Source organism: Euprymna scolopes, chromosome 13 (genome assembly GCF_053919585.1).
Source record: "Euprymna scolopes isolate OS-2025 chromosome 13, ASM5391958v1, whole genome shotgun sequence".
In the NCBI taxonomy this organism is placed as follows: Eukaryota; Metazoa; Mollusca; class Cephalopoda; order Sepiida; family Sepiolidae; genus Euprymna; species Euprymna scolopes.
In genome coordinates, this window is record NC_136494.1 from 119,871,261 (window position 1) to 119,943,349 (window position 72,089).

A 72,089-nucleotide genomic window follows, 5' to 3' on the forward strand; every position below is an offset into this window, starting at 1 on the left:
AGATCTGCAATGGGTTTCGGCAACATTTGGAGGAGCGCTTCACCAAACTACCCAGACTCCGTGGCCAGGAGTTTGGCAGCTATTTAGCTGGCTCGCCCCGCCTTACTGTGGCCCGAGCGGCTAGTTGCGAGGGGGTGGTTACGGAGCGTGAGGTCATTACTGCGTTGAAGCAGGTTGGCCACAACAAATCTCCGGGGCTCGATGGTTTGCCCTACGAATTGTACTTGAAGCTGTCGCCCATGTTTGTGCCCCTTTTGACGGGCGTGTTTAACCACTGGTTTGCCCAGGACTCGATCCCGAGGCAGGTAACCAAAGGAGTGGTCACGCTTCTGAAGAAGGGAAACCAACATGGTGGGGGGAACTTAGATGATTATAGGCCCATAACTCTGCTTAACGCAGATTTTAAGATTTTGGCCCGTATTCTTGCAAACCGACTGCAGGTTGTTATCGACGAGTTGGTCGAACCGGATCAGAACTACGCTGTGAAGGGTCGAACAATTCAAAACAATCTGCATTTGGTGCGCACGATAATAGAGGGGTTAGAAGACGACACAGGAGCCGCGCTGATCAATTTAGATCAGTCCAAGGCGTTCGATAGGGTGGACCATGGGTTCCTGAGGGCTGTTGTGGAGGCCGCCGGCTTTGGTCCGGACTTCCGCAAGTGGATCTCCGCCCTGTATCGTGACCCCGCGGTGGTGGTGCAAGTCAATGGTAGGTTGTCGGAGTCCTTTGGGGTCTCCCGGTCGGTGCGGCAGGGCTGTCCGCTGTCGCCTCTGCTCTATGTCCTGGCGTTGGAGCCCTTCCTTCGCAAATTAAGGGACGAGGCGGCGAGACCAGTCCTACGCGGCATTGCTCTACCTGGCCGCCGATTTGCCAGGGTGTCCGCGTACGCCGATGACGTCACCGTTTTCGCAGCCAGTCGTAACGACATCGAAGCGGTGATAAAGGCGATCGCTGAGTACGAAGTTGTCACAGGGGCCGTGATCAATCGCAGCAAGTCCGTCGGCCTGCGGTTGAGCGCCTGGACCGGGGTAAACTCGCTTCCAGGTGCGTTCGGCTGGACTGATGGCCCGGTTAAGATCCTCGGTGTGTGGTTCGGGCCGGATCTCCAGCTGGACAAGAATTGGTCGGAGGTACAGACTAAGGTCGAATCCGCTGTCGGAACTTGGATTCGAAGGAGATTGTCCTTGAAGGGTCGTGCGGAGGCATGCGCCACTTACGTGTTTCCGTTGATCCTTTACCGTTTATCTGTTCTTCCCCTGCCTGCGGACCGCTGTAAGGCTTTAGAGCGACTCCTTTTCAAACTGCTCTGGAAGGGAGGAAAGCCGTATGTCCGTAGACAGGTCTGTACGCAGAAGCTTAGCGAGGGAGGCTTAGGGATGCCTGATCTGCGCAGCCATCAACACGCAGAAAGACTGGCGTTCCTGAGTCGGACACTGATAGAGGAGGCACCCTGGGTTCCGGCCGTGCAGCGCGATTTCCCACGGCTATTAACCAACCCCGCCGCCGAAGGTCGCCGTCGACCAGCGGGGGAAGGGCGCTTCCTGACCGAATGCCGAGCCGCCCTTAGGGCATTGCCGGGGTCCAATGACCTTGCACGGCCTAGGTGGAGGCTATATGAGGAGTTAGTGGAGGGTACCGCGAACGATCCGCTGGTGGAGCGGCTACACCTGTCGAGGGGGGAGGTTCGCTCGCTTTGGAGTTGGGCGCCTGCCAGTAGCTACATCAATAATGCGGAATTTTCGGTAACGTGGAGGCTAGTCCGGGATGCGTTGCCTCTCTTCGACCGACTTGCCGGGGATTTCCGGGATCCCGATTACTATTTTCCCCCGTGCCCACGCTGCAACGATGAGAACGAGGACGAAACGCGTGACCACGCGTTCTTTCTTTGCAGCGGGGTGCGGAGTCTCTGGAGGTATGTCGAAGGGGTAACGGCTCGCATCGACCCCGAGCGGTCGGTGCCACTTGATTTGGCGTACGTGGTTGACAATGTGGACCCGCCGTTTATCAGGGAGAAACGGGCGGTGTTTCTGGCGATACTGGCTGTAGCTAGGTTAGTGACGTGGGTTACACGTCTGAGCATTGTCTATGAGGGGCAATCTGCTTCCGATCAGGATCTGGTCCTTTATTTTAAGCATCAACTTAAAATAAAAATCAGATGTGATTGGAAAAGATTGCCCCGCATCGACTTTGATAGGAGATGGGTGCACAACACTAGTTTGTGCATTCGACGAGGAGCTAGGTACGAGCTTGTGTTTCCACCCTAGTAGTATTCGTCTGGAGGTGCTGAAGTTTCGATTGTCGTGCACTCGGAACCCAGCCCCTCATATATTAATACGGGGTTTACCCCGTAATCATGGGTAGGAGTAGGTTTGCTAGTTAGGCGGAGTAACCACCTAGAGTGGAAAGCACATACTTTATTTAGGGCCTAGACTAGGGTGAATGTGAGTTTGATCCCGTCCCCTGTAGTTCTTTGTTTTCTGATAAGATTGGCACTAGGAGAGCTTCCAAAGATGCCCAAAGTCCACCAGTTTTATTTTGTCCTCGGCCCGATTGTACCCCTTACGTATTTTATCTTGGAAGACGCCATCCATCCCTGTTATCCCCGACCCTAAGTTATTTTTCGTACAAGTCCCTAGTTCCTCCCCCCCCCCCAGGGAGCGACCTGCTTGCTTTCACCCTTTCCCCCTGGGGGAAGTGGATTGGAAGACAGTGGGCGTTTCATACGACAGACCAGCCGTTAGGTAGGGAGGGTCCCCTTACTAACCCGTCCCCATAGGCATTTTATTAAGTTGTTTTCTTTTTCTTTCTTTTTGGGTGTATTTTAGTTTGCCCCCCTCCCCATCATCGCACCCCCATTTATAAAAAAAAAAAAAAAAAAAAAAAAATACAATACATTACTTTAAGTTTGTAAATACCATTTTGTTTTGTTTTTCTTTTGTACATATTCTTTTCTTTTTACAGTACGAGTGTCGCCCGCCATCCCGATAAGCTGGGGAGCTGTCTCTTTTAAGTAGGTCCTGGTAAGAATGTAGGCGGATGTGTTATGATAGAATCTAGTATAGGTTTTCTAAATAAAATACTTGCTTTCTAACGCAAGTTTAGCTTGCGAATTTAGCAAAGTCCCGTTTTCTTCCCCACTTCCCCCTTACTGGCCTTGTGCCTAAGTTGTATCGGACCCCAAATGAGGGCCTGGCAGTAGATAATGCCAGGTCCGGGGCCGATACGACTAAATAACAGCTCTGAACTAATTGTGGTTTCTGTTTTACAGGTGTTTGAACTGAATCAGTTGTGAAATGGAGCCTGTTGAATGTCGAGCAGTGATCCGGTTTTTGTATTTGAAAAGACGCACACCACAGGAGACTTTTGATTTTTTTTTTTTTTTTACACAGTGGTCACCACTTATCAAGACCCGGAAGCCACTCAGGGATAAGGGTTATTGCAAGTACATTACGTTAGTGTGGAGATTTGATGAAGTGTTTACTTAAGGGGGCGGTTCATTAGGAATTTGTTAACGTTGGACTTGAAGACATCCAAGTTGTAGTCAGGTGGGAAGCAGGCAGACGGAACAGAGTTCCACAGGCGTGATGAAATGAAAGAAACATGGTGATAATGCCCCATCATATGACCTTGTAAAACGCTGGCATCGTGAATTCAAACATGGCCGAAAGTCAGTGGAAACAGCTCCAAGACCTGGTCGCCTCCCCCCCCCCTTCTGCCATTGATGATGCATCTATCCGTCAAGTTGAGGCTGGAGGACCAACCTTGGGTGTTCTACAAAAACGGTCTCCAGAGCTGCATCAAATGATGGGAGAAATGCATAACTCTGGGTGGTTCCTGTGGAGAGAAAGACTAATAACTGTGCCAAGTTTCGTTGCTCTACTCCTATGGGAAGTGGGCCAGGGGCATTATTTATTGCACACCCCTTGTATATCCAATTTATGCAAAAGCAAACTTCACGCGGCACCAGTCGAAACAAACAGTGCTATGCAATTTCTCATCTACATTGTATTAGATCATTCTTTGACTATTTGAACTTTCATTGCCACCATTTTATTTTTGCATTGTTTGACAAGTTGTCAACAAACGTGAATTATTTTGTATGATAGACTTTCTTATTCTTTCATTTGATAATGTCCTTCCTTTAACAGTATATTTTATCAGTCGATATTGATCTTCACTTTTATTACTAGTTATTTACTACTAAATGATACGGCACAATCACGTTTGCCCACTGGTTCTTGCCAGATCACCGAAGTTAAGCAACAATGAGGCTGGCCAGTACCAGATAGGTGAACATTTGAGAAGGCGATGTGCTGTATTTAGGGGGATTCATCTACACATCCTTCAACAGTTGCAAAAACCAAACGTCGTCATCTGCATGCGACTAGGGACCGCTAGTGAATTTCATACTCCCATAAAACCTTCTCATTAGGAGGAAGCCAGTTGAACACACACACACACACACACACACACACACACGCATTATTACCTGTCATATATTACTTTTATTTACCCCTAAACAAAGCATGTTGCTGCTTGGACACAAAGGGGCTACTATGTGGGGCTATGGATACAGGGGCAGCATGTGGGAAGTTGAGTGGTGAGATCTATGTTTACATTACACTTAACTGTTTGCATGTTAGTAGAGTCAGGAAAGCAGGAAAGAAGGATAGAATTAAGCCGAATAGTTTGAACGATGAGCCCTCAGATAGAATGCTTAGCCATTGCAACCGGTGGTTAAAAAAGGTTTTATGTCATTTTAAAGCAAAGTAGATTAGTCTTAGTAGCATTAAATTTTCTTATCTATTTTCGTCTCACTTCTACAACAGACTGAAGCCTTCGCCTTATGTGTACATTTGTTTTTCCTTATGCCTATTATGCTATTGCAGGTGATCTATCAGCCAAATGCCATATCTTTTATTATAGTGTTACATCTAGTAACCAAATGTGATTAATTTTTGCCTATTTGTATTTGACTTATAACGTACGAACTAGCGGAGTGCATGCGGTCTTTGTGCAATGGCAGCTGCACAATCTGTAGTGAACCATGGAGGTGAGTGGGGCTTGCTAACGCTTTTGTGCGAGGACATATGCTTCAATGCCTTCTTTGCACCATTAACTTGTCTCATTGGTTCAGCAGGGAGAGAGAAGATGCATGGGGCATCTCTGATATGTTCTCTAATGTCTTCCCACTCAGCCCTTTTGTAGTACCTTATTGTTTGGAGTAATGGCTCCTCACTTTAGGGTTGGAATTTAAGTGCGATGTCTACTGATGCCACGAGGTGATCTGCATTTCCGAGTGGACTTTGGGAATTACTTACACAATCTTCAGATACTGTTGTAAGGAATAGTTCTAGAAGTGAAGCTTGTTGGTGGTCATGATCTGGGAGGCGGGTTGGGAACATGACTGTCTGTGTGAGGAAATGGACAATAGAGAAGCATTTAGAGCATCCAGCTGTTTCTGTGCAACCTGAGAAACCAAGCCAATTTTTATGGTGGACATTGAAGTTACCAAACACATGTATTTGAGTGTTACAATTTAAGGAAAGTGTTGCATCTATACTACCAGAGACATGATCGATTAGGTATAATCCTTACTTGAGGGAAAATGGTAGAGAAAATATAAGAAACTAATATAGTGATGAAAGGTTAGTTGAAAACACGTGAAGGTTTTGCTCTCTAGTTAAGGGGAAGGTGTTTCAAATATAGATTCCAAGCCCATGCATATATTTATCTGAGTCCTTACGTCAAAGATGGCGGTATCATGCCATGGTTAAGTAGTTACAGAGGATTGAGGAGGGTTGTTTCACTTAATGCTAAGATATCCGGGGAGTTTACTAAGAGGTAAGACTCTACATAATCTAGGTTACTTCTAAACCACGGATATTTGAGGGCTCAAGATTGGAGTTGAATGGGTTTTGTTTGGATGGTGGTCTGGTTTGATCCTGGTATTTGTTGGGGTTGTCATTTCATTACGTTTTGTTTAATTTCACACTGTAGACATCCCTAGATGTAAAAGATCTTTCTACTCCAATAGTTTCTTCCCCAGAACCGCTAGACTTTGGAATTCCATTCCAGGTCCCTGCTTCCCCAACAGTACTGACGTGCAGAAGTTCAAGTGTAACATGAACCGACATCTTGCTGCCCAAATCCCTACATAGTACCCCAGTAGTTGTTGCCCCTGATAGTAGCCCCCTACACCAAAGTGGCAATTTGCCTTGTTTGGGGTGAAAAAAAAATTCAGGTTGGGGAGAGACTGTTGTACAACGTGGGCCAGTTTTGATGTTCACACACACAATAGGTCCATTAACCGAGTTCTGCCTAGGAAATTGTAACCTTGTGAAAGCCCACCAGAGATAGCAGCAGGGTCCCTTTCCATGTGAGACATAACACTACATCTATTCTGATATTATGCAACTGATGATAGAGCAGCCGCTCCAAGCGCTACCTAAGAGTTAGGGCTTCTGTACTGTCAGTCAGAAACAACAGTCAGAAAAACTGTCAATCCGGTACCCTCAACCTCCAAGACAAGGCCGGCTTACACCAGCCGAGTGAACACAAGTGGCATGCAAGCAAACTCAATTTGATTAGTTTCTGAGAGAAAGAAAGAAGTTGGGGATAAGGGAACTGCGTTCAATGCCATAGTCAGGAAACAAGGCCAAGCACAGGGTGGCACTGGTGGGTTTCTGTTATTGTGCCTCTCTTTGACTTAGATAAAGAATGAGTGTGAAAGCCGGCAATAGGTGAAGCTTATCTACTTTTTAAGCAATTTAGGTTTGCAAACCGGAGAATTCGTTCGAGTCACTAGCCTTAGGAAGATTGTTGACCATGACTAAAGAGGCTTCCCTACCCAAGTTTTTATATCAGAGTTTTCTTTCTCCTAGATGGATGACCTGACAAAATCTACGGGTCCATCACATTGAGATAGATAACAATGCGCCTGGTTTCTACACAAAGTATTTCTACACAAAGTGTTTCTACACAAAGTATTTCTACGCCCCCGCATGGATGAAAATATTAAGTATCATACTTAAGTAAAGTTTTATTCTAAATAAATACGCGTAGAATTAGAGATATATTTCCCTGTAACATTAAGAAACCGTGTATGCAATAGTATGGTGAGAAAACAAACCTGTTTAGTAATTAATTTGTTTTAAAATAAGTGAATGAAGTATTAAGTACCTGGATATGTAAGAAATACAAAGCAAATAAATAAAAAGAAATGGTGGGATTAGATTTACATACATCACGGAATAGATAAATGCACTTTTTAAGCAGTTTAACTTTTTTTATTGTTTTAAAAGGCAGAATTACAAAAAGGGCTAAACTACTTGAAAAAAGGCTAAATTCGTGAAATTTGGCCTAAAAACGTCGACTTGTTCTAAAATGGGTAATCGATTTACTAGAACGTTGCATTAGAAACTGCAAATATTTAAATATTTACTTTTTTCCATTTTTTTCCTTTTAATAATCTGGTAGACTAGTGTCCATTCAATAATAATCCACAGAAAAAAATTGAAAAAAGATGAAAATAAAAAATAAAAATGGAGAGAGAAGGCAAGATTCTTCAGGTCCGCCCGTTTTCTTTACTTCCTTGATTCCAAGATAGATGGAAGTGCCATCACATTTTTGCGTTACTTTTGTCACACTGACAAGATACAAATTTTTATTGAAATAAATTATTTGCATCAGCACAAGGATTGGACACCAAATAGTGAACTGAAACGTAAAATCAAGGATAAAGTAAAGATAATCAAATTTTATAAAACAAATGATGATGTTTCGGCTACTGAAAGGACAACACAATTTAGTTAGAAAATTTTGTATAAAAACCATAGCAAGACAAATAAGTATAAGTAAACAAAGGGAGGTAATAAGGGAAATTAAGGTTGCGTACATTTCAAGTATATATAATACTAGCCTGAGTGCTCAGCGTTGCCCTGGTGTTTGGAGGTGTGTGTTGAGCAAAAAAAAAAAGTGGTAGTAGGGAGGCAGGCTCAAAACCGAACCACGAAGGAGGAAAAGAACGTGAAAAAAAAAAACGTCACGATTTTGGCGTTGCGTCCATCGCCAAATCGAAAATAGCAAAGGTTTAAATTAAGGTAAGTCAATCAAAAAGAGGGGATGACTTTCGAAAATATCGGCGTAAAAAGCGACGTCTCCTTGTAGAAAGGTGCCCAGTTGATGGTGAAGGAATTAATGTTTTTGGCCAATTTTTCGATATTTGTCGTCTGAAAGGTCGAGCTTCAAAACAATATCAATCTTGTGAAAATCCGTTGACTCTATTGAAGGTCTTAGGCGGACATACATACATACATTTAAACAGAAAGGTGAGATTTATATAATAGACTAGGCTGGATTCTCGGCGTTGCCCAGGTGTTACGATCTGGAAAATATGTGAAAACTTCTTGCGGAATTTAACTGATGCGAGAAGCCCAATACAAAAATCCTTTCGTGGACATATACGAACGCTCACACCCATTTTGTCCTTTATATAATCGGTAATAATGCAAGATCCAACATTTTATGAATTACAAATTATCTTGGGGGGAATACACATACACACAGACATATACATGTGGGGAGTTGAGTGGCACATGTCCACAGAAAACATTTAAAATGCATTAGATACAAAAAAGGTAATGAGGTGCCTTAAATAAGTTTCCAGACTTTTTTCGTATGGGCACTTTTATTGATAATGCACACATGAAACTCTAGTCCATTTCAAAGTAATCTCCTCCAGCTGCAATGCACTTGTTGCACTGCTCAACCGCTTCTGGGGGCGACCCATGAAAGTCCTCTTGTCTGAGCGTGTCAGTGACTCTTGTCACAGCCTCTTTCACTTTCTCAATAGTCTCATAACGACAGTCTCCACAGGTTTTCTTAGAACTTAGGAAATAATCAAAAGTCATAGGGAGCAAGGCTTGGACTATAGGGAGGGTGGGGAACTGTCTCGAACATTTCCCTACTGTCATGACTATGTCTCTCTTTCTGATCTTCTCTGAGCTCCCTCGGGACAAATATCGTCAAATCTTCCACTTCCTCGCAAACAATCGTGTACAGTTCCCACACTGACATCAAACTGTGCACTTATTATCTCTATAGATATACGACAGTCTTTATCCATGAAATTCTTTATTTCGCCAATCAACTCTAATGTTCTGACTGCATTACTTCTCCCACACCTCTTATCATCCCTCACAGACTCCCTTCTTACCTTGAATCTCTTATGCAACTAAAAAAACTGATGTTTGATTCAGGCAAGATGGACCCAAAAGCAGTCTAAGGCATTCTATACATTTCTGATGCATTTTTTCCAAAGTTTAAAATAGAATTTTATTGCATATCATTCTTCTAAAGTGTCCTCACGTCAAGATTGCATTTTTGAAATTCACCAGCTGTGATAATAAGCCTTTCGTAGGGTGTATTCCAATTCCTGCTGTAGCTGTTCATTTGAGCCTGAAATAATAAAAATTGTTCAGTGACCTTATAAGGTGTATAGCAATAACATACTGAATTTTCAAGAGTCTACGACAATTATAAATACCTGTCGTTTTTTGTCGTTCAACTCTAAGTCCAAACGCGACATTATTTTTGCGCCAACCTAATATAATATTGTCTTTCTGTGTGTGCGGAACGATTTCTACGAAACTGTTCTACATTTTTTGTCTAAAGACTTGAAACTTAATATATAGGGTATTTTGACCCGTGGAACAAATTCGATTTGGTCTTTAGCCAGACAAATAGCTCCTAAGAAGTCACAATTGAAAAATGTTAACTTTGCCGGCTTCAGTCAACTTTATTTGTATCTTTCGCGTATGCATAAGCGTACATTTATAAAGTTAACTGCGTTATATTATAAAATTTTGATATCATTTTCTTCTTAGGTCATATGGTAGCGAATACAGCTAGAGTGCTAAATGTTTTAAGTCAATTCTTACTGATGGTACCTAAGTCATATTTTAAAAACATTTTTAAAGTACCTACTACATACCGGGTACAATATAATAACAAAATGAGAATTGGCTCAATAATAATAAATACGAAATCTGCATGAATTAAAATGTCATATTTAAATGTACGTTACGACCGAGCAACGCCGGGTGGTGTGCCAGTATATATATATATATATATATATATATATATATATATATATATATATATATATATATATATGTGATAAATGCCACAGTCAAACAACGTCGCAGCCCACAAGAGCCATGGCAGTCAATGAACTGGAAGTCCAAGGCTCGAGTTTTGCCTTCATTTGGGTCCATCAGTTAGACATATTCGAACTCAAGATTCGAAATTTGAGTCTCTTGCATGCGAAGCAAGCACTCTGCCAACTGAGCGAAGGCCCCGCACACAAGAAATTCTATTAACTAACACAGATCAAGCAAATATATCCCTGACGATGAATACTGAAAGATTGGAAAGTACTCAGACATGATAAATATGGTGATTACATGAGCCAGTTCCTGCCAGAATTGAAGACTGTTATTCGGAAGTTGGAAAGAATCGGAAATAGAATTAATAGACAAAAAAACGTCTATTTAATGAAATATTCCTAATAGAAAAAATGCTGCCTAAATATACATATATGTGTGTGGTGGGTGTGAACGTGTTGGAAATTTTTTTAAAGAATTAACGAATGTATTACTCATCGAATGTGAATTCATTGACCGGCCTGTGAAACGGTCGACGTGCGAGTGCATATCGGAAGGAGAACATGACGAATGCCTTGAAATTGTTTTCCTTTATTCAGACAATAAATGTTTTAAGACTGTGAGAAATTGATTGGGATTCCATTAAGTGTCTGCAGCGGAGACCGCAAACAAAATTCGATCAACTCAATTCATTTGTATGGCTCGTAAGTTAAAAGGAAAAACAGGGGGCAAGAAATAGAAAGACATCATAAATGTTTTTGCACTCATTCAAAAAATATTATTAAACATATTCCTTGTTCTGTCTGCGTGTGTTGGTGAGATTTACAATATATTTGTAATGAGTACTTGTATTGCAGCGTAGAATAGGTTAGAGGGGTTTAACGCTCATTTCACACACACACATACATACACACACACACACACACATACACACACAAATGGACTTCTATCGAATTTCTATCGGATTTCGCATTTCGCATCAGACTGAGGAATATGGAAGTTGTCTCGAAAATTATCTCTCAACAATCGAGAAAAATACAACATATTTATACGTGCTTATAAATGCTCCAAATAATGCAGTATCAATAAGAAGTCGTGAGTTGCTGTTGCAATATTTTTCAATTTTTCGAATTGTTGTTCTTATTTCTAGGTCGAATCTGTGCAAGAAAGTCTGAAAGACGACTGATGAAACTCAGTTGAAAGTACTTGCAAAACACAACTAAAAGAAAAAACAGATGGACAATAACGATTATAGAACCTTTTTGACAGATTCGACCAAGAAATAAGAACGAAAATTCGAAAAATTGAAAAATTACAACAAAAAAAATCATTAAGCAAAAACACTCCGTGCTATTTAACAATACTTGTCGGTCTATCTATGTATGTATGTATGTATGTATGTATCTATCTATCTATCTATCAGTGACGATTCTAGATCATCGATGTTTGTTCGGCTTATGACAATTTATAACAAAATATACTATAGATATTCCACAACAGATAAAATTAAAATTCTCATAACGTGAAATTCAAAGCAATTTTTTTTCATCCTTCTTAGGTAATATATATCGGTGTACAGAAATAAACTCCTAAACTAATTAACCGATCATTATAAATTTGGGAATATATATTCTCGGCAACCTTATGAATCGTAGGCGCATTATTTCTATTGTAAGCATTAATATTTAAAGAGTGCACATACACAAACTGGCACATGTCCACACAAAACATTTGAAATTCGTTAGATACAAAAAAAGTAATAGAGAAAATCAATTTGTATTACACCAAATCGATTTATATTTTAGATAAATCGATGCACGCGCATAAGCGTCAATAATATTTATGTGCTTGGTAAAATTCTATGTAATATGTAATGTGTATTCTAGACCACGTAGTGATTATTGTGGAACATGCTTCATTTTTGCAAACTATATTATTTACAGAGTTGCCATAGAAACTGTACTGTACAAGGAATGAAATAAAAATAAAAACATTAAAATTTTAAAATAATACTAGCGGGACCTGTCGAAATTCCACAGCGGTATCTTTCATATGTAATGTATTGCTGTTTGACATCCTGTTGGCGTTGAGCGTGAATGGAGACTCCGCGATATTATTGTAGCCCTTTTGTTAAAACTGTATAATATTTTTATAGGAGACTGTGACATATTTCCATTGTATGGACGCCCGATGCAAACGGAAACCACACGATATTATTATACGATCTTTAGACAGAACAGACATTACTCTAGAATACTCGCCAGTAGAGCAAGAAGGTATATTTTAGTTTCACGTACGGCCCGAAAGCGACATCATTTTTTTTTAAATTTATTTTTTATATTGCGTCTTCGGTGATCGGTAGATTCTATTTATTAAAAAGCATGATAGAAGGCGATAATATAACACGAAAATTAAATTATCGTATCTATATACTAATTTAATGTTCGAAATATGTTATCACCGTCCATCCAACTTTTTAATAAATAGGATCTTCCGATCGAATAATTTGTAATCTGGAAACCATGAACACGTACGTACGTACGTTAAATGCACTACATTATTGATATATAATGCCTATACCTCTCCTGGAACGGATATTCAACTTGTGATTCTATAAGAATTGACGTCTATTTAAAAAAATATATAATCTATGAAAAAGTATGAGAATAAGTCTTTGATATATTTGTCTGCATGTTGGTTCCTTTATATTTTCAGTCTCCTTTTTTAACCTAACCCTAAACGGTAGGCCTTGAGTTTGAGTTATTTATTTTATCGATGTTTGTCTAGCTCATTTCTAAGAGCACACACTCATCGAGTCGGCCTAAATTTTATTTATTTATTTTTAATTAATTAAATTGATACATTCTGTTATGGAATAAATTATTTAGAATGAACACATGAAAATAATATGTTGTAATAAAAAATTATTATTTACAAATGCACGTTATTCTTGATTTGTAAAAAAATGATGAAATTAAATACACAAAATGCATTCCAATCAATCCAATTCAATAAATTCGGGGAAAATAACTATGTCAACTAAGCACATGTTATACTTCGCCTTAAATTGTTCTTGGTGTATTTATTACATATCTTGAGATTCCTTTTCGGTGTCTAAAGATTAATATTGCGAAAACGACCTTCTCCCTGTTCAATCGAAATCGGTGGTAAAATATGTTCAGTTAATGCATACGTAAGACTCGTTCTGGTGCTTGACTGAATATTAGATCGCAAGTGAAAGCATAATAGCCATTGAGAATTTTGTAGGCTCAAATGAGATAGCAATGCAATGTCGGCACTTAAAGGAAAAAGGTTTATTCTTGTTGAGTCGGCCTTCGTAAGGCAGACTTGTTAGTTCCTGCGGCATTCAAGTAGCCAGTCTTTGAACTCCCTTCATATGCTGAATATCACGTATAAGGTATGGAGAAGAGACCTGCACATCATACTCTAACAGTGGTCTGACAAGAGAAACATAAAGAGGTAGTAATATTTCAGAGTTTACAGAAAAAGCACCGAATGTGGAATAAAGTGTTTCTTACTTTGTTTTTGCAGCATGAATGCAATATTTAGATGGATTGAAGGACGAGTTTTGTCTCGTTCGCCTCTTTAAGCCATGTTGTGTCACCGTCGAAAACAAGAGTCGATCTGAAAGGAGAATTCACCACAATATGGCGGTATTTATTGACATTGATGTATGAGTCGCATTCACCATTTACAGACACGTTAAAGATTAAAGAAAGTTGTCAATCTACAAACTATTAATGAGACCTAATCTGCAAATAGGAGCATGTTCGATATATCATTGATATAGAATAGAAACAGAACAGCATTCAGCACAGAACCTTGGAAAACACCAATACTGACTGCCATTTATTTGAATCTAGTATGTACGATCATCAAGACTAAATTGATGTAATCTGCAAACGTATTTTATTTCATTCTTTCTTTCTTTTCTTTCTTCTACCCAACAAAATGAAGTACGTTCACTTTTATATCTAGGTTTCTTTCAATTTTATTTATTATAATATAAACGATTTCGGCGAATTTTTTAAAACACGAAGTTAGAGCAATTACTTTTGGATCCTATTGAACTCATGAGTCCAACCCGTAGGAGTCACCAATCTCCCCCCCCCTCTCTCTCTCTCTCTCTTTCTACCTCTATCCATCTCTCACACACGCACACACATATTATTATTATTATTATTATTATTATTATTATTATTATTATTATTATTATTATGTCATGTGTCCGTATAAAATGTTATAAGTTGATGTAAGATTTTATGCATCGATTTTCGGTATTTGCTTCAAAAGTTATTAGACCTAGGTAGTAAGTTATGAAAATATATATGTCAATTAAACTACATAGAGTTTTCCGCGTATCTGGAACTATAACTGACACCAGGAAAATAAGATGAAAAATCATTGCCATTCAATTCTATTTACGAAGGAGGTCTTTCTCGAAATATATTGTACTAGTAACTGTTAGCATGTCAGTTATTTTATTTTAAAATCTGCATTGATACCATTTCCAAAATAAATTATATACACATACTAGCTGGACGCCCGGCGTTGCTTAATCATATTTTTATTTATGTAGATTATTGAGTAGTTATTGAATATAGATATTACGAGGAATAGTTTTCCAGGTGGACTAATTTGCAAAAAACATAAAAAAAACACTTTTTTAAAAAAATAATAATGATAATGTCGTTCAACAAATTCCGCCTGTATTTGTTTGCAATATCACGTCAGCTGATATTTGGGCTTGACGATGAATGTCTTGGAAAATTACATCTGATTGATGCTTAGTTTTAAAATATGCAAACGAAGAAATGATTTGCGGCGATCTCAAATGGTACTTCCTCTTTTATCGTAAATTGAGCTCATTGATAAGAAAAATTTTAATAAAACCGTGAGGTATACGTGGGTTTGAATATGGAATCATTCGATCTATAGTCGAATGCTCTACAACTGAGCTGTTCTTCCAGATGTCAATAATTCTGTTTTTTTTGTTAAAAATAAATCATTTATTAAGATTTTATTATTCCCCTTGACGACGTAACGTAACATATTCTCCTGTAAAATTCTTCTTTTTTATCTATAAGAAAAAATACTATTTTTAGAATTGTATTTTTCCAATTTTCGATACCTATCGGATGAATTTCCGTGCAAAACATATCTAAGAACACTGCCAGACATATGAATTAGCTTTTGCGTGAAATTTACAACAGATAAGTGCATCCATTTCGGAACCTATGAGGAAGTAACACATGCACATGCACAAAGTGACTTTTATATAATAGTGTGTGTATGTGCGTATTTAACGCTTCCAAGAAATTAACATAAGGGAGCTCGATTGCCAGTGTAAGTGTTATATTTATCTGTATAATACTATGAAGGTTGTTGATTTTAATCAAATAACAAGTATATGTATATAAATATGTGTGTGTGTAATTAATAGTGAAAATTAACTTGAAATCTGCTAAAAACACACAAAAAAAATGCAGTAAAAAAACATTTATAAAAATAAATCTAATGATTTTCAATAAATATATCAAATGGATAAAACCTAATAGAATTGTTAAAAAAACCATTGAAATTGTCATAGCGTTTCTTTATTCATATTTACTGTGCAAACGTGCCTTCACATGTGAAAAATCTGCTTATATAAACTCGCCTTTTACCGTGTGAACAACGGGAGAAGCATATCCTGATTGAATATACTTTAAAACACTCACATGGAAAACTTTAACATTACCTTAAAATTCAATTGAAACTGAGCCTGCGATAGTGAGGACTTTATTGCATATACAAACACATGCACGAAAACAAACATCGACAAAAATGGCCTTGTTATATTGTTACATTTTAATTTCTTCTTTTTTTTTACAAAGGAGTCACCACTTATCAATGCTCGGAAGCCACTCGAGGATAAGGTTTAATAAGTTTTCATTAGTCAATAGGACAATATCGTAGTAATCGTTAGTAGTGGAAATTTGGTAAATTGGATTACTTAAAGGGACGGCTCATCAAGAAGTTGTTTACGTGGGACTTGAAGACAACCATATTGTAGTCAGTAGGAAAGCAGGCAAACGAAAGAGAGTTCCACAGGCGTGCAGTTCTAAGAAAGAAGCTTTGTTCATGGAATCTACGTTTAGGTTTAGGCACAGATAAAGAGTAGAGGAAATTATTGATAGTGGTTTCAGCTAAACGCGTGTTTTTCGTGGAAGTTTGGCGAGGGGTGACTGTAGATTGGAGCTCAGATGAAAAGACGTGTTCGCAACAATGCATAATGACATTGCAAATGTTCATTTTCGCTTATATTTCTTCACAGACTCATCCGAAAATTAAAAAAAAAACTCAACACATGTAAACCAAAATTGCTAAGGGGGGGGGGAATATGTAGCAAAACGTAAACCGAAATAAAAACAAACACATTTGTTATGACTGGAATTATAGTTTCAAGAATCTTCATAGAATTACGAAAAAAAAAAGAATAAATAAATAAAAAGACGAACGCCACAAGTTCTTTCAAAAACAAAAAAACATGTATGCTCCACCCCAGGAATATTTTTCTTGATTAGTGATTACAGTTGCCATTACAAAACTTGATAAGTAAGAAAAAAGAAACACCTGAAAAAGGAGAATTTTCCCTCGAAATATAGCTATATTCCAACTTCATACATAGTCTCTAATGAACAAAATTAAAACTAGAAGCAAGTAACATTTAAAAAGTAAATAAAAATAAAATAAAAATCATATAATATTACCTATTATTTTCAGTATCCCTTCTAATAACCCAACATATTCCCATATTATTATTATTATTATTATTATTATTATTATTATTATTATTATTATTATTATCTAAAAATTAATTTACTCGTCCGTACATCCTGTATCACAAAAATATCATCATCGAAAACATTAATTAATTTATCAGTTAAAACATTAAAACCATTTCTTCTCCAAAAATTAAAAACAAAACATGTCTTCCTGTTTACGGTTTTACATTGACTATTTTATTATGTAATTAAAAAATAAGTTGCGAGGGGACTGCAAGTTATTTTTAATTATAGTTTCCTTTCAAAAAATTTTAAAAATGTGCAAGTGAATTGACTTCTGTTCCTTTATAATTTATATTTAAAATATATTCAGAAAAACAAAATATTTTGAGTTGAAGTTTCATTGAAAAAAAAATCTAAATCTTTTAAAATCACTTACTTAGCTTTAAAAGGTTCAAATGCATTTTCAAACAAATTGCTTTAAATTCGTCATTATTTGTTTTAGTTTTTCATTCATTTTATTTATAATGTGTTTTAAAAAAACTTCAACCACCGTGGAATTTCCACATATGTTGCTAGTTATTATTATTGGCTCACAGGTCCTCAAAGATCTCATTGAAAACAGCCTGTGCTGTTTCCTGAAAGCTGAGTGACAACAAGTCTCCCCAGATTTGCAGTACTCCCCACCTCTTTCGATAACATTTGCAAATAAATTTGCATTATCGCAACAGCTGCTTGCCACTGTTTTCTCGTTGGCAGCGGCCATTGATCTTCACTGGAATTTGAGTGGCAATAAGCCTCCCCAAGGTCTCAGTTCTCTTCGCACTTATACAGTGGAGGTCTGGTCAGTGCTCACTCCTCGGTCTTTCCTTCCTCCTTGACTCTGTTTGGCTATTTGGGCTTACTCTTTTTTGTGAGGGGAGCGGGCAGTGATGTGGTAATGAGAAGATGAGGTGGGGTTAGAGAACTTATATGCAGCTTCAATGTTTTTGGTTTCATTATTATTATTATTGCTACTATTGTTATTATCATTATTATTATTATTATTATTGTTGTTGTTGTTGTTGTTGTTGTTGTTATTATTATCATTATTATTGTTATTATTATCATTATTATTATTATTATTATTATTCTAGGTCGTCTACATACGGAAAGAAATGTTATTCTTTCATATGGTCAAGAGAATAAAAATTATTCTCACGTCATTAAACATGGATTTTTTCACAGCCATTGTAAACATTAACATAACGTTGGGGTTAAGCGGTCAGTTTGGCCGTGGCCTTCATAAAGGCCACGATTGAATTCAAGACAAGAATACATTAAAGTTGCAAGAACGTCAACTATCCATCTCCCCTCATATGTATTTGCAACGTTCCGAGAACATCGTGCATCAACCTGATAATGAATTATTAGAATTTAAAAATACTCACTTGTGAAACTCTTGTCCTGTCTTGTAATTGGTATTTACCCAACTGCTCCGTGCAGGTTAGATGTGACCCGTTCGATTTGTTCTGGAAGGTCCGGCTCGTTTCGAGAGTGTTTTATCGTTTCGCACAATCGGAATAATATCGACACGATATCAAAATTTGAAACGTGTTTATCGTTTGCAGTTTAAACTAAATATGAAATAAGACTTTTTTTTCTTTTTCTTTTCTTTTCTTTTTATCCGCTGCGATTCTGAGTTTTGTCTCTCTGTCTTTTTTACTTTGCTGTTTTTTGGATTTGCTATATTTTTTTCTCTTTGTAAACTTGAACGATCTATAAAAACTTGTCGAAATCAAAAAGGAGGAACTCAAGAGACGAAGAAGACGTGTGTGAATTTGATGCGAAAGATGACAAGAAATGCCTGGCACAAAAAGAATACAGCAAAGAAATAGAGATGACCTAGCAACCGTCCGCTTCGCCTGAAACTACAAAACCAGATGACAAAATAAGGCGTGGGTCGAATTGATTCGATGAATGTTAGTATTAGCTTTTTCTTTTTTAGACAATCGTCTTAAGTAAAAACAGAAAGACGAAGGGGTGGAAGAAGGTATGGAAGGAGAGGCAGAAGAGAAAAAAACGGACGAAGAAAAAGAGGTCACGTGAGAAAAAGTGCGGAGAAATAAAAAAAAAAACAATAAAAAACGAGGAAAAGTTAATTGAACGAAAACAATAATTCCTTCGCTCAGCGTTTAAGCTTAATGTTTATGTTTTGTAAAACACGGACGGTCGAGGCAGGTAAGATCAACCCGAGCGGTCAGTTATTATCGGGTGTGCGTCTACTCAACAACCTGGCTGCTATTAATTTACCTACCCGACCCATTGAGGCAAAGATGGGGCAATTAAACGCCGGGTAAGAAGAAGGCGGAATAAGATGACAGCCAATCGTTTTTTTTTTTTTTTTTTTTTTTTTTTTTGAGGTCGCTAGAAATTTTGGGATAAAAAATATAGGAAAATAAATCCAAACCTTTTACGAGAATTAATCGTCGTGTGGGGCATTTTGTGACCCCTTTCATCTGTTCTGCAAGTTTCCAACCTACGTATACATATTACATGCAGACGAAAGGGACTCACGGTATTTTTCATTTAATATCCACCGTTAATGGAAATTTTCTTACTACATTACTCTATTAGAATTCAGAGTCCTAATAAGATCCCATCGGCATCATTACACACTGGCCAATAACAGGATGGTGCACTTTATACAAGTAGCCTTACATCAGGTAACAGCAGGGATTTAGATATCTCACCAGATTCGGTGAATCATTGTGTTTTAATCCGAATATACCAAGAAAAGTTAAAGAGAAAGGAATGGTTTTCGTTAAGAGTCACACTTCTTTGTTTACAAAGCCATTAGGCGGAAGTGACGTCAGACAATAACCAAGAACGTATTATGGTGGTGCAAAAATAATGTCGTTTATATATATCTGATAAAAACGACAATATTTTTGCATCAAACTAATATATAATGGAGCTTTTTAAACCAAATATAAACACACACACACACACACACACACACACAAACATATATATATATATATATATATATTTATATATATATATATATATATATATATATATATATATATATATATATTTATGAACTGTTTTATTTCCAATAATATGTTTATACATTGTTTTTTAATAAAAAAAAAACAATTCATAAATATTTTTTTATAACAGCTATATTTTATGTTGATGTAAAAAAAAGTACCAACACCTCTGATGTCTGATTAAAAAAAAACTTCATAAAGATATTTTTATTATAAAGGTTATAATTTTGCTATAAAAGTTCAAATGAAGACTGTTTGAATAAAACTTCTATTTTTATATTTGCTTTAAAAACAAAAAAGCTACATTATATATAGTATTGATCATATCGTACCGTAAGATCTCTCTGACGTCACTTCCGCCGAATGGTTTTGTAAACAAAGGAGTACGACTCTTAACGAAAGCTGGAGGAATCTAATATGCTGCATTTAGCTTATAGAGATAAGGCGAATCTTAAATGAACACTCCGATATTTTTGTATCTCAAGCAGAAAGCAAACTTCTTTCCTTCAATTACAAGAAACCATTAAAATCACCGACGATATGAATAATAACATCCTGTCTGAGAACTCATTCAAACTCATCAGCTTAGTATTCACAGGTAACGTAAATTGGAGCAAATACGTTGAAGATATTGCCAAGGCTGCTGCAAGGAAGGTGGGCTCCGTTTATCGTGCTAGAAAATGACTATATCTCTGAGAGCATCCTATATATCTTTAAAGCTACCATTTGCTCATGCACGGAGTATTGTTGCCACATCTTGGCTGGTGTATCTACCACCAATCTTTTTGTGCCTGTTTAAAGAAACAACAACAACAAAAATTCCAACCCAATAGCTCCTGTACTATCAACAAAGTTCATACCCCTGCCCCATCGCTGCAGTGTTGCATACCTCTGTCTGTTTTACAAGTATTTTCATATAATGTGCTCTGGTGAACATAAAGCGCTTGTACCTCATCGACGAACCCTTCAAGCAACACACTCTTTCGAATTCACTGTAGAGACCCCTGGATACCATAGCTCCTGCTCTAATAGTTTCTTTTCTTCGAGTTGCTAGATTTGGGAGTTCCCTCTATGTTTCCCGTCTCCCTGACTGTACTAACATGCAAAATGTTAAATGTGATGTAAAAAGACATCTTGCTGCTTAACTCCCCACATGTAGACATGAGCGTAATAGTAGCCACTTACGGCAAAGTAGCAACATTGCTTCTTTGGGGAGAATAAGAGATAAAAAAAAATACAGAAATCAAGTTTTAACCCTATAACAGAGCTACTGACGCATATTTAGTGGTAGCAGCCGCATGGCCGATGCAAATGACAAAGCCGCTGTGGGAGCAGACGTCACAACAGGGAAACAAAACCAGAGAAAAAAGGCACCACGTGACGAAGACCGAAAATGCTTGTGCTGGCGTGAGGTCGACGTGTTTTAAAATAAGATGCAATGCGGTGTTGGAATGTATCCTTAATAAATGCCTTTTATTTCAACTAACAAAAAAAAGCGAGTCAAATTTCGTTTATTATTATTATTATTATTATTATTATTATTATTATTATTATTATTATTATTATTTATTTATTTATTTATTTATTTACGACTGTATCTGCATGTAACATGTGGGTCTGTGTTAAAATGTGACGACAGAGTTGAAGAAGATTAACAGCAACGTTACAACCCCAATAATGGGCCGTTTAATTACTTTGTACTTGAGTAAAATTAAAAAAGAGGTAACATAAGGATCAGAGGTAACATAAGCCTGAACCTTGTGTTGTCACAGTCACCAACAAAACTCACCTGTCTGTTTAAATGTATATATGTGTGTATGAATGTATGTATGTCAGGTCATGTCATGTGCTACTGGTACCATGTAACCCAGTACTACCTGCCTCATTGTCGGGTCACCGGCGACTAAACTGGTTCCCCCACCAGACTTGTTTGGTGAGGAGGGCGGCTAGTCTCCCTGAAGGATTAAAAACAAGACCTTCCAAAGGGCGAATGAACTCTTTTTCTGGGTCAACGGCCAACTAGCACCGTGTATATTTGTGTGTGTGTGTGTGTGTGTGTGTGTGTGTGTGTGTGTATGTGTATTGGGGTGGAGAGGGCTCCCCGTAAGCCGTGGTGAAGGCAACCTTTCTAGGAGAAGCAAATCTCTGATTTAAAAAACCATAAAGCGGAAGACCGTTACCCGCATTAATCTGATCTGCAATTAAATTTGTTGCTGGCTGTCTTGCTCTTGCTTGTTGCTGGATCTCAACATTTTGAACCGAGAGAGAGACTTAGCTGTCGTACAAAGCTAAGACTCTGCAACATCATATTTGTATAGATACTCCCTCAGGCATTTGGGCTCATGGATTTTAAATGTCTGAGGGAGTGGCACTCGTCTGATAAGACGTTGCAATCATCACGTCTGTATGTCTGCCTTAAGCTTTCCACAGAGGCGACAGATTTTCACGAGATCGGTATCGTTTTGAAGCTTGATCTTTCGGACAACAAATATCGAAAAAACATAATTCCTTCACCCTAAACTGGGCACTTTTCTACAGGGAGGTATCGATTTTTTCGCCGATATTTTCGAAAGTCATCCCACTTTTCGATTGACTAGCTTTAATTTAACCCTTCGTCACTTCTCGTGTGGCGATAGACGCAACGGCAAAGACGTCTCGGTTTTTTTCACGTTCTTTTCCTTCTTCGCGGTACGAGTTCGGGCCTGCCTACTTCCACTTTTTTTTTTTTTTTTTGCTCAACACACACCTCCAAACACCCGGGCAACGCCGGGCACACAGGCTAGTTAGAAAATAAGACTAAACTAATAAAAAAAAATCCGTAAGGCCCAAAACAAAGAGATGTGCTGTTTTGATAGCTAACAAGAGAGGGGATCAGTGTGCTATTAATATTGACCCTTTGTACTTTAGGCATCAGAATGCAACAGACCAAACACAGTAAATAAATATGACCAGCACAAAGTAAATATTACACAGAGGAAGAAATAAACTATTGTAACGTTGCTGATTTCTCTAACGGGGCCAAATTTATGTGTAGAAACAGTTTCAAAAGAAATTAAAACTTTGACGCAAACTTTCCAAATGCAATAAAAGTTCTTTATTTTCTTTATTCACCACACCAGTCGCCAATACGAATTTAGCACCAGTGTATTCCCTCTTTCTCACGACCAGCCGGCCGGCTGTCAATACACAGCATCAGATACAGCTGGCTATCAATATACGGCACCAGATATAGCGGGCTCTCAATCGAAGGGATAAGAAGAAGAGCCGTCACGTAAGTTCCCACTTGCCACACGACTTTATTTTCTTCTCTTTTTCTCGTCCTTTTTTCTTTCCAATCTCTATGTTTATATATGTATTCCGTTCCGTGACGTCACACCTACGTGTTAAGTCATCAACTTTCAAAGTAGTCGGTATACTATCAGTAAGACCCGACGTTTCTCGGGATCGAATGATAATCAACGGATGTTTCACAGTCCTATATTTTATTGTTATCAAAATTGGTGAAATCGTAATTTTTTTCAATCAAATCCATCGATTGCCTGCTCTTTTTGGGGAACCAATTGCGGTGCACCGAGAGAACGCTTCACATGATCACCGCAGTGACTTAATCCACAATATATTGTAGTCTACATTGCACTGTTGATTTTATCAAAATATTTTTATATATAATGGCTTGCATTAAACTTTAAAATTTAAAAGTCAAGTATCATAGTTCAAGTGTGCTCTAAATAGAAACATTCATTTCAAACGCGCACCTACTGTTGGTTTTATATGCCGGGCCTTTCTGCTTGTGCTGTAACAAAATTTCTCAAATGCACTTGTGATATTAGGCGGTATAAGGTTATTTGCAGGTCAAAATCACCTTTCCTTCTTTATACGGATTTTTTTTCGATTATCGAAGATATTCAGATAGAAAACCTATCTAAGAACACTGCTAGATACATAAAGTACATTTGTGTGGAATTTCATAAAAATTGGAACGGACTCCCCTCTCTCTCTCTCTCTCTCTCTCTCTCTCTCTCTCTCTCTCTCTCTCTCACACACACACACACACACACACACACAAGTCATTTTATATAATAGTAGAGATATAGGTAGTCTATGAGAGATTCAAGCCGAACGAACGTTTGACATGAGTAAATAGATATTACACTGATTAAAAGGTTAAGCAACGTCGAGTCCAGTAATTGTCAGATAGGTGACCATATGGGAATACCGGACACTGCATGTAAAAGGACGTCGACACTTCCCTGCATGAACAGCTAAAACCTAATGTCCTTATCTCGTCTGACGGGATATGCAAGCGACTGGGAATTGTTTGTGAATTTTATATTCATATAAAACTTCATCCTTCAGTAATAACGAGTTCAATCCGCTTGGGCTGAATACCGCGTTGCTTCAGTTTGGATTAAAAAAATGTTATCAATTTTGATGTATAAAAATTTAAACAATGTCATATTTAGATTCGGTTATACTAATCAAAGTAAAATATATTTATAAAGGAAACAATTTTGAATTCTTATAATTTTTGTCATAGTTTAAAATATGAACAAAGTGTGATGGAATGTCAGGAGAATCTTGGAATGGGTGATTAAGGAATTTGTGACGTCAAGCGCCAATGAAAGTGACAGGAAATACGAAGTGGGGGGGTCGCAGTTTTTGATTAGTTAAAGGAGTGCCATTATCTGATCAGGTTGCCACACCCGGAGAAGAAAATTCTGACACGTTTTCCCACTACAAGGGTCAGTGATTCTTCGTGTTTATTTAACCAGCATTCGTGTTATTGTCGTTCGCATCTATTGTAAATAATAAATAGATAAAGAAACCCATCGCTCTGCTGCCAATCGTCCATTTTGTTGAGTGTGCTAAAAACTCCTTCGCACTTCCGGTGAGCCCCTTTCTCTCTAACCTCCAATCTTATATCTTTTTGGTGCAACGACAACGTAAAATCATAAAACTATGTTTCTTGACATTTCTTAATAGTTTATGTTTCTTTGGTACGTATAAAATTTATATGTATGGTTTTCTTTTTCAAAAGAACATTATACGGGTATTAATCCCAATTAAAAAAATTGGTAGAAATTATGCTATAGTAAGCAATAAATGCTAAATACTTTCTCTTTCACTTTGACCTAAGAAAATTTGAACTCTCATTCACTACATATTACTATTTTTGGTTGTCCTAACAAGTTGCCAATGAAATTGATATATTTTTGTATGGGAAAAACCTGTCATTATTTCTTTTGATATTATCTAAAATATCTTTGCAATATTTTCACTTTGGAAATGGGGTATTGTCTACTTGAACCGTTTAAAAATGAGGATTTTATAATCGATTGAATTTTAATGAGAATTAAGCTGAAAGTATTTATTGAAAAAATTCACGATTATGTGACGCCGATAAGAAGAAAGGCACATAATGCCAAAGTATTGTGATGCCGATAAGAAAAAAGGCACATAACACAAAAGTATTGTGACGCCGATAAAAAGAAATGCACACAATGCAAAAGCATTGTGACGCCGATAAGAAGAAAGGCACACATCACAAAGGTATTGTGACGCCGATAAGAAGAAAGGCACACAACACAAAAGTGTTGTGACGCCGATAAGAAGAAAGGCACACAACGCAAAAGTATTGTGACGCCGATAAGAAGAAAGGCACACAGCACAAAAGTATTGTGACGCCGATAAGAAGAAAGGCACACAACACAAAAGTATTGTGACGCCGATAAGAAGAAAGGCACACAGCACAAAAGTATTGTGACGCCGATAAGAAGAAAGGCACACAACACAAAAGTATTGTGACGCCGATGAGAAGAAAGGCACACAACACAAAATTATTGTGACGCCGATAAAAAGAAAGGCACACAACACAAAAGTATTGTGACGCCGATAAGAAGAAAGGCACACAGCACAAAAGTATTGTGACGCCGATAAGAAGAAAGGCACACAAGACAAAAGTATTGTGACGCCGATGAGAAGAAAGGCACACAACACAAAAGTATTGTGACGCCGATAAAAAGAAAGGCACACAACGCAAAAGTATTGTGACGCCGATAAGAAGAAAGGCACACTGCACAAAAGTATTGTCACGCCGATAAGAAGAAAGACGCACAACACAAAAGTATTGTGACGCCGACAAGGAGAAAGGCACACAACACAGAAGTATTGTGACGCCAATAAGAAGAAAGGCACATAACACAGAAGAAGGAAAAAGTGGGAAATAAAGAGACGAAAATGATTTGCTGGTATATGCGAAACTAATCTCTGAAAAAGCGTCTTTTTAACGATTCTTTAATTTCTCGTTTTCTAGGTTCGTTTCGGCTGGGCTAGAACTAGAAAGCCTTATTTTCTCTGCTAGAGTTGTTGATTTAATCTTCGCACGTATCTTGCTGTTTGAAGACGAAGATGTGCTAAAACATGCAACAGCTGCTTGCTATTGATTTCTCGTTGGCAGCGGCCATTAGTCCTCACGGAAATTTGAATGGCAATAAGCCTTCCCATGGTCCCAGTTCTCTTCGCACTTATACAGTGGAGGTCTGGTTAGTGCTTAACTTAAGCTCTCGCTTCTTGGGGAATTACAGGTAAAAGGAGATGGAACATTGAAAGAACCATTCAATTCAGTAAAGATTCTAAAAGATAGCTTGTGATGAGTTGTTTATAATCACAGGGCATCTAGCAAACGAATCCATAATAATTCCAATATATTAGTCAGTTAATTAACTAGCAAGATAGGTATCAAAAGAAAGGGAAAATATAGATAAATAGATACATATTACAAACAAATATGTATGCATGCATACGTACATCGGCTAAAAGAAAGAAACTTTAGAAAATTGGACATATTTCGTTTATTCAAGACCCATAATAAGAATTTTCGGGGTCTTTAATTCTGTTATAATGAATTAAGTTTAGATTTTGTCGACAAACAAACACAGGCATCAAATAATAATAATAATAATAATAATAATAATAATAATAATAATAATAATAATACAGAAAACCGGTACAAAAAAAGCTTACGATAGCATCCCACACGCATGAATAATTAAGTATCTGACAAGAAATTATCAATCATCTAAAAAGAAAGCAGTGGGAACATAGAGACTGAAGCTGGCGGCTGGGGGACAAAATCTAACTAAGATAAGAATACAGAGAGGTATTTTCCATAGAGACTCTCTACCACAACTACTGTTTATTATAGCTATGATATCACTCTCTGTATTCTTCTACATGTTATTTATTTTTATTTTTTTTTTTACACAGTGATCACCACTTATCAAGGCCCGGAAGCCACTCAGGGATAAGGGTTATTGCAAGTACATTACGTTAGTGAGGGGATTTGCTGAAATGTTTACTTAAGGGGGCGGTTCATTAGGAATTTGTTAACATTGGACTTGAAGACATCCAAGTTGTAGTCCGGAGAGAAGCAGGCAGACGGAACAGAGTTCCACAGGCGTGCAGTTCTAAGAAAGAAGCTTTGTTCATGGAATCTGCGTTTTGATTTAGGCACAGATATAGAGTGGGGGAAATTTTTCACAGTGGATTCAGCTAGACGGGTGTTTTTCGTGAAAGATTGGCGAGGGGGGACCAGAGATTGGAGTTCAGACGAGCATCTGCCATGGAAATAACGATAAAACAAGGACAGGCTCGCAACGTCTCTTCTTTATATATGTTACCGCGTGTTTTTTTTATTTATATATGTAGTATTAAGTTTGCTAGTTAAGCAATCAGATTCTTTGTTATTCTCGCTCAGGTTTTCCGCAGCCATTAGCCGTGCTTTTATCAGACAAGGGTTCAGTAATTTTTAATATTTTTTCATTTTGTTTATAAGGTATTTTCCATAGAGTCTCTCTATCACAACTACTGTTTGTCATAGCCATGGTGTCACTTAACCACACATTCGGGAAGTGTAATGCCGGGCAAACTTACACTGAAGAAATAAATCATCTCGCATAAATGGATGACTGGAGATATTTGCAAATAATATAACTGAGAAAGAAATGTAAAGTCAGGAAAACGCAACTAGAATCTTTGGTAAGGAAAGCAAAGTTATCCAGTGTGTATTTATTTTCCCCTCTATCACCCCTTACTCTGTTTTCCTACTTTCTAGTTCACCCACTCTTCACCTGCTTATTTCCTTTGTTTATTAATATATCAATAATTAATAAGGGAAAGAAATGTTGTTGTTTTTAAAAAAATTTTCTTATTATTAGTTAACATTAAATGAAGCCTCTACTTCTTAGTTTATGTAAATATAAATTGAATATCTGATTATCCTTTCCTTTGTTTTATACTAGTCTCGGTACCCGGCGTTGTCCGGGTGTTTGAAGAAAAAAAAGTGATATAAAGCAGGCAGGCTCGAGCCCGTACCACAAGGAGAAAAAGAACGAGAAAAAACGTGATGTCTTTGCTGTGGCGCCCATCGCCAACTAGGAAGTGATGAATGTTTAAATTAAAGCTAGCCAATCGAAAAGAGGGGATGACCTTCGAAAATATCGGCAAAAAAGCGACCCCTTCCTGAAAAAAAGCGCCTAGTTGATGGCGAAGGAATTAATGCTTTTAGCCAATTTTCTTATATTTGTCGCCCGAAGCTTCGAGCCTAAAACGATATCGATCTCGTAAAAATCCGTCGCCTCTGTCGAAAGTTTTCGGCAAACATACATACATACATACATACATACATACATGCATTTAAACAGACAGGTGAGATTTATATATATAGATTTTATTATTATCAGTTATTATTATGATTAAGCATCTCCTTCTCTGTGCATAAAATTAAATTGGCATACTTGATGACTAGAGCGAGCAGGATACATGTACGTTCACTCTTATTATATAGAAAGAATGACTGCGTTTGTAAAGTTTAAATTATTAGGGAATCGATAACTTTTAGCTCGTATGTAATACTTGTGATATATTGAAAATGTATAGAACACTATAAGAAGTTTACTCACCAAGACGACTGTTCAGACGTGGTACTTCTGTTGAGTCTCGTCGAATGTATGCGTTTCAGGAGTGTCCGAGTATGCATGTAAATAATGTTCGCAGCAATTACTAGATAAAGGGAATTTTATCGGCTGAGCAAAACAAAATTAAATCGTTAAGAATGCGTGAACCTTAATTTCTCTAGTCAAAATTTTCAAAGGACAGTTTCTAACGCTTATCAAAATTCCTACTTCAATTTGACTGGCTGAAAATTGTTCAGTGATGGAGATTATAGACATGCTAATGGGATAAGTTGAACGGGGGCGGTTCTAAGGTCGGATCTGCTACATTCTTCGCAAATGGCACTCTCTATTTACAATATTTATTTATGAAGTTGTTCCTTTTTCGTATCTGTCTACATTCGTCTCCTTCTCTCTCTATCTCTCTCTCTCTTTCGCTCTCTCTCTCTTTCTCTCTCTCTCTCTCTCTATTCTTTATATATATTTAAGAAGTAATCGAAATCTGGCTTCTTGAATAGGAAAATTCTCACGAAAGAAACGTGCATCAGGGCTCCTGTGTAAAATGTAAATTCATGCATATCAAAACGGTTTTAAAATGATTTCAAAGCCGTGCAATATCAGTCCAAAAAAAGGTTCACGCACAATGCAGATATTAGGGTGTAAAGTTACAAATTCTTATTGACTCATACTGTGAATCTCCATTTAAAGAATCCTTATATAATTCTTTGGTTCCCTCATATATATATATATATATATATATATATATATATATATATATATATATATATATATATATATATATATATATATATATGTCTAGTGGTTATCGGACTTGACTCATTGTCTTTAGATTTTTTTTTTTTACTCATAGGAAGTGATTTGTTTAAATAAAAAACATAATACCCACATCACATGTCTCAGTTTCTTAATGGATTAAAATATAATATTTATGCGTGTTTTACGACTAGGCAACACCAGGCGGCCTGCTAGCACACACACACACACACAAACGCACACACACACACACACACACATATATATATATATATATATATATATATATATATATTCTAGTGGGGAGAACGCCCGGGTTTGGCCGACCGTAAAATACACATAAATATAATATTTTAGTTTTTTTTCAGATTCCGTATGTATTATTATAGAGTCGTGATTTCAGAAGTAAAAAAAATAGTTATTTGGGTGCCATCATCTAGAATCGAAACCGAAGCATCCAAAGCTTGTAACATTACCACTATACCAATGTGACGCACATACGAATTGGGTAAAAATAAACTAACATAAATGTACAAAATGTATAACGGTTTTTCAATTTTGACACATTTTTGATCCATTAAAAACTATTTTAACCGGCTAAAGACCCAGAAAAGAACGGCCCATAAAATATCCAATAATTTGAGGCACCTAGCACCGCCCTGCGACTTTTAGTTTCGGTAGAGATAGAGTTTGACAGACAGACATAGTTAGTTTTATAAATGAGATTATGCAATTATGCACAGTATTTAGCCATTTCTAGAGTCGACAGTTTTTAGTTTCCCGTTTTTTCGCCGGAAATGGACTAACGGACAGGAGTTCTGTTTAAATAATCTTTCCCCCATTGCTGCCGAATTGAATATAAAAATTTTGTAATTATGCAACAATCGTGTGGCAATGTTTATATAATGAAATGGTTTCCGTTTTCTACTGCGCTGCGAACACAAACAAACAAAATTAAATAAAAATAAACAAGCAGCTCTACTTCCAACCTAGAAAACAAGAATATATATATATATATATATATATATATATATATATATCTTGTTATATTCTTACTTTAAATGAGAATACACCATGAAATGGGTGAAAGAAAAAGGGGGTTATTTACAAGGGAATACATGTGACATAAGAGTTACTCGACATCTTTTCTTATTCTCTTCTTGTCTTTTTTCCTTCTCTCTCAGTCACGTGAGAGGGTCTATATATCTATAGTTCATTTCAATCTATGAAGGGATGTTAGGTTATTCCATTACATCACCTTCCCCCAAACTAAATTCTTCGATAGAATTTTGCTTCTCCTATTTTTCCCCCTTTTTAAACTTTGTCCAAAAAACTCGGTCCTTTTTCTTTTCCTTTCACTTCTCATCACCATTTGTGTTTGCCGATTTTTTTATATTTGGAGAGCGACTGGATTTCTGAGTTACTGGTACTTCCTTGTTTGAAGATTGTATATGGAAAGTGTCATATAGCACTTCCATTGGTAACTCTTGGTTTCTGACTTTTTCTGTGTATCGGGGTCTCAGTTGGTTAATATGTTTTTTGTGGGAAAAAGTCTGCCCTTTTATAATGTAAACCATTCTCCCAATTCTTCTTGAGAATATACCTTCTTCCCCAAAACTCTTCCCTGCCCGATAATTTTTGAAGAAAACTTTATCCCCGTCATTGTAAGTCTTGTATCTTACATTATCCTTGATACTTTTTTAAAAAAATTTCTCTTGGGATTAACCGGTTGAACTCCGAATGTACCTTCCTGGCGAACATAATTTCAACTGGGGATAATTTAGCATTTGTATTTGGATTTGGTGTTATCCTATATATTGCTAAGAATTTTTGAGTGCTTTTTTCTTCCGTGTTGATATTATTATTCTTTTTTAAAGCTCGTTTAAAAGTATCGACAAATCTTTCCGCTTGTCCGTTTGATCGAGGATTAAAGTTGGTGTTGTAATGTGTTCAATGGCCAGTGCCTCACAGTAGTGCTTGAATTCTTGACCTGTGAACATAGTGCCATTATCACTAACAATTGTTTTCGGAACTCCGAACCGACTAAATACTTCGTCCAGCGCTTTTATTATATTTGCCGCTGTAGGGTGTTTGTATTTTAAGATTTCTGGCCATTTTGAGATACTATCTACGATTACTAGGTAAGAATATCCCTTCAGAGGTCCTGCGTAATCGAGATGGATGCGTGTCCAGGGTACATCTGTTTTAGGCCAAGGTTGCGTCCGTATGTGGAAAGATCTTGCGGCTAATTGGCAACCTTTACATAATTTCATGATTTTCTCAATGTCCTGATCCATTCCAGGCCAGTATGTGAATCCTCTGATTAGGGCCTTCATTCTGGAGATTTAAGGATGTCCCATGTGGAATTCCTTTAGGATTTTCTTTTGTAATACTTGCGGTATTACCACTCTGTGTACATCATAGTTTAATCATACATAGAAAATGGAAACAATTTTAATCCTTTTCTATTCTTTTCGTCTTGTCCCACTTGTTTTTTTTATCTTATTTATATATTTATCTGTTTTCACTACTTTCTTTATTTCTTCAAGTGTAACAGGAAGCTCCCTAACAGTATTTATTAATATATCTGTGAGTAAATTTTCTTCTTTTAGTTTCTTCAAATTCAGTTTTACTGGGGATCAATGCTAGGTGTTTCATTTTGAAATCGTAATTAAGCAAAACAATACTCCATCTCCGTAATCTATTTACCGTATGAGTAAGAATCCCTTTTTTCGAACAAAAATCGATAGTAATGGTTTATGGTCCGTTTCCAAGACGAAAGCTCTTCCATGAATGAATCTATGAAACTTTCTCACGGTATACACAATCGCCAAACCCTGTTTTTCTATCTGACTGTACTTTCTTTCAGCGGGTAATAAAACCCTCGAGGCGTGAGAAATTGGTTTAGTAGATCCATCTTCCCTTCTGTGTAGAAGCACCACTCCTAAACCCTTTTCGCTCGCATCTGCTGCTACAATTAAATCATTTTTCGGATCGTAATGTGCTAACGCTAGATCCGATAACAAACATCTTTTAATTTTTTGGAATACTTCCTCACATTCTTCAATAATTCATTTAATGGTGCTCTTAGTTCGTGCATATTTGAGGTATAAGAATTATAGTAGTTTGCTAGACCCAAGAATAACTCTAACTTCATTACATTGTCTGGTTTAGGCATGTCTCTAATTGCTTCTGTCCTATTTGGTTTAGGTCTTCTACCTTTCCAATCAATTATTTGTCCCAAATATGTAATCTTGTCCAAACCAAAATTACATTTTTCGAGAGCCACTTTAAATCCGTAGTCTTCTATTTTCTCGAATACCTTACGAATGTGGTTTTTATGTTCGTCAACATTTTTGCTTCTTATAAAAAATGTCGTCTAAATAAGCCATTGCAAAATCCAAGTCTGCTAGCATGGCATCCATAATTTGTTGGAATAAAATTTGGTGCTACTTTCAACCCAAATGGCAATCGTTTTAGGGAAAATAATCCTTTATGAGTATTCATTGCCAGGTATTTAGAATAATCTTCGTGGACTTTCACCTGCAAATATGCTTCTGACAAGTCAATTTTTGTGAAAATATTTCCTCCCTTTAACTTAGAAAATATTTCCTCAGGAGTAGGGAGTGGATAGTTATGATCCTTTAAGGAATCATTCAGTCCCGTCGAAAAATCTCCACATATTCTGATTTTTTTCTTTTTCTTTTTCACATAAACTGTGGGTGATGCCCATTCAGAGTAGTCCACTTTTTTATTACTCCGATTTATTCGAGACTATTTAATTCTTTCTCGATTGTTTCTAATGCCGAATACGGAACCTTCCTTTTGGGTTTAAACACCGGTTTCGCTTCATCTTTCATTCAAATTTCACTTCCGTTTTAGTGCAGCAACACAGACCTTCAGAAAATACATTTTTAAAATCCTTCTCTAAATCCCCAACAAATATTCCTGGCAGTTTGGAACTTTCAGATCCTGTCACATTTACTTTTTTGCAAAATGAGTTTATTGGTTTTTCCCATAAATTGAAAAGTATCATCAAATCTATACCGAATAGATTAGAATTTTTTCCAGGTATCACATACATTTTAGTTTTTAACGTCTTTTCATTCAGTGTCACATTAGTATAAAATTCATCCTTAAATTTTAATCTATTTCCAGACATTCCTCTGGCAATTTTCTTTGTGTTTTGCAGCTTTGGAGAACCAATTTTCTTCCATGTTGCTTCATCAATTAAGGATATGTCAATTCCAGTATCCAAATACTTATTACATGGACTCTTTTTTAGAATCAACGGTCATAATTTCAGGTTATCAGGTTTCTCCTTTTTGCCTACTGTTGACTTGTGTCCTTTACGCCCGCGCTTTTGAAGTAGCACTCTTTTGTGAAGTGATTCTTTCCTCCACACGTCTTACAGTATTTTTTTTACATAGTGGTCACCTTGCTTTACCCTTTGTATTTTGTCAACATTTTTTCTCTTCGATACTAGTATTATCCTGTTTTAAATTTAAGAGTTTCTGGCATTCCTCAGTAACTTTCTGTAAGGTTATTTCTATGTCTTGGTTCATAATGGATAATATCCTAGAACGAATCCCTTTATCCTTCGAGGATGTTAACTCTTGCACAAATATCAAGCATTTAAACATGTTCTCTTTTATGTCTTTCAACTTAAATAACTCGCATTGGGCATTTACTTTTCCAGCATAGGCGATAAAGTCTTCATCATCTTATTTCAAAATATTTAAACACCTATAACGAGTATAAAATAAGCGATCCTGTTCTCCGAAAATGTTCGATAAAATTTCTATAGCCTCTTTAAAAGACATATCTTCGGGTTTCCTTGGGAGTATAACATTGGTATACTTGGTATTTTTATGGGAACCGGTTTTTGCAACAGTAAAATAATTTTTTCTTCATCCGACCAGGCCTGACATCGTTTGGAAAAAATATTTTCGTATCTACGATAATATGCTGGAAACGTTAAGTCATTAGTTGGTTCATATAAAAATTCTGTCAGCAAATTTGCAATTCCTTCCGGAGTTAACCGAAAATCCTTTTTTCTCCTTGTTTCATTAATATTGTGCTTAATACTTCATTTTGTTTTAACTCTTCTTTTTGTAAAAATTCCATCTGGCTTTGCTGAGCAGCCAGTGCTAATTCTATCGTTTTTGTAAACTCGGCTAATTGTTCCATGTTGAAAATTTTTTTAAAACACAGTAATAAAACAAACGGTTAACAGTACCTGCACAAAGCATTAAATAAATTCACTGAATAGTTTTTTTACCACAAAAAAACATTCTTTTGTAGACAAGGTTTTTGCAACATACACGAAATTTACATTGAAACACAGCATACACGCGTTCTTTTCCACCGTATTTTTTCTTCTTATGAAACAAAAGAAATTTAAAATGGACACTTTCAAAAATTGTTCCTTTCAATGCTTTGTGAAATGTCAATTTCTCTTTTTTTTCAGTAGGACCGTAACAGACTGAATTTTAAAAAATAACTTACTTTTTGTGTGTGTCTTAACTTTTTCTTTTTCAGTAGCTGAATTTTTCCGTGCAGTATTTTTCCCCTTCGTTTTCCAATATGTTTTTGGCTTAAAATTTCCTTTTTGTGAATTCGAATCCTGTCGTAATTTGTTATATCGTTACTTTAATAAGAATACAGCAAGAAACACGGGGTTATGGGTGAAAGACAAAGAGGTCTATTTACAAGGAAATACAGATGACATAAGAGTTACTAGACATCTTTTCTTATTCTCTTCCTGTCTTTTTTCCTTCTCTCTTAGTCACGTGAGAGGGTATAGTTCATTTAAATCTATGAAGGGATGTTAGGTTATTCCATTACATTATATATATATATATATATATATATATATATATATATATATATATATATATATATATATATATATATATCAGGATGAAAAATATTTACAAAACTAGAATCATTGAATTCCAATAAAGGTCGTTAATAGGGCTCAATCAAAGAGAAAAATTTTATAATTTTTATTTACTTTATGTAAATATAGCTATGTTTTGCTACGATGTGTATATATATGTATATATATATATATATATATATATATATATATATATATATATATATATATACACGCACACTATCATGCATCCCAGATTTGCCCGGCCCTAAAAATACACCTGAATTTAATTTAATTTATGCCGATTTCGTATTTATTATTATTATAGAACTAATTTTCTATCGATTATTATAGTAGTGGTCCTCTCCGGTAGTGACCCTGTCGTAAATTACGCTTATTATTTTTTTTAATTCATGCAAATTTCACACTTATTACTATAGAGCCAATACTCCACTGCTTATTTAATTGTCCCAGTATAGTAGTGATTTTCAAAGTATATGACTTGATTGCCATCAGCTAGAATCGAAACTAAAACATACAGATATCGAGTCATCAGTGCTATCATCTGCACTATGTCTTTATGCAATGAAAGCGTGAAAAATAACGCTGTAAAAAGTATCAAAAGTATCAAATGTATCAAATGTATATCTGCGCATGCGTAAAATAACACTTTAAGCCTATCAAGTGCCAATTTTTGTTCAATGTTGATCCCTTAGCATTTTTTCACCGACTAAGACCAAATCGGATTTGCAAACCCCCTATATATCAATTTTAAAGTCTGATGCGGAAAAAGAATTGACGGAAGAGCTTGGTAGCGACCGTTCTTCAGACCCACAAACAATGTCATATATATATATATATATATATATATATATATATATATATATATGTATATATATATATATATATATATATATATATATACCCTAAAACGTTTTGTGTATTTTATAAAATAAATGTAATAATAGAATAAAATAAAACAAAAATACAATTTAATATCTTTGTAATACTAATTCAACATATCGCAGATTTAGAACTTGCATAAACTAACTTACAGGAATTTCATAATTACAAAAGGGGTTTAACTGTATTACAGTTGGAAATAACTTTAAGTGTTAAATAGAAAACGGGATCATCATCTGATCATCATGTAGCTAATTCAAGAAATTTAAAAACAGGATAGCTGTTAAGTCCATCGCTTTCCATTGGAAAATACCACTTTCCCAATAACAAAATTTAGACACAATATAGTTACTATTTCATTAATATATAAGTTTTAAAAAATAATTGAATATACCTAATAAATGATAAATAAATAATACACGTAATAATACTATGTGATAACTGCTATGTGATATGTTAGCATATAAATTAGGAGGCGTGTTTCAAAAGTTATGCATCCTAATTTTTAATCCCGGCCGAATGGATTTGAGGGGATTGAAAATTGAATGTGTTATGGATCAATGAACTTATGCATTCATGACCTGAAAATTTCATCTCTCTGTTGCAGATATTGACGGTGTAAAACGCTAAGAAAAACGTGTGGTAGAAGCAGAGATGCGTCATTAGATTCTTGTAAAAAGTCTATTGAGAATGGTGGTGACTATGTAGACATATAAATTCTGAAACACAAAAGGTTATTCGTTTTAATGGTACATCTCCTGTCTTTGTAGTTCTTCAACCTTTGTGAGTTTAAAAAGATAGAAGGCTATACTTTTGGAACGATCGACATTTACAGGAAAAAAAGATACATGAAAAAATTCTGAAGTACCCTTGGTACCAGACAAAGAGCTTCGCACTATTACTAATAGTACTTGACGGTAATACTTATTATAGTTCTCAACCCAAGACGGGGGACATGAGAAATGCCCTTTTTTAACCAAATATAAAGAATAAATACTGAAGATGAGCATTCATTTCAATATAACAACAACAAAAAAAGAACAAAAGAAAAAACAAATTAAACACAGGAAAAAATCATCAAAAACGAGAGATTTAACGATTTCCTTCCGTTCAAAGAATGTCTTAAAAATAGTGGAGATTTAATTTTTTTAATTCATTAAAACAACAGCAAAACACAAAAGAAATAAGAAAACGTGTAACGGAGTAAACTATCTAGCTACACTGAAGAGGTATGATACATCGAAGCCGTCTGTGGAGTATATATATATATATGTATATATATATATATATATATATATATATATATATATATATATATATATATATATATATATATATATTCCTTTGTTTTGTCGTTATTTCAATAAATTTGAACTCTTCACTTTTCAGAAGACGTTCGATGATCCGAATGAAACCGGTAAACCTCTCGTTTTTTAATATTTATCCCCGTGTTAAAGTAGTTTTTCTGTTTTTCATTTTTCATACACCCTGTCTCTACATTTTATTGTGTGTTTTATCTTCATGATATAATTACGTAGATTTGAACAGAATCATTTTGCTGTTAATTTTAATGCTGGAATTATAAAATCAGACGAGAATCTGGGAATCCACTAATACGAGGGATGTTCCGAAAGTTTCATATCTCTGTTGCAGATATTGGCGGTGTGAGACTCTAAGAACCAATCTCTATGCAGAGATACGTCATTGAATTCCTGGCAAAAGTTCATTGAAAATGGTGGTGTCTAAGCATAAAAATATATATTTTCTGGAGCACAAAATGTCACTTGGTTTAATGGTACCATTCCTGTCTTCGTAGGTCTTCAACTTTTTTAGTTAAGTTTTAGTGTAGTAATTAATCTTCGCATTAATTTTGCATGCGAAAAATTATGGTTTGTCTTTTAATAGCCATGCAAAGTGTTCATTTTGTTGCATTTAAAATATTGGAAATGAGGATAGCAATACTTTTATTTGAATACATTGTTCTTTTTACAAAAATGTTACTGGACTTGGCAAAGGGAGCTTCGTAAAGCAAAAATTTTATTTCATTTTTCTATTTCTTCGAAGTATATGGGCGCCCGACATTTTCCAGTTATTGGAGATCCGCGATAAGGACGCAGTTTTTAAATAGGGTATTATATATATGTAAATGTATGCGCAAGCATTTATGTATGTACATGTATGTCTGTTAGTATATGTATATATGTATATATGCATGCATTTATGTATGCATATGTGCATATATATATATGTATATATTTGTACATGTGAGTATTTGTTTGTATACGTATGTATATGTACATATCAATATACATATTAATAAAAAGTAGCGTTTCGTTTTTGTCTTAAAACGATTGAATTTAGAAACGACGTTTTCGTTCTTTTTCGAACGAGAAATAGCCGTTAAATTACAAATGAGCATCATAGCGTTTCTCCTCATAACGTCTCATATCCTTTGCATTCTTTTTCTCTCTTAGAATAAATAATATCGTTAGAATTCAAAGGATTAGACCGTTAAAGACGCGTTTCTCATTTTTATTTACTGTTTAATTTTTAATTTTTCGTTTGTATGTATATATATACTGTGTGCATGTGTGTATGTGCGTACTTATATGTTTATATATTTAAGACTGACGTGACACCTTCTCATTGGCTATACCTCCTTCTCCTCCTCCTTCTTCTCCTCCTCCTCCTCCTCTACCTTCCTTCCTTTTCCATTTCCCTTTTCCCCGTGCACGTCACTACACCGATGAAGACTGAAGGATCGGTCGAAAATTATGTACTTATGAAAAAAGTTTTTTAATTTTTTTTCATAATATTATTATTTTGTATTCTGAACGTTACCAATTAAAAACGAATAAAGAAAAGTTATAAGCTTTTATACTTTTCGCATTCTTTTTTATTCATATATATATATATGTGTGTGTGTGTGTGTGTGTGTGTGTGTGTGTGTGTGTGTGTGTGTGTGTGTGTGTGTGTGTGTGTGAAATGAATGGCTCTCGTCTTGAGGAGGCTCCATGTTTTGATAAGCTTCTGGGTCTGAACTTTACTCCTGATCTGCGATAGAAACGTACATCAAATCCGTTACCAATGCTGCTGTAAAAATGGTGGAATCATTCTATCACTCACGTAGATAGCTCACTGCTGATGCAATTATGTTTAAGAGCCAAGTACGGCCAAGGATGGAGTACTGTTGCCACATCTGGGCAGGAGCTGTTAGAAGATACTAATTCTGCCTTAACAGAGTATAAAATAGACTTCGTAGGCTAGTGGGTGATGCCATTTTCTCTTCCCTGAAACCTCTTTTCCACAGAAGAGACGTTGCGAGCCTGTCTCCGCTTTATCGTTATTTTATGGCAAGTCTACGTCTGAGCTTCAATATATGATTCTCACTGGCCTGACTTTCACAAAAAACACTGGTCTAACTGAAACACTATCAATAATTTCCCCCACTCTTTATTTATGTTTAAACCTAAACGTAGATTCCATGAACAAAGCTTTTTTCTTAGAACTTTGTTTTATCGTTATTTCCATGGCAGGTGCTCGTCTGAACTCCAATTTCTGGTCCCCCCTCGCCAATCTTTCACGAAAAACATCCGTCTAGCTGAATCCACTGTGAAAAATTCCCCCCACTCTATATCTGTGCCTAAATCAAAACGCGGATTCCATGAACAAAGCTTCTTTCTTAGAACTGCACGCCTGTGGAACTCTGTTTCGTCTGCCTGCTTCCCTCCTGACTACAACTTGGATGTGTTCAAGTCCAACGTAAACAAATTCCTGATGAACCGCCTCCTTAAGTAGACACTCTAAATATCCACACTAACGTACTGTACTTACAATAACCCTTATCCATGAGTGGCTTCCGGGCCTTGATAAGTGGTGACCACCTTGTAAAAAAAACAAAAAAAACTACACGCTCTCGGAACTCTGTTCCATTTTCCTGCTTTCCAAATGATTACAGTATTGTCGTCTTCAAGTCCAACGTAAACAAGTTCTTGATGAGCCATAAGTAATCTAATTTGCCAAATTTCCACTACTAACGATTACTACGATATTTTCCCATTGACTATCGTAAACTCATTAACCCTTATCCTCGGTTAGCCTCCCGGCTTTGATAAGTAGTGTCTATTTTGTAAAAACAAATCTCTTTACAAATAAAACAACTTCCTTTCACCGAGAGCGTTCTAAGGTGCTCTGAAGTTACGTATTCTGCTCATTATATTTTATTATCAATTTGTCAGTAACAATTATTATATATAGATTGCCATTCTTTCTATTGATATTGCCTTTTTTACGTATTAATCTGACAACCCACACTTGTCCTCGAGTAGTCTTTGACCTTGATTAATAAAATAACACCTTTCCCCATAAACACCTCTCACTGAAATAATCTTTCCCTTGTAATGGAGTTTGGTGTAACCAGCTATCCAGCAAATAATATTTACTATTATGAACCAGATGCATAAAGGGTGATAGTGTTAGGAGATTAATTTAAAGAGGAAGAAGAAAGCACGGAGATTGTCGTTTAGAATTCGCTACATATATTATCGCATAAGTTGATGAAAAGCATATTGTTTATTCTACTGACTCTATGACGCGCAAAATTTGCAATACACGATAAAGCAAAAAAAGAAAATGAAAATCTGAAACGAAAAAATTTTTTACACCACAAAAAAAAAATGACGAGTATTTTATCTGAGTTCCGTCTTCCTCGCATACCGACCGAAAAAGGTTCTTCGTTTCCTTCCTTTTCTTTTCCTTCCAATATTTACCCAGCGTCGGCCATGTTCGGTAGCTCCAACAGCGGAAGGCAAAATGACTCAGACATGGGACAGAATTCGATGACGTCACCAGTTAACATGTACGAAGCAAGAACACACGTGCAGCTCGTACTAAAGAAAGACAAAGAGACTAGACGCCATTTTCGGTTTATTATTTAGTGAAATACATGATATAAGCCTTAATGACATGTTTGCTCAGAAAACATGTTTTTCACCCTCGTTTAAAATCTATAAAGAACAATTAACAAAAGGGCGTGTCACTAAATACTGTGGTCTGTTACGTTTAAAAAAGCATTTCCGTAAATCTGTAACACTTCAGTTTAGCCTAAACACAGAAAAAAAATCTTTCTCTCTTCATGTGCCTAACGTCAGGCGAAACTTTCATGCGCTAAGCTTCTTTGCAAGCGCTTCCAGTTTGTGGGACACATTGCCGCAAGACTGCTTTCTTCCTTATTACAACTTGGTCGTCTTCAAATACACTGTCAAAAAATTCTTGCCGTAAACCACACCGTAATTAAAAGCACGGTAGAGGGAGCACAACTTCTTTGCAGCAGCTTTGGCAACGTCGTCAATGTATTTGTTCCAATTCATATTGCCTGTGAATGTTAAGACATTTAATACCAAAACACAATACATATTGGAAATGAGTAATTGAATACGATTAATTGAATACAAAGCGCTATTTTACGGTTTCATACCTTCCTTAAGAACGGTACAAGAATGTGGACTTGGTTCAACCGATTTCATAGCAAGTGATGTAAGAGTCAGTGACATCCTAAGATGAAATATAACTTCACCATTCCCCTGTGTCGTTTTATAATTCCTTTTTCTGCTGGCACAAACGCAAGTTATTTTCTAATATAATATGCTTTATTAAGCGTAACATGTATTGGCTGTTTGCCGTTTCAAAAGAATAAAAGAAAACTTTCGTGTTCTTATACAAAACATTTAACATTGAAAAAGTGTAATTGGCCCAGCTTAATGGAGCACTTACCTTGCTTACTATTTATTGCAGATATCAGGTGGGTTGAATAAGTTGACGAGTTCCTTGGCGACATACCTGCAATTGTGCATTGAGATTCAAGATTAATATTATTACAGTTCATTTAATTGAATACAAAATGCCATTTAATCCATAACTTCCCTCAGAATAGAAAATAGGCGTAGCAGTTTTTTTTTTTTTTTTTTTTACATGGTAATCACCACTTATCAAGGCCCGGAGGCTACTTGGGGATATGGGCTATTGCGTGTACAGTAATCTACGGGATAATATCGTAGTAATCGTTAGTAATAGAGATTTGATAAAGTGTCTTACTTAAGGGGGCGGTTTATCAGAAATTTGTTTATGTTGGACTTGAAGACTTCCAAGTTGTAATCAGGTGGGAAACAGGCAAACGAAATAGAGTTCGACTAAGAAAGAAGCTTTGTTCATGAAATCTACGCTTTGATTTAGGCACAGATAAAGTGTGGGGAAAATTATTGACAGTGGTTTCAGATAGACGGGTGTTTTTCATGAAAGATTAGCGATGGGGGACCAGAGATTGGGGCTCAGACGATCATTTGTCATGGAAACAACAATTAAACAAAGACAGGATCGCAACGTCTCTTCTGTGGTATAGAGGTTGCATAGAAGAGAAACAGGCATCCCCCACTCAGTTACGAAGTCTATTTTGTACCATGTCAAGGCAGGATAAGCTGTTATTAGCAGCTCACGCGCAGATGTGGCAGCAGTACTTCAAGCTTGGTTTTGGATGCATTAAAAGTGACCAGCCACCTCTTCCCCCTTGTACCACGCGCTCAAGATCAGAGGAGAGAAAATTAGAGAGAACTTTGTCATTTACAGTCTTTGATGTGTTGCCATAGATGGTCGTGTCATCAGCATAGATGTCAACGAATGATTTAAGTATGTGCTTTGGGAGAGCATTGATATAGATCAGGAAGAGAGTTGGGCCCAATATGGACCCCTGAGGGACACCAGCATTAATACTGTGAGCTTCTAATTTCTACCCATCAACCACTACTCTTATGAGCCTATCAGAGAGAAATGATTTAATAATTGAGAAAACATTTCCAGTTATACCGTGGCTGGAAACCTTGTCAAGTAGGACTTTATGCCATAGCTTTTCGAAGGCCTTTGATCAATTGCCTTAGAAAGGAGGCCTTTGTCGAGAGATTCACGAATCCTATGAGATATAACCGTTAGCATATCTGCTGTAGATGTAGCAGAACGGTAACCATATTGCATGCCACTAAGAAGATTATTTCTGCTGAGGTGGTTGACTACTTCTTTATTTAATATGGATTCCAGCAACTTACTGATGATACACAGGAGACTTATTGGTCTGTACTGAGAGGGAGATAACCTATCACCTGAATTCTTAAATACAGGGTATACTGATGAGGTTTTCCAGGGTGCTGGGAAGAAATTCTCCTTAAGACAACGCTTAAACAGTTTTGTAAGTATGCGGGCAAGTTCTGGTTTAAGCTTTTTCAACACTATAATTGGAATGCCGTCAGAGCCAGTTGCTTTACTGGAATCAAAGTTCTTGATTAGCTTGGCGATCTCACGCACAGATATTTGTATGTTGCATAGCATGTTGTCTGTGAGAGGAGGAAATAGGGGGAGTTGGTAGCCTTAGTCGTAGGGTAGAATTAGCTGCAAAGTTCTTAGCAAATAGTTTGGCTTTGTCTGATGCTGACGAGATCTCAGGTCCATTGATGATGGTTGGGATAGAACACACGCTTCTGTTCAGAATCCTGTTTGCTATTTACTAAAACTGGTAGGAACCAAGCCGCTGCTCAGCTACTTTGGATTAAACGGACTGAGCGTATAGCTCTCTTGCATTTTTTATTACTTTTTTACAGTGGTTGCTGGCAGTCCTGAAAGCAGTTTTAGTCTCAGTACATCTATTACGCTGGTAGCTATGGAAAAAGTGATTTCTGTGCGTAATGGCAGCAGCATATGCTGGGGAGAACCATGGCTGGCTGTTAGGTTTTTGTTGGAATTTTTTAGATGATATGAATCGGTCTACGCCTACAATTAACCATTCGGTCAGGTCTGATACTATAGAGGACACATCCTTTTTAAACAGATTTCATTATCAATGAGCGTAAGAGTACGATATTTTTTCAGATGGAATATTGCTGCCACAGTTGGAGAGAACTAAGCCAGATTTCTATTACCGGCTGGCTACATATATTTCTCTTATTCTGTGATATCATGTATTTGTTTATTTTGTTTGCGATACGAGATGCCTTCAATAAGTTTCCAGACTTTTTCGTATGAACACTTTTATTGATATATGAAACTCTGGTCCCCTTCAAAGTAATTTCCTCCGGCTGCAATGCACTTGTTGTACCCTTCTAACAACCTCTTTTGTGTGAGCGTGTCAATGACCCTCTTCATCTCCTCAATTGCCTCATAACGACAGCCTCTAAGGTTTTTCTTGAACTTAGGGAATAACCAAAAGTCACGGGGAGCAATTTCTGGACTTATAGGGAGGGTGAGGAACTGCCTTGATGCCCATCTTGGTCAAATAGTTTGTGACAAAGATCGAGTTGTGGACTTGTGAATTGTGACAAACTTCACGCAAACCTTCCACATCTTCAGTTCCTCGCGAATAATTATGTGTACAGTTCCCACACTGACATCAAACTGTGCACTTATGTTCTCTATGGACACACTTTATTTGGGCAATCAACTCTGGTTTTTTGACTTCCTTACTTCTTCACCACTGTTTATCATCCCTAACAGACTCCCTACCTTCATTGAATCTCTTATGCTGCTCAATAACTGATGCTCAATTCGTGCTAAATGGTGCAAAAACAGTCTGAAACATTCCATACGTTTCTGTGGTATTTTTCCAACTTTAAAACAGAATTTTATTGCATATCTAAAGTGTTGTCACCTCCAGATTACATTTTTAAAATTCGCCAGCTATGATAATCAGGCTGTAGTAGGGTGCATTCCAATTCCTGTTATAGCTGTTCATTTGAACCTGAAATCATAAAAATTGGCCAGTCATCTCATAAGATGTATAGAAACAAAATACTGAATTTTCAAGAGTTTACAACAATTTGAATGCCTGTAACAACAAAAAACTCTGGAAACTTATTTAACACACCTCGTACATTTAAATGAATTCAGTTATTTATACGAAAGCGTATTTTACCTAATATTAGTCAGTAATGCTTTTCTCTTCACTAATGTAATGCCATCAGATGGAGAACGACGTATTTTAAATGATTACATTTTCAAAACGTATATTTTTGATAATTTAATTGAAAAGAATATAGGCTTGATAATGAAATGTGAAAAATTAAATTTGCTACACACACACATATAACGATATGTTTTTTAAATAAATATTAGCAATTATGTTACACCTATTAACACTATCATCACTGTACGAGATGATAATTACTGATGGTCAGGAGATTCGAACCCAATCACAATGTCACCGATTAATTAATAGATTGGTATTCTACCTTAAGGCTATCAGAAATTAATACCGAATTATGGACAATTAAGTATTTATAAATGCCTATTAAGTGGACATAAGCACGAAGAAGCCAGATAGTATTCAACGACAGGAAATCGGGATATTGCATTGACGCTTAGGTTGACCGCTGTAGATAGAGGATTTGCAAAGAGGTACCTACTGGAATTGGTGATCAGGATTCTCCTCAAGTGGTTTCCATGCATCCAAGCATTATGTGATGCGCAAAATATAATAACTTTCTCTCTCTCTCTCTCTCTCTCTCTCTCTCTCTCTCTCTCTCTCTCTCTCTCTCTCTCTCTCTCTCTAGTGTATGACCGTTTTCGCGTGGTGAGTAGCCAAATCTTTCTCGAGATAAACCTGTTAATATGCAGATGTATACAAAGAGATTGGTCATAAATCCTGCTATTCCATGGGTAGCAGTAGTTTCAGTTGCATTCATCAACAAACGGATTATCTGGTTCTAGAAGCACATTTTGTTGGTGTTTAGAGGAGGGAGAGTCCTACAAGATACAAGTGATTATAACATCATTACACTCTATAAAAACAAAAGCGACCGTGATAAATGTAACAATTACAAAGGATCGTCCGCGTGATCCTGAAACGACCCCAGAAGCTTGCTGACAAGTTATATCCAGAGTCGCAGTGCAGGTTCAGAGTCGAAAGTTCCACAGTCGACATGACCTCTCTCCGACAGCTTTGGGAGAAATGTAGGGAATAAAAGCAGTCCGTACACATAGTATTTATCTACCTTACCAAGCAGAGACCGCCTGTTCAAAGTTCTGAACAGGATCGGATGCTCAAGTTATTTCATATGGGCATGAAAAATGTTTTTCAGTTCGATGGAGCAAAATGATCGCCTTTTGATGTGAGGAGCGGCGTGTAGCAAAGCTATGTGCTCGCCTCGACCCTGTTTGCCATCTACTTTGTCATTATGCTCAACTATACCTTTAGTGACTCCACAGAGAGGATCTATCTCCACACACGTTCAAATAGCAACTTTACAACATTGTCAAAAAGTTATCATAGACGTTAGAAGCTGGGAGGCACTTGCTGATAAGCGCGACCTGTGGAAGCACCAACACATCATCGGCCTAGAGAGAGACAAGGATAAACTTCTCCAGCCGTAGTAGTAGAAGCGAGCCCAACGCAACGACTGCGCCACCCGCTGCTAGCCTCCCTTTTAAGGACATAAAAACAAGATCAGGTATGGTCAATGGATGCCAATGATATCCACGGATGATGAAAGGTAATTTTTCTCAACCAACATCAAAATGAAATGCTCTTCTGTAGAAATAATTAAATTCGTTCAACGTATTAAAAGCAAATAAACAAATAAATGACGCACACATATATGCAGCATGGTTAAACTGTAATCTCGTCCATTATATATCAATCACTCAATCAATCACTCAATCAATCACTCACTACCTCACTCAATCAATCACTCAATCAATCACTCACTCACTCAATCAATCAATCAATCACTCAATCAATCAATCAATCAATCGATCAATCAATCACTCAATCAATCAATCACTCACTCATTCACTCAATAAATCACTCAATCAATCACTCAATCGATCACTCAATCGATCAATCAATCAATCACTCAATCGATCAATCAATCACTCAATCAATCACTCAATCGATCAATCACTCAATCAATCAATCACTCAATCAATCACTCAATCGATCAATCACTCAATCAATCACTCACTCACTTACTCACTCACTCAATCAATCAATCAATCACTCACTCAATCAATCAATCACTCAATCACTCACTCACTCAATCAATCAATCAATCACTCAATCAATCAATCAATCACTAAATCAATCACTAAATCAATCAATCACTCAATCACTCAATCAATCACTCAATCACTCAATCAATCACTCAATCACTCAATCACTCAATCAATCAATCAATCATTCAATCCATCAATCAATCAATCACTCACTCAATCAATCAATCAATCAATCAATCAATCAGGGTTTTATCACTCGAATGAGGAATGTTTCCCCAGACTTTAGCTATCTATCTCTGTCCCGAGCTATTCGCTGTCATATGGGACCCATGTGTTATATCAGGTCGTACCTCCACCTCGTTCTTGATCTTCCCTTTGGCTTCTTATGTTCACACGAGGTGTTTATTTCGTTGTCCTGATGAACCATGTGTTGTCATGTTGTCTGGCTATGTGCCCTGCCCATTCGTATTTGGATACCTTGATGGCCGCATTGATGTCAATATATAGGCAGCCCGGTGTTGCCTGGTCGTAAAACACACATAAATATTATATTTTAATTCATACAGAAACTGAGACAGTATTGTGTTTTCTTCTAAACAGTTCACTTTTTGTAAATAAAAAAAATACTCGATCTGTGATCGAAACCAAAACCCAAAAAACAGTGAGTCAAGAACGATACCCATTAGGTCAGCTTGATACGTTCTTTAAAATGTGTTTTCCAACCATTCTTATTCTTAACAGAAGGAATCTGTTATGAATACCATTCACGCATGCGCATTCGTGAAACAGTTAGCAAACAGATAAAAATCCAACAACCCCCTCCGCATACTAATTTTTCAATATTGACTCCTTAGCAGCTGGTTTTTCCGGATGAAAACCGATTAAAAAGTGTTTGAATACCCTATATACTAAATTTCAAGTCTTTAGATATAAAATTTGTTGAATATATAGGTTGAGAATGTCTTCACACATTCTAACTTTTATAGATATATAAATAGATATACATATGTATGCATTTTATCGTATGTTGATTGTTTGTTTGCGTGTATCTATCTAACCCTAATCTACACGATTCAGAATAATCAAGGGGCCTGGATATGACCTTAAACTATATCCAGTGGTGAGGCCCCAGCTTGCGGACTTTGAGGAGTGTGGAACCACCCTTTAATTACCATTGCTCTCAGGTCCACTCTGACCCGGAGTAGTAGTACCTGTTAGGGTCCCAACTATGGGTTAAATAGAAACCGAATTGAAAACAACAAATATATTCTATTAAAAAAAATGTCTACAAAATCTTTGGATTCGGCATTAAATAACCTGAAAAGGGTTGATATGCCGTAAAACAAAAACAACCAACCAACCATCAGAATAATTAAGAACAGACACTTCTTTTTCTTCTTCTTTACATTGGTCTTCTTCTCCCAATTTGTCCTCGTCTTCTTGTTCTCATACTTCTTTTTATTCTTCCAATTTGTCTTCCAATTTGTCTTCTTCTTTTCATTTCTTCTTCTTCTTCTGATTTTTCCCATTCATTTTACTTCTCAGAAATCAAATCAAATTCATCTTATGAAAACTTAACGTTGATGAGCTACTCATGTGTTCATTAATTCATCCTAAGCCAGCTCCAATCAACAAAAATGAAGCAAAATGTCGGACGGAGACCCGATCAGCACTTTAAATCTTGAGATAACTGATAAAGCCTCTGAAACGAAAATTGGGAAAGAAATCCGAATATTCAAAAATGCATTCTAGTTTGTTGTGGAGGAGCTGTCGTGTGATTCGAATGCACTTGGAAGCGCATCATAACGAACAATTACACCCAATCCGGCCGGCAGGCAACGTTGCACTTGGCTTTCAAGTGACCATGACTGGCGACAATTTTCTGCATTATGTTATTTGGAATAATTGATTATACAGAAATGGATTTATAAAGTGCCAAGGCATTTAAATAGAGATTTAGTTGGAAAATTTATTTAAAGAATGGTGCTACACACGCATAAATTTGTTCTTTCTCTCTCTCTCTCTCTCTCTCTCTCTCTCTCTCTCTCTCTCTCTCTTCCCTCTCCTCGCCTATCTCTGTCTTCCTCTCCCCCCTCTCTCTCTCTCTAAACCATCTTCGTGACACACAATATGGTTTCTGTTCTGCTAGAAGATGTACTTACAGTTATATCTCATGAGATTAGCGAATCTCCCGACGGAGACAACCTTTCTAGGGCAATTTCTCTTGACATATCAAAAGCCTTTGATAGGGTATGGCATAAAAGTTTACTTCACAAGATCTCCAGCTATGGTATAGCTCGAAATGTCTTCTCAATTATCAAATCATTTCTTTCTGATAAGTTCATAAGAGTTGGAGTTGATGGGCAGAAATCAGAAGCTCATAGTATTAATGCTGGAGTCCCTCAGGGGTCCATCCTGGGCCCAACTCTTTTCCGGATCTACATTAATGACCCCCCCCCCTAAACACATACTTACATCATTTGTAGACATTTATGCTAATGATACTGCTATCTATGGTAGCACATCTAAGATCGTAAACGACCAAGTTCTCTCCGATTCTCTCTCCTCTGATATTGAGCACGTGGTATAATGGGGAAAGGAGTGTCTGGTTACTTTTAATGCATCTAAAACCAAGCTTTTATCTTTACATCATCAACGCTCTGATCCCCATCTGGCATGAATTGCAATGAATGTCTCTCGTCTTGGGGAGGCCTAATGTTTTGGACTTGACCTTTATTCCTGATCTGAAATGGAACATGTGCATCAAAACTGTTGCCAATGCCGCTGGAAAATGGTGGAATCCTTTTATCGATCCAGTAGATATCATTTTTTTTCTTTTTCTTTTACAAGGTGGTCACCACTTATCAAGGCCCGGAAGCCACTCAGGGATAAGGGTTATTGTAAGTACAGTACGTTAGTGTGGATATTTAGAGTGTCTACTTAAGGAGGCGGTTCATCAGGAATTTTTTTTACGTTAGACTTGAAGACTTCCAAGTTGTAGTCAGGAGGGAAGCAGGCAGACGGAACAGAGTTGCACAGGCGTACAGTTCTTAGAAAGAAGCTTATTTCATGGAATCTACGTTTTGATTTAGGCATAGATAAAGAGTGGGGAAAGTTTTTGACAGTGGATTCAGCTAGACGTGTGTTTTTAGTAAAAGATTGACGAGGGGTAACCAGAGATTGGAGTTCAGACGAGCACCTGCCATGGAAATAACGATAAAACAAAGATAGGCTTGCAACGTCTCTTCTGTGAGAGAGAGGTTGCAGTGAAGAGAAAGGGGCATCCCCCTTTAAGCTACGAAGTCTATTTTGTACTCTGTCAAGGCAGGATAGGCTGTTTTTAGCAGCTCCTGCCCAGATATGGCAGCAGTATTCCATCCTTGGGCGTACTTGGCTTCTATATAGATAGAGAATTGCATCAGTAGTAAAATATCTTCTAGAGCGGTAGAAGGATCCCACCATCTTTCCAGCGACCTTGGCAACAGACCTGATGTACGTGTTCCATTTCAGATCAGGAGTGAAGGTCAAACCCAGAAGCTTGTCAAAACATGGGGCTTCTCCTAGATGAGAGCCATCCATTTCAATTGATGCCAGATGGGGATCAGAGCGTTTATGATGTAAAGATAGGAGTTTGGTTTTAGATGCATTAAAGGTAACCAGCCACGTCTTATGCAATTCTCTATCTATATAAGAGACAGGTAGTCCAAAGATGGAGTACTGTTTCCACATCTGGGAAGGAGCTGCTTGAAAAAAACTTGTCCTGCCTTGATACAGTTCAAAATAGACTTTGTATCCTCGTAGGAGATGTAATTTTCTCTTCCTTGCAACCTCACTCTCACAGAAGAGATGTTGCGAGTTTGTCTCTGCTTTATCGTCATTTTAATAGCAAGCGCTCAACTGAGCTTAAATCCATGTTTCTCTCTCGCCAAATTATCATAAGAAACACTTGTCTATGTGAAACACTATCAATAAGTTAACCACTATTTATCTGTGCCTAAACCTAAATATAGATTCCATGAGCAAAGCTTCTTTCTAAGAAGTACACGCCTGTGGAACTGTTTTAAGTTTTCCTGTTTTGTAGCTGACTACAATCTGATTGTCTTCAAGTCTAACGTAAACAAATTCTTGATGATCCGTTCCCCTTAAGTTACTAAATTTACCGAATTTCCATTACTAACGATTACTACTGTACACTCTTTGCACTTATCCTCGATGGTCTCTGGGCTTTGATGAGTGGTGATGCCTATGTAAAAAATATATATATATTTGCATAGATATACATATATATATATATATATATATATATATATATATATATACACGCACAAACTAAAATAATTGTTCTGTCTCTCCCTCTGTCTCTGTTTCTCTCTCTCTCTCTCTCTCTAGATATATATATATATATATATATATATATATATATATATATATATATATATATATACACACACACATATATATATATGTGTGTGTGTGTGTGTGTGTGTGTGTCTGTGTGTGTGTGTGTGTGTGTGTGTGTGTGTGTGTGTGTGTGTGTGTGTGTGTGTGTGTGTGTGTCGCTTTCGACGCTGGTTTGAGCAACAGACAAGAGACTCTTTTTGTAGTTAAATGCCACTTTCTTCATTTGTCCGTCGATAAATATATAAAAATATAAAAATCATTATTTCAAATAAACTCGATCATGGAAAAAGGATTGGCGGTGTTTAACACATGATAGCAACGGGAAATGGAAAGGGGTGCCAGCGACAGTGCAAGTTTTAGATTATTTTATAGAGTAAGAATATGAGAAACAGAACACGTAAGGGAGAGAGAAGTTCAGCGTGTCGCAAAATACGATATGTGACGAAAATATTATTAAGCTTGCGAGCGAGAGATTGACAGTAGAATCTCAAATTCGACGTGATTAAGACGCGGTCAGGGGCTTTTTGGTTTCAAGAAGATTATAATACAATGAAAGAGAGCGATATGGAGAAAAAGAGAGTCATACCGAGAGATAGGGGGGCGCTGAATAATTATAGATAGACTGAAATTAAACAGGAAGACGAAGATAAAGAGAAGGGGAGGGTGGTGTGATCCAACCACCTGTGGTGGTCCGATTTTACATTAATAACGGTTTTAATAAAGCAAAGTTAGAGCTTTTTATTATGTGGACAATCCCGGACAATAGTTGATTGCCTTGCTGACACTATTATTTAGTCGATGATGCAACCAAACCGAGGAAAAGTAGCTTCAGTTAACGAATTCGGAATTGATAATATTTTAATAGTAATATTGTTTTGTAAAGAAACCAATTGATTTCGAGAGAATAGTATACAAAGTTATTTCAGCTAAACTTGGGAAGCAGTATCTGGCCCGGAGGTCAACTTCCAAGGACACCCGGCGCAGGAACAAATTCGATGGAAATTTACTTCGATACGTGAAGCCATTTAGAAGATAAGGGAATATATCGTAACGGAATAAAGGGATATATCGTAACGGAATAAAGGGATATATCGTAACGGAATAGGGGAATATATCGTAACGGAATAAGGGGATATATCGTAACGGAATAAGGGGATATATCGTAACGGAATAAGGGGATATATCGTAACGGAATAGGGGAATATATCGTAACGGCCCCGGCTAGTTGGATCGGGGAGGCTTCAATCCCCTGCGACATCCTAGATATATAAGCTTACGCACGAGCGATTTTGGCCATTTGAGAGCAGTTGAGCAGTGAGATTAGGAGACTCGAACTGACAACGAGTTGAACCCAAAAAGCCTCTAACCGCGTCTTAATCACGCCGACTTTGAGATTCTCCTGTTAATCTCTCGCTCGCAAGCTTAATAATATTTTCATCACATATCGTATTTTGCGACACATGTTGAACTGTGGTCTCTGAAGTGATTTTATTTCAACTGCTTCTACAATTATCTTATACAGGGATATTTATATTAACATTAAACGCTATCGGTCGTAGACGATGCGACATGTGTTGACTGTGAACTCTGAAGTAATTGGATTTCGACAACCTATTCATTTGTATTTGTGCAGTGGTATTATATCAGAACTTTGTAGTCATATAGTTTCTGTTAATATAATTTTTTTATAAAATAAAGAAGAAAACCAACGACTGGATTTTTTTTTTTTACTTATTGCTGCTGCGAAGGAGTTTGCATTGCTGACGGACCGGACTGTCCACGACTTATTTTTCAGAAACCATCTACCCTGATTGAGTACCTACCTCGACTCTGGAGAAAGGGCTGTGGCCCGCGGATCAATAACAACAAACACAACGTGGCGTGGGTCACACCTATCTCCTTGGATAGGTGGACTTTTATTGTTGAAACAGAATGACCAGAATCTCTTGTCAAACTCTGTCCCCGTGTAGACAATCGATACCAGACTGTCGTGTTGTGAGAATTGTTCTGAGTGACCAGAAAAGGTATTCAACTTTTGGGGGCGTTCTATGATCGGAAAGCCTAAACCGAACTCATATATCGGCGTACCTCCTCAAGTGGGGCGCATCGGGTTATAATGGTGTGAGGATCTTAATTTGTCTACGTCTAGCATTTCTTACGAGGACTAAATTTGATAGAAGATCGATTTAATGTGAAGGATATCCTGCTGCCAAAAAGGAGAAATTTAGATCAGATAAACATAAAAATTGCCTCAGTCAAGAAGGATTTCTCATTTATTTCTCGGGGGTAGAATTGCCACCACATATTGAAGTATTTAATTGCAAACAAAAGAAAATAAATTTAAAAAATGGAAACAAATGCAATTTTCACCAATTCAACACAAGGTTTTCAAAAGATGGGGTTAGATTCAGTTATCATCTACTTATTGAACACTTAACGACGCATTCTGTGCAATTCATCTAAGCACTGTTTCCTTCATTTTTCATTTGTCTTTCACTTTCACTTTAGCTGCCACCATAATACCACATCTACTCTAACAACTACCCTACTTAAAATATCCCAAACGATTTATATTAAAGTTTAGTTACAAAAGATATTTACAATTTTCTTGAAAATAAAGATGAGAGAAGAGCAACCAATCTCACTCAACAGAAGTAAAAGGAAAAACACGAAATAAAATCATAGAAAGTAGATCCCACATGGTTTTCCAGTTTGTTTAGAACAAAAAAAAAACAAGCTGCTTAATTTGTAAGTGAAAGCAAAAAGAAATAGAAGTGGGTTGTGTCCTTCCAAGTTAAAAAAATAATTTGTGGAGACTTACGGCAAAAAAAAAAAAAGTTGGGTTGGCATCTTGGATGATCTCTATTACCAAAATAAAATGGACAGGACTCGGGCATTCATCCAACTAAAAGGGCCCTTTGACCAGAGTGCGTTTCGAGAGGGCACAGAACCGGGTTCGCTACACTCAAGGAAGAGGCAGCTACTTATAACCGACTCTTACATCGTTCTTCACAAGCTTGCAGCTTGTATCCAGTTTTTGTTAAATTCCACCGAATGTAACTTTTTTCCATCACATCTAATGTCAATCTTAAGCTCATGTTTAAATCGGATGAAGAAAAAGATTCAACCTCGCGTAACGCACCGAGAGACATTGTCTATATCACTATTCTAGTTACGGCAAAAATCGCGCAGTTTTCTAGCTAACTCCCAGCGGTTTTTTTTCCGATCATCCATTCTACGTCGATCATCTGTACTACTTTGATTTTAAGGTCATCTATGCTACTATGTACATACGGCACAATCACGTTGACACATAGGTTCTCGCCAGATTACTGAAGTTAAGCAACGATGAGCTTGGCCAGTACCAGATGGGTGACCATTTGGGAAGGCTAGGCGTTGTATGTAACGCGCAGAGTCGTAGAAATTTCCAAGTTGGTATCTAGGGGTACATTTAACTCACTGGAGAAGATATACCCTCCGAATCAAGACGGAAAGCAACTGGAAACTATGGTCTTTACTTGTCTTCTCGAGATTACCATGGCTCTACAATTTGGAGAAAAGTGGTCGCTGGCGCCGATGCCGATGCCGATGATGATGATGATGATGATGATGATGGTTCAAGGCATACTAACTTCTCGGGATATCTGCGAAGGGTAATCTTGTTGCCACATTTCCAAACAGTCGAAGAAGACGCCCACAGCCGTTTCTTCTTCAGCGCTATTGCAGTACACCTTAATTGTGCTGATAGCCTAATGGTTAGAATTTTTGTCCGTCGAGAAAACGTAGCTACAATTTTTATTTTTGTACCTTTTCTCCACGTTAAAAAACGACCCTGGTGTCTAACTCTGTCCCGTGGGGAGGCATAGTAAATAGGTACTATTCATGCTGTTACGTTGTGGGAGTCCATATAGATGTAGTGAGTGCGTGAGATAAAATATTCTTCTAATGAATGTGTGTATACAGAGTGCATATACGTTTGTATGTACGTGTCATCGTCATGTTTATGACGTGTGTATATACCTGTCTTCGTCTATGACCGTCTAGCGTTGTGATCGTCTAATTTAGAGCTTGTTGTGTGTGTATGTACATTTAATTAGAGTTTATGACGAGACAAGAATATACATAAATACAACACAACGACGTATAACACTTATTTGGAGGATCCAACATCTGACTAAACGGGTACATATCTGGTCCATCTTTAATCTTGTTCGACAGAAAGCTGCAATAGAAATTCCTCCCAAAAAATGACAGAGGCTCTGGTTTTATTTTCGGAAATTGTTTTTATCCCAGAGTGTTTTTCTCCCTTTTAGAAAGTTGACGCTGATTCTGACTATGACCATTTCAACCCTCCCCTCTACTTGGAGCCATCTTTCTCTGATGACCGCCTCTATCTCTCTATCCTCTTCCACTGCCTCTCTTTCTCTGTCTATTTCCTAACTCTTGTATATATGTAATTATTCATTTGTGCTTACATCACTCGACGATGCAAAGACTCAGCACGTGCCCTTCGGTCACGTTTTCTGACCAAATTCATTGTTTTTATCCCTCAATGTGCTTATGTCCACCACATTCTTTCATTGTTATTGTTTCTAAGTTAACCAAAATATTTTACTAAGCATTCCTTTGTTTCAATAAGATTCTCTCTGTATAACTTTTTCTACATAACAGTTACGAAAAAATAATAATGTTCATTAACTAATATTTTATTTTTTTTAATAATAATAATAATAATAATAATAATAATAATAATAAAAATGATAATAATAATAATAATAATAATAATAATAATAATAATAATAATAATAATAATAATAATAATAGCCGATGTTCTAAATTGACTATCAGCATGGCCAGCCGATGTTGCTCCGGCATAATTCAACAATGTGTCGATCGTATTTTACCCATAGATTTGCATCATGTCAGATATGTTTAACACGATGTTTAACACGATTTGCATCATGGCTGATATGTTTAACACGAAGAAGGTTTTATGTATTTTTATCGTCTTCAAGAAAATTGCTTACTGCAAAACATATTCATTTGTCTTTGTTAACTGGAAAGTTGAATTTTGTGCATGGATTTTTTACAAGAAAGCAAATATAACGGAACTGTAGAAGACAAAATGGACCTGAATCTGCATCGCGTAGTCTTCACTTATTCTATGGCCGCTGGATCGATGCCTTCCTTCAGTCTCCTGTAACTGCATGTGTAATTGTGAGACAAGGGTTGCGCAATCTGCATTCACACCTCTTCTAAATCGGCACTGCTAGAGTTCAGTGGTAAGGAGAAGTACAATACGACTGGAAACAACACCGACATAAGCACCTGAAATTTACAAATGGTCACCCATTTTAGTACTAACAAGGCTCAAGGTTGCTTAACTTCGGTCGCCGCTATAAGCGTGTAAAACCTCACTGTAAGAAAGAATCAGCTCATGCTGAAACGAGAGTATTTATACATATCGACTACGTGTGACTAGTGGATTTTGCGATTGATAAAAGACTGGCTTAATGCAACTCGATAGAGACGTTTTAGCACTCGAACGTTTATGATATGTATATTGATAAAGATTAGGATTAAAGACGAAGTTTTTGAAGATATCGTGGCAAACACCGTGTAGGGCTGAAAACAGTGTCACCAGAGAAAAGTATACCACGTAAAATATTTCAGTGGCAAGAACGTTGTTTCCATTAAGCGAAATCATATTTACTTCTTTTTTATATTGCTATTTCTTCGGAAACAGTAAATGGTTTACTGTTTGTATTTACATTTGTGCACGCTCTAACTTTTGACAATGTTGGTACGTAGGATTAGTTGAAAATTTATCAGAGGGCGTACTGGAATCTTTTCAACAAAATACTAAAAACACCAGTTATATAACGATGAGGATATCTTCTCAATAACGGGACGGAGCATAATCAGTAGAAATCTGTGATTTTCTTTCGATTCCATATTCTTCAAGTCAGACTAAATGGAAGGTAATTGATAAATAAACCATATTGATATAGTTTAATATTTTAACCACATAAATTAGAGTAACACTAAAAAACGTTTATTACCTAAGAAAAATATTCATATAATTTATAAAGCTCACTGTCTGCCTGTCTTTTTGTATGTCTGCATTTTTTCACACTGTATCTCCTCCAAGATGGAAGGACAATATCATATGAAATAAGCGATCGAGAATAGATTCTATACTAATATACACGAAATCTGGATAAATTAAATATCATATTTAAGCCCCACCTGCTAGTACGACGTAAAATGTTCCAATATGTCCCACAGTCGAATACTCTGGAAAATCTTAACAGAAAATGAGAATAACTAATATTAATACAGGAATATCCAAAGTACCTTGGAGAATTTTCGTAAATGTTGTCCCAAAACACTGTCCCACGTTTAGTATTTCACAGTTCGGACTGTTGAAAATGTAACCGGGTTCTAGCTCCAGCCCGAAACACTCGCATATCGGTCCACAATTGCTATTATGGATTAAGTTATTAGTGTAACACGAATACAGTTAAAAGTATAGTTTAAATCTGACATGTGTGAAAAAGAAGCTTTTTGTTTTTTTTTCTTTAATGTTTTTATATTCCTTTATATGTGTTTTAAATAAATGCTAATATAAGCTGTGGGTATGGCGTTTATGACTTTTTAATTAGTAGTGAAATGTTTAATGGCGTGCAAAGTAATTTGTATTATTAGTATTCATACATTTGTCAAAATATAGCAAACGATTTTCTTTTTATTTGTGGGTAGGGTAGTGGGTTTGTAAGTATCCAAAGTAGTGGGTGTATTTTTCTTATATGTTGACAAATTTTTCTGGTGTTTAATATATACTAGTTAGTGTATTTCTAAGAATAGAGGGTGGAACAATTAAATTGTCACCCAAGAATTATTCAATTTTCATTTGATGAAATCCGGTTTTCTTTTTTGTACTTTTTGTCGCAGACCATCTACTAGTTGGCCAGTTGTGTACAAATTCCAAGAGCAATAGGAACTATTTATCATGTGTGGCAGTCGTACAATGTTCAACGAGCGAAATCAGAGATGTGCCGCTGTACAACTCATGCTCTCTACTGATCCAAGTTATGAAAGCATAACCATTGCCAACACCATCGAAATGCATCGTTGGATTGCCACAAATAACAGAGAGGTCCCCAGGGTAATGAAAACGAAGTTCTGGGCACCGTTATGGTCTTTAGTGTGCTTTCAAGCGAGGGCTACACCATGCCATCTCATATCTTCAAAGTCTACTTGAAAATCAACACCAAAGTATACCAGGATGTGTTGAAAAATATGGTGGTACCCTGGTGCAATCAAGTGGCAGCTAGGTGTGGCAGCAGGACGCCGCTGGCCCACAAGTGCGAAGACACCCATGCTTCGCTTCAGAAGGAGTGCTACGATTTTGTGCCTTTCTTTCATTGACTCCCACTCTTCTCCTGACTCGAACCTGCAGGACTACTTCGTTTGGTTATGCGTCGAGAACATTACTAACATGATCTCCCACAACACCAAAGCCAGCCTGATCGCCGCCACGCCATTCACCAAGTACTCGTCGAGCTGGCGCTTGTAAAAAAAGACATGGTCCAAGTTCCGGACGTATATCAAAGCGGTGATTGAGGCTGAAGGCGACTGCATTGAATAGATGTCAGCTCTACTACATAATCAAATTACCTGAATTAATGTTTCCAATAAAAGTTTTAAAATAAAGCAGTTGTGTTCTTTTTGTCTTTAGGTCGACACTTTTATCGTTCCACCTTCAAAACTCAGAAATACATCAACTAATTTATATTAAACACTAGAAAAAATTCTTCAACATATGAGATGCCTTTGTTCAGTCTCAAGAGATAATGGATACCTCTTGTAAGATTAGCTGCGCGTGTAATTGTGAGGCAAGGGTTGCGCAATTCGAAACCACACATCTCCTGAATCGGAACTGTTTGAGTTCACTGGCAAGGAGAAGTGCTAGTCGACTGGAAACAATGCCAAGATGAGCGGAGAACACATACAGCACCTGGAATTCCCAAATGCTCACCCAGTTTAGTACTCGATCAGGCTCAACGTTGCTTAACTTCTGTGATCTTACGGGAACTGTTGTGCCAACGTGAATTATGTCGTATATTCAATAGATATAATACAATCAAACATAATTGTATCGGTTTTAAGAATATTTAACTATTATTTTTACGGTAAGATGACAAAGAATATTTACTTTAAAAATAATAAAATTACTAGAGGTTTAAATAAGTTTAGAAAAATGCGTTTTATGTATTTACAGAACATTTACGGGTTTATAATGTATGGAAGGTTCGGTAGTGCCTACTTATATTCTTTCAGTTTTTTAAATGTTTTTACACAGAGGAATAATTATGTTGTTGGTGTATCTAATGTATGTAATTGATATTTTAATTGTTCAGATTCGAGAAATTAAAAAAAAAACAAAAAAAAACTAATATGCTACTAATAGAGTTGCCTATGAGAAGACTTTTGTTGTAATATTTATTGTCGAGCATAAGGACACGTTCGTGATGTGCTTGCACACACACACACACATATATATATATATATATATATATATACATATATCGATTATGATGATGATTGAGATATATAAGATGAAATTGATTTTTCATAATATTTTGAAAGTATGTTTTTACTATTTGATTACCACATATAAAGACCAAAACCTACGTAAGGATAAGATTTAAAAAGACGGAATTATTGTCACGCGCAAGATGAAGAACACCATGATTTTAGAGAGGGCTCCTTAAAAAGTTTCCAATATAATAGATATCGCACTATCAACCAAGATCTAACATATGTTCCATCGCTGCACTGGTGCATCTATGTGTCTATTTTACAAGTACTTTAATGGAAGGTACTCTGACGAACTTGTAAGACTTGTGCCCCCCTATATGTAAATTTCTTGACTAACTTGAAAAGCAGCAAAATCACACTCCTTCTCTGTAGAGATTCACAGACATCGATAAGCCTCCTCCTTCTCTTCAGATAGTTTTTCTCCTCAAACTGCTAGTCTTTGGAATTCTCCCTCTGTTTCTTATTTCCCTGAATGCACTAAAGGGGAAATTTAAGTAGTATATAAACAGGCATTTCGCTTCTCAACTCTCAACACAGTGCCTTCGTAGCCATGTTCTCAAATAGTAGCCTTACGTTCAAGTGACTTGTTTGAAGTTATAAAAGTATAAAAACATTGTTGATTTGTCTAAAAGAAACAAAAGAAAAATAAGAAACGTATATTTTATAGTTTTTAGTGCAAAACTGTTCTGTTCATTAATTTTACGTGTTGTAGGACGCCAATTCTTTAAGCCTTTTGTATATATATATATATATATATATATATATATATTTATATATATATATGTACAATATATATATATATATATATATATATATATATATATATATATATATATATATAGTCATCCACATGCAGTACTATTTCGCTGTTTCACAGCTCATCAGTGCGGCTAGAGAAGCCACTACCTCAAGCCAGGATCGTAACCCGATCGCCTAAATGACAGTCGTAGCTATACGGCTGCTGCTATGCGGGCAATGAATTAACAATGTTTTAACATTGTCCAAAGTACCAAAGCTCAATTTGTTTACACAAAGAGTATCGCTTCTTACGCTGATGGTAATTTGTATATCACTTCCCAAATGCTCAATCTATGATAGGGGAATTAATAAAAAAAACACTTTAACAAGAGTTTAGCACATATTTAATTTCCAAATAGGAGACGAAAATGATGTTGATCGTCCTTAATCCGCGGAATTTCGAAAGAACTGCTTTTTTCTCATCAGAGGGGAGGAATTAGCAAAATGCGGAATCGGATTTTGCTTGCAAAGTATTTAATGAAACTGCAAGTGGGCCATATAGATTATTTGGTAAAAGTTAAAAAAAATAGCAAGGCAGGGGGAATAGGAGAAAACTATTTCACGTGAATGGATGGTCGAGTAAAGAGTAGACGATCCAATGACGGTAAAATCTAAAAAACGTTGGTAAAAGTCCGGTATCCAGAAGTAAAAATCCAAAGGCATTCTGTTACTGGAAGATATTTCAAGATTATCCAAAAGACAAAATTCCGTAAAATAATTCACAAATGGGTACTAGGAAAAAGAGTGAGTTCAATATATTATTATAAAAAGATAGATAAATTGTGCGTAGAATTAATAAATGGAGAAATTTGAAGACGCTTCTGCCGAGGCCAAATTTGAAAAATACGAATAAAGAAACAGAAACGATAAGCGGTGATTGAGTTATTTTTAGAATAGAAAAGGCAAAGTCTCAATGACCCAGACAAAATAACATTGAATTGGTGCAAGAATTAAAGCAGAAAAAACGGGTCAAATGAAATAGACACGTAATGCCTTTAAGATGAAATTATCAGTAGGAGTCCCAAGAGCGCCATCAAAATGAAAGTCCGCACTTGTCATTGTTTTCAAAAACCGCAAATTCAAGCTAAATTGAATGTAACTGTTTAAACAACCTATATCTCATTTGATTCATCTTTTATTCCTCTATAATTTTACCTGTTCATGTTTGACTTTTAATCAAAGTATCCTAGTGTTTACGTCAATTTAAAAAATTAGCTTTAAATTGAGAAGGAAAAAAGAACTTCACAGCAACAAATGACCTTAAAACCAGCTTAAAATATTCATATTTTAGCGCCTCTAATCGTAAAATATCCACCTTTTAGCGTCTTTAATAGTAATTGTTTTTGTTTCTGGGTTACACAACGTAAAATTTAGTCCATATACTTCGAGTCTCTCTTAGTGATCACCAGGAGCTCATTAATCTCCACCTTTCTGGTTTATCTAATCGAGAAATCGGGCGCATATTTAAATACGATCAGAAAACGGTACTAATGACTATGCAAAAAGCACCTAAACACCGGCAGTGTTCGTGATGGTCCCAAATCTGGTCGTCCTAGAGTTACTTCTTACAGGACATGCAATGCTATCAAGATCTTCAGTCTAAGAACAGATTTGAAATAGCTACCCAAATTCAACAACAGTGTAATCTGTTTCAAAAATACTCTCTATTAAGAATAGATTGAAGGAATTTTAATTACGAGAATATGTCCCAAGATGCAAGCTAATGATTTTATTAAAGAACAGAAAGCGCCGTCTGGACTTCGTCAGATACAATGCAGGTCATTAATTTTCATGTTGGTTTAAAGTGCTTTTTAGCGACGAAATCAAGTTCAATGGGCTAGGCAGTGACGACACAGACTGACAAGCTGGATGTTCCACGTTCGAATCCAGTCTGTTCTACAAAAATGACTTTCACTTAGAATGTTGGCAATCTTCTCTTGGTCCCTTCTGTAAGTAGACGATGTCTTTCCAGAAGAATCCTGTCTACAAAAATATCGGAGAAACCAATGCCAACAATAGTAAGTTAGGATTTAGACGATATGATGATGATTAGCATGACATATACAAATTGATGTAGAGGCACCCTGGAATTTCCGCTAGGTCATGCCAGTTAAATAGAAGAGAGAAAACCGCCTATGAGGGGATACTAGAACTATATTCTAAAGCAAGAATTGTCTTTTTTATATACATCAATGGCGAGAAAGTGTTATCTTCTCTCGGCCAGAAGAAGAAGCAACAAACATAATGGGATCCTTCTTCTGCTCCAGAAGATATCTAACTACTGATGCAATTCTCTTTCTGTATAAAAGCCAAGTACGTCCAAGGATGGAGTACTGCTGCCACATCTGGGCTGGAGCTGCTAAAAACAGCCTATTCTGCCTTGACATAGTACAAAATAGACTTCCTGACTTAGTGGGGAATGCCCTTTTCTCTTCCTGCAACCTTTAGACGTTGCGAGCTTGTCTTTGTTTTACCGTTATTTCCATGGCAAGTGCTCGCCCGAGCTCCAATCTCTGCCCCCCTCGCCAATATTTCACGAAAAACACTCGTCTAACTGAAACCACTATCAGTAATTTTCCTCACTCTTTATCTGCGCCTAAATAAAAACGTAGATTCCATGAACAAAGCTTCTTTCTTAGAAGTGAACGCCTGTGGAACTCTGTTCCGTTTGCCTGTTTCCCACCTGACTACAACTTAGATGTCTTCAAGTCCAACATAAACAAATCCTGGTGAACCGCCCCCTTAAGTAAGACACTTTATCAAATCTCCAATACTAACGATTACTACGATACTATCCCATTGATTACTGTACACGCAATAACCCTTATCCCCGAGTGGCTTCCGAGCCTTGATAAGTGGGGACTGCCATGTAAAAAAAAAGGGCGAGACAAGCTGTTCAAAATCTTGTTCCTTAAAACAACTTGGTGACGTCAGCCTCATTTCATATCTTCTTGTATGAGTAATAATACCCAAACAGATCATCTCTGTTTGGAACAAAATAGCGATAAGTGAAACTTCTTGCCCCCGTCATTGCAGTTAATATGGTGGATATCACGAGGATTAGAAAAACGAGGCAAATACATAGAACCTACTAGAGAACTAAAAGGGACACAAAACATGGAGAGAACCACCAGGATACGAATAATTGTGGGAGCACCAGGAACCGTCTCGAAAAACTGGGAAAAGAAGACTAAGAGAAAATAAAAACAAAGGAAATATTGAGAGCCTACATTATACGGCATGATGAAAAAATAAGAAAATCCTTGAATGCGGAAACCAATGCACATAACTTACCAACCTTGACTGGTCATTGGTAAATTGAAATAGAAAAACAAAAATCGAAACAGAATCACACGAATTAAAGGGAAGTGAAACAACTGGAAATCCTATAGACTGTCTTCTACCCCCCCCCACCAAAAAAACACTTATACATATGTCATGCATGGTAACGGAGGATAGAAAGAACCAAGATGCAGAGCACTATCATATTCGCACTAGAATGGTGCGAATAGTATTGAAACCTTGTAAGAATTTATTGCAACGCAAATACTAGGGAAGAACAGTGGTAGCTGTCGCAAAAAATGGCGAACGGCTGTTGTGATAACGAAAATTAATAATATAATAATTTGTAACGGTTATTGAAAGGAGTGTAGGGTGATGGCAATCTGAGTAGATTTGTTGCCACTCAGACTCCAATGAACAACACTTGTTTATTTTTTTCACTGAGCAATCACTAATTATTGCTCGCGTGAAAACTCCAAGTGAGTAAATACTAAGAATGTACAATAAATGAAGGAATTAATAAATGTATGGATAATGATAAAAAACTTTTGTTTGTGAATATTGAAGGAATTTTAGTCTATTTTATAATCAGACGATGCAATCCTTCACCTGTATGAGAGCTAAGTTCGTCTTACGATGAAGTACTGTTGCCATTTGGGCAGGAGCTGCTCGAAGCTCCCTATTCTGCTTCGACAGAGTTCAAAACCCACTCCGTAATCTAGTGGGTGATGCCATTTTCTCTTCTCTGCAACCTCTTTCCCACAGAAGAAACTTTGCGAGCCTATCTCTGCTGTATCGTTATTTTAATGGAAAGTGTTCGACTGAGCTCCAATCTATGGTCCCTCCCTCGCCAATCTTTCACAAAAGACACTCGTCTAGCCAAATTCACTATGAATAATTTCCCCCACTGTGCCTAAACCTAAACGTAGATTTCATGAAAATACTTTTCTTTCCTAGAACTGCACGCCTGTGTAACTGTTCTGTTAGTCTGCTTTCCACCTGGCTACAATATTGACGTCTGCAAGTCTAACGTAAATAATTCTTATTGAATCGTCCTCATGAATAATCTAATCACACCAAATTTCCACTACAAACGATTACTACACTATTGTCCTAATGACTACCGTACACATATTATCCCTGATCCTCGAGTGGCATCAGGGTCTTTATATGTATACGTGGTGACCGTTTCGTAAAAAAAAAGAAGATAAATGCTGGGAAGGGCATGGTACATGTTTTCATATCAGGATCCATATGCATTTACGTTTTGGTAATATCTCTCGCACAAAAACACACACACTATCTATCTATCTATCTATCTATCTATCTATCTATCTATCGCGATTAAGCTACACTGAATATTTCGCGTTTCATCCACTCTAGGATTCCTCAGGCTTATGCGAGAATTTTGTGGTTGTCTCGCGTTTATATAGATACGCACCTTCTATTGAGTTTTTTGTTTAGCCAATCAGCTTTCTAGTGTCCACCACGCCATTCCCAATAACCCATGAGCATATTCAGTGTAGCTTAATCGCCATATATATTTCATAACTTACTAACTAGCTCTACCTACGTATTGAGCACTGTTGAAGTAAATACTTAAAGTTTACGCATAAATTTATACTTTCGTATATTAATGTGAGTAAATGAAGTAGTTATATCTATCTATCTATCTATCTATCTATCTATCTTTATCGCCCAGTTTTTTCTTTCTTTCTCTCGATCCCCTCTTTTTCTCTTGCAACTTTCTCTCTTTTTCTCTTATTGGGACGTGAGTATCTCTGCTTATCTCAGACAGCTGACATGTTTTGACCTCGCTTCGTCAAAACAGGGACGAATGAGGCCGGATAGTTCACACAATAAACCTCCGCCCGCTCTCACTTCGACAAAAAAACACCCTGACCTTGTCAAATGTGAGAAAACAAGGTCAAAAGAAAAAACACACGTACTCACGAAAACACAGAGTGGGGAGGGCAGTTCACACACATATAAAAGTATTACACACGCGTACACAAACACACATGCGCGCACAAACAAAAATATACATACTTACACACACGTATTTATAAATAAATAAATATACAAACTCTAATAAAAAATTTTCCGAACAAACTAGTCGATCAACACACACACACACACACACACACACACACACACACACATATATATATATATATATATATATTTACACACACACACACGCATAGATATATATATATATAAACTCTAATAAACAATTTCCGAACAAACTACTCGATCAAACACACATATATATTTAGACGCGCGTGCACACACACACACACACACACACACACACACACATACATACATATATATATATATATATATATATATATATATATATATATATATATATATATACGAAATCTAATAAACAATTTTCCGAACAAACTAATCGATTAACACACAAAACTATTTATAAACTCTGTTCATAACAATACGGAACCCAACACTAACAAAAGTGATAACTTTCAGTTTTATTACAATTTTACAAAACTCAATTTCATACTAACTATAAACTCGACGAAAAAATAATGACTTATCTAAACCTAATAAAACGATACACTAAACTCATCGAACAAAAATAAAAAGATTTAATTTAAAACTTTCAATTTAATAATTCAAAACAATAATACTATTAATCCCACACGTGGTCAAACAAATGTACGGAGTCTCTTGTCCATTCGAAGACTGGCTTTCTAACCAATTTACGAATGCAGTACTGTATCGCTGTTTCACAGCTCATCAGTGAGGCTAGACAAGAAACTACCTCAAGCCAAACGACAGTCGGAGCTTCTAACCGTTGCGCTATTTGCCTGCTGCTACGCGGGCAGTTAATTAATAATGTTTTGACATTGTCCAAATATATAAGCTCAATTTGTTTACACAAAAAACATCGCTTAACATGGTAATGGTAATTTGTATATCACTTCCCAATATGCTCAACCCAAGATAGGGAGCATTATATTCATATTATATTCAATTACATTTCACCCTCGTAAATATCAATAAACGATTTACAAATAACTAATCAAAAATTGTATTGTATAAGATATTTTAGAGTTGATTAAAACAATATGATCACATTAGAGTTGTCTAAAACAATATGATCACATTATCTTAATTACAATGATGAGGTGTGAATGACTTTGCATAAAAATCAATGATGGCGTAAATATCATTAAACACAATTGAAACTACTCTATGGATTATTTTTTAATTTATGTAATCACTAGCCTGGGTGCCCGGCGTTATCCGGGTGTTTGGAGGTGTGTGTTGAGCAGAATTTATGTAATCATGTCTAAATTTAGTTTTTCTTTCCTTTGAAAGTTAATGGGTTTTTTATTCTTCTGCTGAATCGGGACAGAATATATTCAGAAATTGATAAAATAATTATATGATGTATTCTGCTGTGAAGAATTTAACATTTTATATGAAAGAGATATTTATTTTGTTTGAAATTTATATTGAAATTTATAAATATATTTATACATTTCAATATAAATTTTTAAAAAATAGATATCTGTTTATTTTGTAATAATGCGTTGTTTTGGCTTCAAACGTATCTAATACGTATTTATTTGATTCAAACTCGACCAGCGCTTTTATTCAAGGAACACAAACGCAAACGTGAATTCTGCGTGACCAACGTACCGTTCCGACATTTGAAAAGACTATCGCAGAAACAAAAAAAGGACTTCTACTGATTCTATGCTCCAAAAAACAACATGGCAAAAAAAGACATACTGAAGATGAAGTTTTACTTCGAAATATATTTATAAATTTCAATATAAATTGTTTATTTTGTAATAATGCGTTGATTTGGCTTCAAACGTATCTAATACGTATTTATTTGATTTAAACTCAACAAGCGTTTCTATTCAAGGAACACAAACCCAAACATATATATATATATATATATATATATATATATATATATATATATATTCCATTATTCTTTATTTAACACATTTTTTATGCAGCGAATGACACAAAAATTTAACAAGAAATAGTTACTAATTTAACAATAACAAATAACGTTAGAAATTGGAACCTTTTAATGCATAACAAGAATTATATAATAAAAACGAGAATAGCTGGAAAAAAAGTATTGGACACATTGTTTTAAATTATATTTTATTATTATTTTTTATAAATAATGCTGGAAATTGTTATTTGCATTTTAATTTGTTGACACTATTATACATTTTAGAAGTTTCTCGATTGTTGTAGACCACACTCTACGTCGTTGGAAAGTATTGGAACATGTTAGTCACCAGTAAGTCATCACGCGTGAAAGTTCTCAGAATGAGTAAACGTAAAGAACTCTCTTAAGTCGTCTGTGATAAGATTATTGCTGAGCACAAGAATGGAATTGGTTATCGGTGTATATATGCTCAATTCAAAATCCCTGTAAGCACCATAGGGAACCTTATTAGAAAATGGAAGGTGCATGACTCAACCCTGAACTGTCCGCGCACTGGAGATCCTCGCAAGATGTCGGACGAGCAGTGAGAAAGATTGTACGAAAAATTCAGCAGCAACTGAGAACTGCACGAGGTGAACTTCAGAAAGATTTGGAAGAAACAGGGATAGTAGTAACAAAACCAACGATTAGTAATGTACTCCGACGCAACGGTCTTAAATCGCGTACACCTCGAAAGACACCATTACTAAAAAAAATGTCATGTTAATGCTGGTCTGGAGTTTGCAAGAGACCTTTTATTGAAAACAGATGATTACTGGAAGAATATGATCTGGTTCGATGAGACGAAAGTGGAACTTTTCGGCATTAACTCTGTACGTCGAGTATCGAGAAGAGATGGCACAGCGCACGATCCCAAGAACACCCTCCCCACTGTAAAGTTTGGTGGTGAAAATGTCATGCTCTGGGGATGCTTCTCTTCAAATGGTACTGGCCCACTTCATATTATAGATGGAAAGATGAATGCAGCCAAATATCGGGAAATTCTTGAAAATAATCTCTTGCCTGCTTCCAATGTGTTAGGTATGTGACAGGGATGGATCTTTCAACAAGATAATGATCCCAAGCATACTGCTAAAATAACCTCCAATTGGTTCGTACAGAACAAAATAGATGTTCTTAAGTGGCTTAGTCAATCCCCAGACTTAAATCCTATAGAAAATCTATGGAGAGAGCTCAATCATGGTCCACCAGTGAGATCCACGTAATATTCAGGATTTGAAGATAGTATGTGTTGAAGAGTGGGCCAAAACATCGCCTGCACGTTCTCACAAATTAGTTTCGTCGTATAGAAAACGTCTCGAAGCTGTAATAGCCAATAAGGGGGTTTCAACTAAATATTAGATGAAATTGCGTTAGTGTGTCCAATACTTTTTTTCCGGCTATTCTCGTTTTTATTATATAATTTTGTTATGCATTAAAAGGTTCCAATTTCTAAAGTTATTTGTTATTGTTAAATTAGTAACCATTTCTTGTTAAATTTTCACATCATTCGCTGCATAAAAAATGTGTTAAATAAAGAATAATGGGGTGTGTCCAACACTTATTTTCCCCACTGTGTGTATATATATATATATATTTTTTTTTTTTTTTTTTTTTTACAAAGGCATCACCACGTTATCAAGGCCCAGAGGCCACTCAAGGATAAGGGTTAAAGAGTGTACAGTAGAAGTTGGTCAATATAGTAATCATTAGTAATGAAAATTTGGTAAATTTAATAACTTATATGGAACGGCTCATCAAGAACTTATTTACCTTAGACTTGAACACAACCATATTGTAGTCAGCCGGAAAGCAGGAAAACGGAAGACAATTCCACAGGCGTGCAGTTCTAAGAAAGAAGCTTTGTTCATGGAATCTACGTTTAGGTTTAGGTACAGATAAAGAATGGGGGGAATTATTGATAGTGTTTACAGCTAGACGAGTGTTTCTTGTGAAAGTTTGGCGAGGGGGGGCCATAGATTGAAGCTCAGTTGAACACTTTCCATGAAAATAACGATACATCAGAGACAAACTCGCAACATCTCTTCTGTGAGATAGAGGTTGTAAGGAGGAGAAAAGGACATCTCCTACGAGGCTACGAAGTCTATTTTGAACTCTATCAAGGCAGGACAAGTCCTTTCTAGCAGCTCCTGCCCAGATGTGGCAACAGTATTCCATCCTTGGACGTACCTGGCTCTTATATAGATAGAGAATAGCATCAGCAGTGAGATATCTACTGGATCGATAGAAAGATCCCACCATTTTTCCAGCGGCCTTGGCAACAGATTTGATATACGTGTTCCATTTAAGATCAGGAGTAATGGTCAAGCCCAGAAGCTTGTCAAAACTTGAGGCCTCCTGAAGACGAGAGCCATTCATTTCAATTGATGACAAATGTGGATTAAAATGTTGATGATGTAAAGAGAGAAGCTTGGTTTTAGATGCATTAAAAGATACCAGCCACTCCTTTCCCCATTGTACTACATGCTCAAGATCAGAGGAGAGAGAATTGGAGAGTACTTGCTCGTTTACTGTCTTAGATGTGGTACCATAAATGGTAGTGTCGTCAGCATAAATGTCTACAAATGATGTAAGGATATGATTTGGAAGATCATTAATGTAGATCAGGAAAAGAGTTGGGCCCAGGATGGATCCCTGAGGGACACCGGCATTAATACTGTGAGCTTCATATATATATATATATATATATATATATATATATATATATATATATATATATATATATATATATATATATATAAATACTGCGTGTCAAATTATTAAGGAGATAACATTTTTTTACCAGTTTCAGATTAATCGGAATAAAGAATCAGAACTTTTGTGGGTATCGGAATCAAAAACATATGTATCTATTTTCCGATACAAAAAATGATTCTTTTAGTTGTTTCTTTTTTAGTTGATGCTGTTTAAAGCAAACTTTTCTATTGCAGAAAATATTATGTAGCTTAATTGCCATATACATTTTCATAATTTACTATATATATATATATATATATATATATATATATATATATGACTACTTCATTTACTCACATAAAATTAATATACAAAAGTATAAATTTATGCGTAAACATAGGTAGAGCTAATTAGTAATTTATAAAATATATATGGCGATTAAGCTACACTGACTATGCCGCGTTTCATCCACTCTAGGACTATTCAGGCTTATGCCACACACACACACACACACACACACACACACACACACATACACACACACACACACACATATATATATATATATATATATATATATATATATATATATATATATATATACAATTAAGTTATCAAAGAGTAAAGCTTAACAAACCAAAACTTATCAAGATACGAAAATCTCAACACTATTAAGAGGAGAAATCAATAATATTAAATGAAAGATTAGGATTAAAAATCATATATAACTCTATTATATCATCCAAACAACAAGGGAAAGTTAATCGGAAAATTAAGAAAAAAATTTCAA